At 43.0% G+C, this 72,089-nt stretch overlaps 1 protein-coding gene across 1 annotated transcript; it reads left to right on the top strand.

Annotated features, from left to right (window-relative positions):
• Positions 1 to 30,811: 30,811 nt before the first annotated feature.
• Positions 30,812 to 67,858, top strand: APOB (apolipoprotein B). Its single transcript, XM_073568299.1, has 29 exons — positions 30,812 to 30,964; positions 35,843 to 35,881; positions 37,913 to 38,028; positions 38,117 to 38,262; positions 38,737 to 38,881; positions 39,440 to 39,586; positions 39,671 to 39,795; positions 41,147 to 41,229; positions 41,422 to 41,638; positions 42,493 to 42,720; positions 43,425 to 43,542; positions 43,624 to 43,770; positions 45,357 to 45,568; positions 46,703 to 46,943; positions 47,739 to 47,915; positions 47,993 to 48,184; positions 49,399 to 49,566; positions 50,056 to 50,264; positions 51,697 to 51,879; positions 52,198 to 52,319; positions 52,532 to 52,742; positions 53,431 to 53,606; positions 53,745 to 53,944; positions 55,181 to 55,320; positions 55,711 to 56,081; positions 56,485 to 63,906; positions 64,105 to 64,219; positions 64,615 to 64,798; positions 65,813 to 67,858. Exons 1-29 carry the CDS (start codon positions 30,907 to 30,909, stop codon positions 67,607 to 67,609), a joined length of 13,689 nt encoding a protein of 4,562 aa, XP_073424400.1. The 5' UTR covers positions 30,812 to 30,906; the 3' UTR covers positions 67,610 to 67,858.
• Positions 67,859 to 72,089: the final 4,231 nt, after the last annotated feature.

Raw genomic sequence — 72,089 nt, 5'->3', positions numbered from 1 at the left:
GTAGCGTTCCAGGTCACTCTGTGGATAGCATTGACGTGAAGGTGCATCCATGGCAGACAGGTAGTAGGAACAGTAGGGTGTTACCGGGAGCTCTCCTACGTCAGAGTTCCAGGAAGATGGAGCACCCTTAGGGCTGAGTTGCACTGCAGTTATATATATATTGCTGAAACTGTGTCTGTGATCACTGGAAATGTACCATTGTTTGTGGCAAGAGAAAACAATGGAAAGCGTGTCCCATCTCATCCCCTGTATCTGAGAGTGTTTGGTAGTAAATAGGCCTGTGGATTTTCAAGCTTGTGTGGTTTTCTCATTCTGGACTCTAAAGAGACCGACGCCACTCTAGGCGAGGCAGAAGTGGATATTGAAGTCTCCACTGAAATACCGCAACACACATACACACAGGAGCCCGAGGGCCCTGAGGGTTCTCATATTTCTATAGCGGGCCGGGGCGCAGAGACCACAGTATTTGCCATTGTGGCATTCTTATGTGTATGAATGAGGATTTTATTCCTAACAGGGTATGATGTGTCTTATGGTGGCTAAGCTTTCTGTCAGGAGAAAAGTCTTTCCTTCTCAGATTACATGCACACAGGAAACTCCACAATACAATGTTTGCACAGTAACTGCCTCTATGCAGAAGATGATGATGGTGGTAGTTGTTAGTGCATTTGAGCCCCAGTCATGAAGCAGCCGTAAGAATTTGAAACAGAAGTCTTTTTACTGAATGTAATGGGGCAAATTATTATTTACAAACAGCAGTATACTGAGGTACAGTTTTACACTCACAGTTGACGATTGCTGTGTAACTGAAGACAGGCAGATCTTAGTAACCTCTGGTTTTATAATGTCTGAATATCTCTTCAACACTGTGCTCTGTTTCTGCCCTGAGGTAATTCTTCTTGTTACAAAATGGCTTCTTTTTCTTAAAATGTCCGACCACCAACTGCCACTTCCAATTCAATACTCTCCCCCAGGACTTGGCTCCTTCCCATTCTATGTGACCCTAGAGCTGCAGTCATTGGCTGACTGCCCTGAGGCATTTTTCCAGAACCTTCTGCATATTAACACAGAACTGGGTCACCTGATCAAACCTGGGAGGGAAAGATGAACCCTTTTTGTGCTGCCTGTCAGCTGGTCTCTCAATGTATTTAAAATGCATAGTCCACATAAAAATTCACAGCATTTATATGAAAACACACTATATATCCGGTATCCCATAGAAATGGCCACTTTGTGGGATACCACACCATGGCTACCGCATTTGGCATAGTCATCATGATGCAAATTCCTTGCCTGAAGAGAGCAAGGCAAAGAATGTACGCCGTGCAGGAGAGAGGGCGCTGGAATACATTTGGCCCAAAATGGTGGCCGAAAGCATGGACTCTAAGATGGCAATTGCTCTGGTGAAGAGAAGAAGAAAGACGGCATATCGTGGGTGTGGATGATTCCCGAGAGCGCAAAAGTGTGTACAGCCCATAGGGGTGTCAACCCTAAGAAAGATGTGCCCTTAAGCTGAGTAGGAGAAGCATACCTAAGGATGGAGTGATGCAGTGTGAAGTGCGATCCATCGGGTGGAAGATGATGAAGGAAGGAAGTGTAGCAGAAGGTGGAGTCACCGGGAGTGAAGTGTGACGCAATGGTCATGTCAGCAGTCCAGCACAGGAAGAGATGGAGCAAAGACCATAGAAGTGCTTGGTGAGTCAGAGATTGGCACCATTTACTTGCATGGAGATGGCTCACAGTAACCAGGAAGCGGGTGGGCAGAAAGAATCTCCCATTATCACAACTGGGAAGTCTGTGAGAGTGGAGGAGATACCCCAGATTTATACTCCGGGAGTCATGGCTGGAAGCTACCATTTGATGGGCGCTACGCAGGACCATCACTCCCGTCCTGGATAAAGATCCAGTGGACAAACATGCCACAGCCCGAAGAAAGCCTCATAGTCCTCAAATTGTGAGTGTAGTGCTGGAGGCAGATGCCAGAGGAAAAGATGTTCACTGCTGAAGTAGAGGTGCTGGTAATGACCACTCTACTCGAGCTGAGGTGTCCAAAGAAGTAACCCCCAAGGCTTTCAGCTCAAAAACACCACCGCCGAAGAAGCCAAACAGGTCCCCATGTCTCTGGACCCCATTCTGGCCACAGTTGTGAAAGCCTCTGGAAAAAGAGCAGAACTTGGAGGGCCCGGTGCCACAGTGGAGAAGATAACGCTGGAAGAGCCGAAGGTCCCTGAGTTAAACTGGAGGAGGACAGAGCAGGATGTACTTCATAACCCACTTCATAATAGAATGCCCCCCTAGTCCCCTGAGGAAGCTGTGGGAGCGACTGCCCAAGTTGTATGATTTTGTAGAAGAAAGAAAGTGGGCCGATCGTTTATCTGAGGGGGTGGCTGGAAGGTTCCAACATCGCCTGACGTATGTCCGCAGAAAATACCCAGACTAGAGGTCAGATGATAGAGTTTGCTATCAAGCAGGGATTCAGGTTCCTAGTGGAGGAGGAGACTGAGGATGGGTTATGTGTGAATTAGAGCACTGTTAAGCAAAAATAACTGCTCCCATGGTTCCATAGACTGTACCTGGGTGAAACTGTGTAATTTATAAAGTGCTAGTGTCAAACGGGACTGGTGTGTGGCAGCACTGGTTCACCCCTTCAAGGACACTGATGTATAACAGTGGGGTTAAGAAATGGCCGGGGAAAAGGCCAGAGTACAGGTCCATAAGAACTAGGCCATGGAAACCATGAAGGGATTTATTCAGATCCTCAGAGTCAGTGATCCCCACCAAGAAGGAGAAGAAGTGGTCCAGGGGGAGCCTCCACCGATGAAGGCTGAAGAAGATTTGCAGGAACCTCTAGAGGCAATAGAGCTCCCGAACAGGCAGTCCAAGCAAACCAACATTCACTGTCCAGTCCAAGGGAGGAAGATCTGAGACATCCGGAGACAGTGATGGGGCAGGAGGTAGCCAGGGCCACTAAAAGACATGTGATTCATCGCTGTCAGAACACCTGCTAAGGGCCAACCCAAGTACACTATAGCAGTTCGGTCTCAAGGGGGATGATCCAGGAGTGGTCAAGTACTCTGACCAACCCTGGAAATGGATAAGTCCACCTTCCCCACTGCCTGGACTGCATTCATAGGAGAAAAGAGGAAGGATCTAGGGAAGCCATGAGAGGAGTAGATGGTTTTGGGTGGCGATACGTTTGTTTTTTCCTCAAGTTGGCTAGAAGGTTATGAAGATTTTGTTCCGTTGAGAGACCAGTCGGGTCTCATGGGACTGCAGTTGAATGCAGACTGCTTCTTATGTTGAATGTAGCTGAAGGACTGTTGTATCCTTTGTGGTCATATGGCCTGTTGTTTTTATTTTTCTCTGGAAGGGAAAAATGGACTGTTCAGGACACCCTTGAGGCTGCATGGGTCTGTGTTAGCCAAGCTGTCTAGCTTTTTCTTTTAGTCTTTGTTTTGTTGCGCCTTTTTCTGCAGGATTGCAGGCGCAGGTGCATAAAAACACAGACTGTGATTTTTATAGACCGTGTTGCTTGTATTCCAGGGCCCTGAACTGGGAAGGGCCAGGTGTCCAGTGAGAGGAAGACTTCTAGATCAACACTTCCGTACTGAATGTTTTAAAATGTTTTATTGTATTATATGATACATGCACAGCTACTCTGCCTAGTACTGCTGTATAATATCCTCCATGCTGATGCTGTTGTATCTGAAATTTTTCTACAAAGAGAATATAGAGCAGTATAGAGCAGGAATCCCTCATATCACTGTAAGCCGTGTACAGGAGATGTTATCAGCTAGTCTCCATCCGCTAACTCAGAGACAATTGAAAATTAGAGATGGAGCCTGCAAAGCGGAAAACTGGTGAAAAATGCAGGATACAAGTCATTTAATGGCCTGAAATAGTATTATTCTTCATGTGTGGACACACAGGATAGTTGCTTTGAGAAGTCACCTGAAATAACAGGTCCATTATAAGCAAAAACAGTACATGTATTAGCTGTCTCCATAGTCTCCATAAATTACCCATCGGGAGCGATGGGTAATTTATAAATGTGGATAAGTTTGTAAATGTATTGGTAAACCCCTTTATTGGTAACGATCACATACTTTAAAAGTTCCCCTGTTAAAATAAATGGTAAAGACACTAGAGATATTCATCTTATGGGACCAGAAGTCTCCGGAGGGATGGAGTCATGCTTGCTTAGGACTACATGTGATCGGATCACACGACTTTCATAACTCTTCCTGAAATGACCTCATTGGCAAGGTTCCCCTCACGGTTGTGGAGTTCTGCCCAGGGGCCTCATCCAATGTTTACAGCCCTTGCAAAATAATCTGACTTTTAAAAACATTGTTATTTCCTATGTATATGAAATATTGAGTACAAATTATTAAGTACAGATGACAATATTTGTGTATTTTATTGTTTTTGGACTTTTTGCAAATGTGGCAAAAATAAGGAAATCTGTACAACTGTGTGTTTTTTTAATTGGCTTTAAAGGATATGGACACTTTTGTGGTCATTTTTTTCTTAGCTAAATGTGTGTATTTTGGGCCAAAAATCAATTTTCATTAAAAATTTGCATCATCGGGCCACACAGGCTGTTTTGAGTAGTTATCGAGGCAGCACCTTGGCTCAGTGGTTAGCACCTGGGCTTTGTAGCACTGGCGTGGACTCCATCTAGGAGGAGTTTGTATGTTCTCACTGTGTTTGCATGGGTTTCCTCCTGGATCTCCGATTTCCTCCCACACTCCGAAGACATACTGATAGGGATTGTACATTTTCAATACTGTTCTAATTAGTTTGCACAATGTCTGGTAAGCCCTTCAGGATATTTTGTCCCTATATAAGCAATATATATACAGGTATGTGGCGCCCCTGAGGCTCAGTCGCCACAGAGGTACTGCACCTTCCTCTCTCTCCAAAGGTGTGGTACCCCACCATCCGGGTAAGGTGGGAACTCCTTTCCACGCTCCAACACTCGCACCCCACACAACAGGGTAGTTCTGCACAACCACATTGCGGCTCCTTGCTCAGAGGGTAGCAGAGCACCTTTGTTGGTTCCTTGCTTGGAACACTGGATGTGCTGGGAGGTGGGTGGAGTTAAGATACATAAAAGAGTGGGAAAGTGTAGGATGACAGGTTCAGTCTGACAGAAGGTCAGTCGGGTAGGAAGTCACTCAGACAGGAGTGAGGATCCCGGGAAGAAGGGATGGAGGAAGGAGTGCTGCAGCTGCCTCAGTGATCTGAGCCAGCTGGCACAGGAAAGGAAAAGAAGGAGAAAGACGTAGAACTGAAATCTAAACTTCCATAAGAAAGAAAGACGAGTACGGAACAAAGGAGTAGAGAGAACAGAGAGGACGTGGGTTAGAAGAGGAACCCTGCCTATAGGTTCTCAGCGCAAGGCCGGGGCCCGGTCCCCGAGGTTGTATGGACACTTATGGTTCTGCAGCAGACACCGGTGGAGTAGTTAGCTGTAAATGCACTACTCCCATCTAAGACTTGGGGCACAACAGCAAATGAATAGAGAGCTGGGACTCAGGAGAAGGGAGTCCCCGAAGCAGGCTACAGCTGTCTGCCGTACAAGTAGAGTTATTGGGAACATCTGTCAGGAGGAACTCCAGCGTACCACGGTACTGGAGAGCTTCACACTTAAAGGCGCTATAGAGGAGACGTTCAGGAAAGGCAGATAAGTTGGCGGAGTGTGGAGGGGAGCTTTCCATCTTGCCTGGAGGTTAACTGGGTCCCTGACCCGGGGGACACGGCACAGAAGCGGGCACTACTGACTGTGAGTAAAGCTTTGGCACTACATGCCCTGGTGTCCTCCATTCCTTCCTGCGTCCGTCTGCCTGACACTGCTACATCCCCTGCGCCGGACACTACACCACCTAGGTGTACCCACATCTACGCTGCCTGGGACAACATCCCCGCCTGTGGAGGGCTATACCATCATTGCTGCACCACACCATCTGTCCCGGAGGATCTGTTTGCAGCGTCGGCTTAACATCTCCCTTGCCGAACACCACAGGTGGCGTCACGAACTATTCCATTCCATTAACTACATTCCCCCATTGCTTGGGCACCCAGGGCCACGGTCCGGGTCACCGCTGCTGTGACACATCCCACTGACACCGGCCCGCTACCGAGTACCCCACAGCCCTGGGAGGGCGACCCAACTTGGCGTCACGAACAGGATGACGAGACCCGATGCCATCGGGTTCTGTGTGCCTGAGATTTGTTGGACTTTGAACTTTTGAAAATGTGCAGAAGACCCAATTTAATAGACTGTGACATGAATATTAAAAATGGCCGCTGGCATGGAAAGAAGGGTGTGAAGAGATGGGAGGTCTTGGAAAAGACCGTGAAGAGCCTTAGGCCTCCCCTGCCTGAATTACTATGTGACAGCAACATGGCCCACCCCCCGAGGGGTTCGCATACTGGCTTGGTATGGATGCGCTGGAAGAAGACGCTGCCCCCGGAAGGAGGGGCAGAAGAAACCAGTGGCGGGAAAGGGGCCGAGGGGGGGAGAAGAACGCCAGAGCACCATAATGAAAAGAGAGAAGTCAGAAGAACGGGGAGGAGAGGCCACTCGCTCCCAGGCCGCCCCTGCGGAGGCTGCGACCGCTGATACACCCTCTGCAGCGGCCACCACCACCTCACACCCGATACTGTCATTGGGTGAGCCCCGTTCGGAGAAGATATAAGAGGGCGCTAGAGCAGAATGAAGGCCCAGGACAGCGTCCCCGCCTGGACCGGGGGCAGCTGTACCGACCTCCACCGACGACCCCGGCCGAGACCGGTCTGGCCCCGGCACGGATCCAACTGCGGTCCATCCCATCAGTCACTCCAGGAGTTGCGGCTGCTGCCATCTACCACCAGGTACCAGAGCCGGAACCGCGGCTGGAAACGCCAGGTACGATTACTGCCCCGGGGTTGACCCTAGCTTTGGGAGCGGAACCCATGGATAGGAAAGGCCCAGTTGACCTCCGCCGACGATCCCCGACTGCGGTACCACTGACTGAAGTCCCAATGGACACTGAGGAATCAGATCCCGAGGAATTAGTGACGGCGCCGGCTGACTCGCCAACAGCAGCAGCAGTGCTGTCAGTGGATGTGCCATCCCCGCTGGCAATTGATGTTTCAATGGCCCTTTCCATTACCCCGACCAGTCCCTATCTCACCCTGTGGGAGGCAGAATACATGCGTTTAGCAAGAAACCAGAATCAAGATGAAGATACCACATCTGGTAGCAGTTCTATCTCAGCTTCCAGAACCCCAGGAGGGGACCAGCACAATTAACTTGAAGTAACTCTCGTGACCCAGGAGGGTTTGTTTGCACCGTTGTGCATCTTGTTTTATTTTTGAACATCATGGTTAGTTTTGTTTTTCCCAGTGTTTCCCTGTGTTTTTGGCAGCCTTCTTATTGAACTAGCGATCATGAACTTGGAGTGATCCAAAAACTTTTACTTGTAAATAGTTGCACCTCTTTAGGTGCCCTCTCTTGGTTTTACATATGGACACTTTTTCAAAGATGATGTCTACCTCAATGGACACTGCAAGAAATCCCGTCTGGGAGCAGTGTCCAGCACTTACAAGAATAATTGTTGAAAGTTTTAATGTGAAGTATTTCATAATGTGTCTTATGATAGCTGTTATATAGAATGAGAAATGTTTTGATACAGGAATAAAGAGTTGAAAATGTAAATGGTGAACCAGGTATCACGGACGTCACTTGAAAGAAAGTAGAAAATGTGCACTAGAAAGAGAAGAAGAAATGTGTACTAGAGAAAGAAAGATGAAGAATACTGAAGTGATAGTGAGTCACAGATAATAGCACTTAGAAAATTGCACTTTTTGACTTGGAATTGTAGGTAGTTAGTTGATAACTGTTAGCAACATTCAAGAATGAGTGCCTCTCATATTGGGAAGTATAGTATAAGAAATGTTTATTCAGCATTGTAAAAATTTGTATGTTCCTGTACTGTCAACTTTGTTTACCTTGCAGCAGGCGGACGTGCTGTGTTTAACTGGGAGGTATGTGGCGCCCATGAGGCTCAGTCGCCACAGAGGTACTGCACCTTCCTCTCTCTCCAAAGGTGTGGTACCCCACCATCCGGATAAGTTGGTAACTACTTTCCACGCTCCAACACTCGCACCCAACACAACAGGGTAGCTCTGCACAACCACATTGCGGCTCCTTGCTCAGAGGTAGCAGAGGACCTTTGGTGGTTCCCTGCTTAGAACACTGGATGTGCTGGGAGGTGGGTGGAGTTAAGATACATAAAAGAGTGGGAAAGTGTAGGATGACAGGATCTGTCTGACAGAAGGTCAGTCGGGTAGGAAGTCACTCAGACAGGAGTGATTATCCCGGGAAGAAGGGATGGAGGAAGGAGTGCTGCAGCTGCCTCAGTGATCTGAGCCAGCTGGCACAGGAAAGGAAAAGAAGGTGAAAGACATAGAACTGAAACCTAAGCTTCCATAAGAAAGAAGACAAGTACGGAACAAAAGAGTAGAGAGAACAGAGAGGACGTGGGTTAGAAGAGGAACCCTGCCTATAGGTTCTCAGCACAAGACCGGGGCCTGTTGTGAGCTCATCTGTTCATTCACCTTTTGTGTCCGAGGATCTCCCTCTTCTGGTGAAGGAGTGAGTGAGGCTGATTTGGATGAAAGAAACCAAACACCTGATCAGGTGGATTGTGATTGGGTAACAGGAACTTCAGACTGGATATAAGGCAGCCGACACCCTTCTGAGTTGCTGGTGATTTCTTTGCTGGATTCTTGGAGACCAGTCTGATTCCTGCTTCCCAAAGATAAGTTTTTGCTCTGCTATTGAACTTATTAGTTTTGGTTTTGTTTACCTTGTTTTTTTTAGTTCAGCCATCCCCGGCCGGGGGTGTGCTGGATTCTTATTCCTTGATCAGTGTTCTCTTTTGCTCTGCTTTCAGAATATTCTGAGTGCTGATATAGGGTTTGAAGTCTAGTGACTTCAGGGTCCTTTTTGCTTATCAGTTGTGTTGGTAATATTTTTAGCAGGGTTTTCTCGGATTGCAGACAGCAGCTTTTCTGTCCTGTCCTTTTTAGTTAGCTTGGGCCCCATCGTTTGCTCAACCTATCTTTCTATCTGTGTTAGTGTATTCATCTTGCTTCACCGTCATTATATGTTGGGGGCTGCCTATTGCTTTGGGGTCTGCTCAGGGGCAGTCAGTTTTTCTCTTTTCTCTCTTTAGGCTTATTAAGATCTCCGGCTGTGATGAGGTGTCTAGGATCACCGTAGGAACACTCCACGGCTACTGCTAGTTGTGTGATAGGATTAGGGGTCTGCAATCCGCTAGTTTCCAACCTCTCTGATTTTCTGGGCTGAGCTTGTGTTTTGTTTTTTCCTCCTCAGTGACTCAATCATAACAGAATCACCAGCCAAACCGCAGATTCTAGGGTACTCAAAAGCAGGAAGAAATTGTTAAAAAAAAAAAGTGTCAGAATTTTTTTTTTTTTGTATATTTTTTCCTCTTTTTCTCTGAGGCCGTAGGAGGAATATTTTTTTTTCTGATGGAGTTTAAGCAATTGTCTGATCGTGTGGAGCAGCTTGCTGCTGAAGTGCGAGGAATTTCCGCCTATCTTGCTCATTCACACGCTGCTGAACCAAAAATCCCCACTCCTGATGTGTTTTTTGGGGATCGGTCTAAGTTTTTGAATTTTAAGAATAATTGTAAATTATTTCTTGCCTTGAAGCCTAACTCATCGGGGAGCTCTGCGCAGCAGGTTAAAATTGTCATCTCCTTGCTGCGCAGCGATCCCCAGGATTGGGCGTTTTCTTTGGTACCAGATGATCCTATTCTAACTAATGTGGATGCATTTTTTCAGGCCTTGGGGTTGTTGTATGATGAACCTAATGCGATTGATCAAGCTGAAAAGACCCTGATGGCATTGAGCCAGGGTCAAGATTCTGCAGAACTGTACTGTCAAAAATTCCAAAAGTGGGCGGTCCTCACCACTTGGAATGATGGTGCCTTGGCAGCTCTCTTTCGGAAGGGTTTGTCAGAAACCGTAAAAGATACTATGGTGGGATTTCCTGATCCCTCTGGTCTTGACGATTCTATGTCATTAGCCATTCAGGTTGATCGGAGTTTACGTGAACGTAAAATTACACAGGAAATGCTGCCACCTGTTGAACAAATGTCTGAACCTATTCAATGTGATAGAGTTTTGTCTAGGGTGCAACGTCAGGAGTTTAGAAGGCATAATAAGCTGTGTTTTTTTCTGTGGAGATGCCTCTCATATTATTTCTGTCTGCCATAAACGAGAGAAACGTTTTGCACACACATTTGCTGTAGGTGGTGTACAACCTAAGTTTCTTCTGGTAATTACTCTGATCTGCTCCCTGTCCACATTTTCTGATAAATCCTTTGTGGATTCAGGAGCGGCCTTGAACCTAATGGATTTGGATTTTGAAAAACGTTGTGGTTTCCCTATGACACCCCTGCGGACGCCTATTCCTTTGAGGGGTATTGATGCTACTCCTTTGGCAAAGAATAAACCTCAGTTTTTGACCCAGGTGGTAATGCGGGTCGCCCCAGACCATCAAGAAAATTGCAGATTTTTGGTGTTGTATAATTTGCATGATAACATCGTGCTGGGGTTCCCCTGGTTGCAAATCCATAATCCAGTTTTGGATTGGAAATCTGTGTCTGTGGTGAGTTGGGGTTGTCGGTGTGCTCTTAGTGACACTCCTGTTTTCTCCACCTCTCCCCAGTCGCATGAGATTCCTGACTATTTGGCTGATTTTTATGATGTGTTTAGTGAGAGTAAGTCTGCGTCTTTGCCTCCTCATAGGAGTTAAGACTGTGCAATTGAGCTGAGTCCGGGGTGTAAATTTCCCAAGGGTCGACTTTTTAATTTATCTGTACCCGAACATGAGGCTATGCGTTCTTATATTAAGGAGTTGTTGGAGAAGGGTCATATTAGACCATCCTCTTCACCCTTGGATGCTGGGTTTTTTTTTGTGGCCAAGAAGGATGGTTCATTAAGGCCCTGTATTGACTATCGCTCCCTTAACAAAATTACTGTTAAATATCAGTATCCGTTACCCCTGATTTCTGACCTATTTTCTAGAGTTGAAGGTGCTTGCTGGTTTTACCAAGCTTCACCTCAGGGGGGCGTATAATCTTATTCGCATTAAGCATGGGGATGAATGGAAGACAGCGTTTTATACACCGGAGGGACATTTTGAGTACCTGGTGATGCCTTTTGGGCTCACTAATGCCCCTTCTGTCTTCCAGTGCTTTATGAATGATATTTTCCGGGACTTTGTGGATAAGTTTCTGATCATCTATTTGGATGATATTTTGATCTTTTCCAGGGATTGGGACTCTCATGTGGATCATGTTTGGACTGTGTTCCGGATTTTGAGGGAAAACTCCCTGTATGTTAAGGGATCGAAATGTCTTTTTGGTGTACAGAGGATTTCATTTTTGGGATTTATTTTGTCTCTGTCAACTATTGAAATGGACCCGGCCAAGGTACAGGCCATTTATGATTGGGTGCAGCCCACTTCTTTGAAGGCTCTCCAGAAGTTTTTGGGTTTTGCTAATTTTTATCGGAAGTTTATAGCCAATTTTTCTGTTATTGCCAAACCATTGACTGATTTGACTAAGAAGGGCGCTGATTTGCTGAATTGGTCTCCAGAGGCTGTTTCTTCATTTCAGGAGCTGAAGCGGAGGTTCACTTCTTCTCCGGTTATGCGACAACCCGATGTCTCACTTCCATTTCAGGTGGAGGTGGATGCTTCAGAGACTGGTGCAGGAGCTGTTTTGTTCCAAAAAGATCCTGTAACATCTAAAATGAACCCCTGTGCCTTCTTTTTCTGAAAGTTCTCTCCTTCAGAACGCAACTATGATGTGGGGAATCGAGAACTGTTGGCCATGAAGTGGGCATTTGAGGAGTGGAGACATTGGTTGGAGGGAGCTAGACATCAAGTTGTGGTCCTCACTGACCACAAGAATTTGATCTACCTTAAGTTGGCTAAACGCTTGAATCCGAGACAGGCGAGGTGGGCCTTGTTTTTCACACGTTTTGATTTTGTGGTCTCCTTTCTTCCGGGCACTTAGAACGTTAAGGCTGATGCACTCTATAGGAGTTTTTTGGCTGATTCTCCTATTGTGACCAAGCCTGCTACCATCTTAGGTGAGGGGGTGGTTCTTTCTGCCATCTCGCCTGTTTTGAGACGTGCTCTGGAGAAGTTTCAGGAGGACAAGCCTGAGCGTTGTCCCAGTGGTAGGTTGTATGTTCCTGACCAGTGGAGGAGGAAAGTGATGTCTGAGGTTCATTGCTCCGCGTTGGCTGGTCATCCAGGTATTTTTGGTACTGGAGATTTGGTGAGTCGGTCTTTTTGGTGGCCTGCCTTGTCTCGTGATGTCAGAAATTTTGTGCAGTCCTGTGGGACTTGCTCCCGATCTAAGCCTTGTTCTCGTTCTAGTGGGTTGTTGATGCCTTTGCCGGTGCCCAGGAGGCCATGGACCCATATTTCAATGGATTTTATTTCTGATCTGCCTGTCTCTCAGAGGATGACTGTTATCTGGGTGATTTGTGATAGATTCTCTAAGATGGTCCATCTTGTACCACTCCCTAAGTTGCCATCTTCCTCAGAGTTGGTTCCCTTGTTTTTGCAACAGGTGGCTCGCTTGCAAGGGATTCATGAGAACATTGTATCGGACAGAGGAGTTCAGTTTGTCTCTAGATTCTGGAGGACCTTTTGTTTCAAGTTGGGAATTCAGTTGTCCTTCTCCTCTGCATTTCACCCTCAGACCAATGGGCAGACAGAGAGAACAAACCAGACTTTGGAGGCTTATTTGAGATGTTTTATATGTGCTGATCAGGATGATTGGGTCTCATTTTTACCCTTGGCCGAATTTGCTTTAAATGATAGCGCTAGTTCTGCCACTTTGATGTCACCCTTTTTCTGTAACTTTGGGTTTCATCCTCGATTTTCTTCAGGGCAGGTGGAGTCTTCTGCCTGTCCAGGGGTTGACACTGTGGTGGAAAGAATGCAGCAGATTTGGGACCAAGTGGTGGATAAGTTGTCTCTTTCCCAGGAAAAGGCCCAGCGTTTTTCTAACCGGCATAGGACCATTGGTCCCCGGTTTAAGGTGGGTGATATGGTCTGGTTGTCATCAAAGAATATCTCTATGAAAGTGGCTTCTCCAAAGTTTAAACCTAGATATATTGGACTTTACAAGATTTTGGAGATTATTAATCCGGTCTCTTTTCGTTTGGCTCTTCCTGTCACATTTAAGATTCATAATGTGTTTCATAAATCCTTGTTGAAGAGGTTTGTTGAACCAGTGGTTCCTATGGCGGCACCTCCTGACCCTGTGTTGGTTGAAGGTAACATGGAATATGAGGTAGAGAAGATACTGGATTACCGTCTGGTTAGACAGAGACTCCAGTATTTGGTTAAGTGGAAGGTTTATGGTCAGGAGGATAATTCCTGGGTCTCTGCCTCTGATATTCATGCCGAAAGATTGGTGCGTGCTTTTCATCGGGCTCATCCTGATCGGCCTGGTGGCTTGTATGAGGGTTTGGTGACCCCTCCTCAAGGGGGAGGTACTGTTGTGAGCTCATCTGTTCATTCACCTTTTGTGTCCGAGGATCTCCCTCTTCTGGTGAAGAAAGGTAGTGAGGCTGATTTGGATGAAAGAAACCAAACACCTGATCAGGTGGATTGTGATTGGGTAACAGGAACTTCAGACTGGATATAAGGCAGCCGACACCCTTCTGAGTTGCTGGTGATTTCTCTGCTGGATTCTTGGAGACCAGTCTGATTCCTGGTTCCCAAAGATAAGTTTTTGCTCTGCTATTGTACTTATTAGTTTTGGTTTTGTTTACCTTGTTTTTTTTAGTTCAGCCATCCCCGGCCGGGGGTGTGCTGGATTCTTATTCCTTGATCAGTGTTCTCTTTTGCTCTGCTTTCAGAATATTCTGAGTGCTGATATAGGGTTTGAAGTCTAGTGACTTCAGGGTCCTTTTTGCTTATCAGTTGTGTTGGTAATATTTTTAGCAGGGTTTTCTCGGATTGCAGACAGCAGCTTTTCTGTCCTGTCCTTTTTAGTTAGCTTGGGCCCCATCGTTTGCTCAACCTATCTTTCTATCTGTGTTAGTGTATTCATCTTGCTTCACCGTCATTATATGTTGGGGGCTGCCTATTGCTTTGGGGTCTGCTCAGGGGCAGTCAGTTTTTCTCTTTTCTCTCTTTAGGCTTATTAAGATCTCCGGCTGTGACGAGGTGTCTAGGATCACCGTAGGAACACTCCACGGCTACTGCTAGTTGTGTGATAGGATTAGGGGTCTGCAATCCGCTAGTTTCCAACCTCTCTGATTTTCTGGGCTGAGCTTGTGTTTTGTTTTTTCCTCCTCGGTGACTCAATCATAACAGGGGCCCGGTCCCCGAGGTTGTATGGACACTTATGGTTCTGCAGCAGACACCGGTGGAGTAGTTGGCTGTAAATGCACTACTCCCTTCTAAGACTTGTGGCACAACAGCAATTGAATAGAGAGCGGGACTCAGGAGAAGGGAGTCCCCGAAACAGGCTACAGCTGTCTGCCGTACAAGTAGAGTTTTTGGGAACATCTGTCAGGAGGAACTCCAGCGTACCACGGTACTGGAGAGCTTCACACTTAAAGGCGCTATAGAGGAGACGTTCAGGAAAGGCACATAAGTTGGTCGAGTGTGGAGGGGAGCTTTCCATCTTGCCTGGAGGTTAACTGGGTCCCAGACCCAGGGGACACGGCACAGAAGCGGGCACTACTGACTGTGAGTAAAGCTTTGGAACTACATGCCCTGGTGTCCTCCATTCCTTCCTGCGTCTGTCTGCCTGACACTGCTACATCTCCTGCGCCGGACACTACACCACCTAGGTGTCCCCACATCTACACTGCCCTGGGACAACAGCCCTGCCTGTGGAGGGCTATACCATCATTGCTGCATCACACCATCTGTCCCTGAGGATCTGTTTGCAGCGTCGGCTTAACATCTCCCTTGCCGAACACCACAGGTGGCGTCACAAACTATTCCATTCAATTAACTACATTCCCCTATTGCTTGGGCGCCCAGGGCCACGGTCCGGGTCACCGCTGCTGTTACACATCCCACTGACACTGGCCCGGTACAAAGTACCCCACAGCCCTGGGAGGGCGACCCAAGTGCATCTCACAAATTAATATATCATCAAAAAGTTAAATTATTTCAGTGCTTCAATACAAAAAGTGAAACTCATATAGAGTCATTACAAACAGAGTGATCTATTTCACGTGTTTATTTCTGTTAATCATGATTATGGCTTACAGGCAGGGCCGGTGTTTGGGGCAGGCAGACCAGGCAGATGCCTGGGGCTCCCACACACAAAGGGGGCCCCCTGCGTCTGCAGCCCCTTTATGACGTGCCCAGAGGGTGTACAGTGGATGCACTGTAGAAGCGCAGTGTGAACAGGGCTTAATATACTATTGTATGGACTAGTGCAGTCTTCTATACTATTCTGTGCTGTCTCAGAACAGCCGCCAGACACGGACGCCGGCCAGAAGACACTTTTTTAATAAATATGTCGTCTCTCAGCAGACACTACAGACACTACAGGGGTTTTCTGAGAATATAAAAATAATTAGCATGAACTGATAAATCCCCCGTGGCTCCAGCACTGATGCTCCAGGGATCTCCACCAGTCTCAGCACTGGGCTGCAGTGGTCTTGTGGCTCTGGGGGCCTCTATCAGTCTCAGCACTGGGCTGCAGGGGTCTTGTGGCTTCACCTTATATTATAGCTGCAAAGTCAATAATAACCATCAGGGACCCGAACCATCGGCCACGGAGCCAGAGGGGATTTAGCAGAGTGGTTTGGGGGACATGTAGGACTTTTTTTTATCGCTTTTTATTCTGCTGTTTATGAGGTAGGATGTAGAAAAAGATGGCAATTCTGCTAATGTTTTCTATTATGTGACTGTACAGCTCCCTTCACACAATCTATCACGTTTTTCACGGATGCCATGTGTCCCCTGTTTGACCTACCTTGCTGCTCTCATGTCCATTGTAACGGGATCTTCTGTGCTGTAATACCTCTTTACATTACCACCCCGTTTCTCAGGAGGTTCACTCTGCTTTTCCTCAATTCTGAATGAAGGACGCTGGTTTGAAAGGCTTTGTAACATGGGAACATATAAAAGATCACTGCTACTCCATATTTCCAGTGTGACAACATTTTACTCTTCAGTCTCAGAATATATATATATATACACATACAGAGGGCAGGCCAATCAATGTGTGTCCAGCCAGTAGATGACAGGCTCCAATTAAGATGCCAGACGTAAATTACAATAGCCGGGGGTTTACAAAGATGGGGGGAGGTCAAAAGTGGGATATCTTGTTTACCTCTGCCTAGGGGGGCAGCCAGTCGATTGCTGCATTAAGGGCATACATCTCTTATTCAGGGTGCTGGGGGGTTATGTAACACAGCTCCCCCATTTAAGCGATGCGATCGGCATACACAGTCTGATCCTTAACGGATCGGCTTGGGGATGACCGAAGTCTAAGGGGTTGGTACAAGTTCCGTTTGTCAACTTAGTCCATCGGTGTTACCATTTTGTTTGCTGGGTCTGTAGTGGATGGTGAAGTCTAGAGGTTGTAGGGCTAAACTCCACCGCAGTAATCTGGCGTTGTCTCCAGAGACCCGATTAAGCCACACTAGGGGATTATGGTCCGTTAGGAGGGAAAACTGTTGTCCATACAAATATGGTTGTAACTTCTTGAGTGCCCATACTACTGCCAGGCACTCCTTCTCGATGGCCGCATAGCTTGCTTTGTGGGGCAGTAGTTTCCGACTCAGGTAAGCTACCGGGTGGTCTTGACCGTCTGGCATGACTTGGCTCAGCACTGCCCCCAGTCCAAACATAGAAGCGTCGGTGTGAACCAGGAAACGTTTAGTTGGATCGGGTGCGGCCAATACCGGGGTATTTGTAAGGGCGTCCTTTAGCTGGCGGAAGGCTTCCTCACACTTGGGGGTCCAGGTTACCTGGTGGTGGACGTTCTTACGGGTCAGATCAGTGAGGGGACAAATTTCCTATAATACCCTGCTGTCCCTAGAAACGCCATGACCTGGGTTTTAGTGCGTGGGGTGGGCCATTTGGCTATGGCCTCAATCTTGGCTAGTTCTGGTCGCTGTTTCCCACTTCCCACCCAATGTCCTAAATACTGAACCTCTGCTTTGCCCACGTGACACTTGTTGGGGTTCAAGGTGATTCCGGCCTTGTGGATCCTGTCCAATGTCTCTAAGTGATTTAGATGCTCATCCTATGTCGTGCTGTAGATGGCGATGTCATCCAGATAGGCACAAGCATAGTCCTGGAGACCATCCAGAAGCCCGTCAGCAAGCCTCTGGAAGGTCGCATGGGCATTCTTCATCCCGAATGGCATAACTTGAAACTAGAATAAGCCAAACGGGGTGACAAATGCAGACTTGGGAATAGCGTCAGGACTTAGGGGGATCGGAAAATAGCCTTTGCATAGATCGATGGTGGTCAAATACTTTGCCCCCGCCAGCTGGTCTAACAACTCATCCACTCGCGGCATGGGATACGCATCCGTCACCGTTTTTTCATTTAGCTTGCGATAGTCTACACAAAACCGGGTAGTCCCATCCTTCTTGGGCACTAACACTACGGGTGATGCCCAGTGACTATCTGACTCTTCAATGACCCCTAAACGCAACATCTCTTGTATCTCTTGTCACATCCCTTCTCGTACAGACTCAGGGACGCGGAAGGGTGGTTGTCTCAGGGGGTCTGATCCTGGGTCTCAACCTTGTGTTGTGCCAGGCAGGTGTACCCCGGTCTCTCTGAAAACATCCTCTGTCGCTGCCTCAACAACGTCTCCGCCTGCTGTCTCTCCCAGGGCCCTAGGTTTTCTCCCAAGTGTACCTGGTCCCATGTTTTAGACTGAGTCCTCTCCCCTAAGACATCAGGCAAGGGGAGTCCTGCTAAATCCTCTGCTTTGGGTGCGCAGATGGTCACTACCTCTTCATGGAGCTCCCGGTAGGGCTTCAGCATATTCACGTGGAACATGCAGATAACCCTGGGGTCGTCACAATCGGCGACATTGTAGGTGGTGTCGGCTATTTTCCCCACTACCTGGTAGGGCCCCTGCCATGCAGCTTTGAACTTTTCTGCCTAGTTGGTTCTAACACCAGGACCTTCTGTCCTGTCTCAAAGGTGCGTTCTCTGGCCCTCCGATCGTACCATACGCGCTGGCGCCTTTGGGCCGCCTGCATGTTCCCATGTAAAGCCTGAGTCAGCTCTGTAGGCGGTCCCGGAATTCCAGCACATAGGGCACAATAGGTATCCCTTCTATGGTTCCCTCCCCTTCCCAGTGTTCTCGCACTAAGTCTAGGGGTCCCCTTACCCGCCTCCCGTATAACAGTTAGAACGGGGAGAACCCCGTGGATTCTTTGGGCACCTCCCGATAGGCAAACAGGAGGTGTGGCAAGACTTTCTCCCAGTCCCTGTAGATCCTGGTAAAAGTCCCAATGAGTTGTATTAATGTTCCGTTAAAACGTTCACATAACCCATTGGTTTGCGGGTGGTACGGGGCGCTTCTAATGGACTTTACGCCGCACAGCTTCCACAGTTGGTTGGTCACCTCTGCTGTAAACTGGGTACCCTGGTCCGAGATAACCTCCCGGGGTAATCCAACCCGTGAGAAAACCTGGAGCAGGGCAGCCGCCACTGTCTCTGCCAGTATGTTAGGTACTGCAACCGCCTCTGGATACCATGTGGCATAATCTACCACTGTCAATATATACTTTTTCCCTGATGGACTGGGTTTGGCTAACGGCCCTATCAGATTGACAGCTACCCGGCTAAATGGCTCCTCCACAATGGAGAGGGGGTGTAGTCTGGCCTTGCAGTGAACTCCCCTCTTGCCAATGCGCTGGCAACTGTCACAGGTCTGGCAGTACTGACGAACATCATAGGTTACCCCCGGCCAAAAGACGTTTTGTGTCAGACGATGCCTGGTGCGACTGACGCCGAGGTGCCCGGCCAAGGGTATGTCATGAGAGATTCGCAGTAGCTCCTGCCTATACTTCTTGGGCACTACCAGCTGTCATTTTATAGTGGGGCTCGTCCCTGTGTGGCGCTGCTCTGTAACCCGGTAGAGGAGTCCCTGATGCCATACAAACCGTTCCCCTTCAGTACTCCTCTCCCCTCCTGTGCCTTCCCACAATACCCCAGTAATGAGGGATCCTCAAGTACCTCCCTTTTAAACTCAGCTGGGGTGGCCCAAGAAATGTGTCTGGCTATGGGAATACCTGTAGGGCTGGGGTGTCTTACCTGGGCCTCCTCTGAGTGTGATTCCGCAGCTCGAGCTTGTCTCCGGGTGGTCACAAGATAGGTCTCAGCCAGAGGGGCGACCGAGAATGCAGACAACATGGGCCCCAAGTCATTTCCCAGCAAGACGTCTGCAGGCAAATCCTCCATCAGGCCGACCTCAACAAGGCCATCCCCGACTCCCCAGTTCAGGTGAATCCTGGCAGTGGGCAGTCGATGTATGGCTCCCCCGGCTACACGGACGGCCACTGTCCGGTCCATATCCTCTTGGTCCTGGACGAGATGAGGCTTCACAAGGTTCAAAGTTGCTCCGGAATCTCTTTGTCTCTGCATACATTTCTCATTAACCCACACCGCCTGTTGATGCTGTTGTCGATTATCTGCCCGGGCTGCCTGCACAGGGTCTACTTCATGCAGCACTTCCTCCATCTCTTTCATCCCCGGATTAGTCATAGCCCCCAATGCTGGGTCAGCTTCGCCTGGGTAGTAGTGTACAGCGGCCCGGTTGACGGTAGCCATTCCCGCCTTTGGCCACTGGGTACGCTGAGTCCGGTTGGGACATTGTCTTTGCAGGTGGCCCAGCTGATGGCAGGTGTGGCATCGCACCACAGGGGGACTCTGATAAGCCGAGGTCTTAGCTGGTCCCCTGACAATCTTCTGTGGTTTAGGGGCCTCCAGACCCATGGGAGGGCCCCTAGTGACAGTCTTTGATCCTGCCAACTGAGACCTCCTGGCATCATGATGTTCATCGGCCAGACCAGCAGTCTCCTCAAGAGTCATTGGCCATCTGTCCCGAAGCCATTCTTGTGTCTCTGGGTTTAGTCCAGTAAAGAATCGCTCTAACAAGAAGAGCTGGAGGACATCCTCCTTAGTGGTTGCTTGGCTCCCTTGTACCCACTGTAGCAGTGACCACCATAGTTTGCAGGCCCGTTCAGCATGGATATCTGTTACCTGTTTTATAAGTCCGCAGAACTTTTGGCGGTATGCCCCTGGTGTCAGCGCATACCGGGCCAAGATCACTTCTTTGAGCCGCTCATAGTCCATACAGTTCTCATCAGGTACCGTGCGATAGGCGTCCGCTGCCCGGCCTGTCAGCTTGCTGGCTAGAACCTGAACCCAATCCTCCAGCTTCACTTGATGAAGGGCACACTGCCGCTCAAAGTCCTGCAGAAAGCCATCAATGTCTTCCTCTACCTCCCCCAACTGTCGGAAGGCATTATACTGGATTTTTTTGTGGCTTACTGCTGATGATACCTGGACGGAGGCCAGAGCTCCCCCTGCTCGCTGACTCTCCTCTCTCTGCTCTGCCATCTCCATCTTGGCTAGCTCTATCCTGGTCCGCTCTGCCATCTCCATCTTGGCTAGCTCTATCCTGGTCCGCTCTGCCATCTTTTCCTTCATATCAGTACGCACATCAGCCATCACTTCTCGTACAATCGCTACTGCAGGGTTTGGGCCATAGAACACCAGTCTGCTCTTTACCTCCCTCTGGAATTCAGTCTCTTCCACGTTCACATTGGGGGGTGCTGCACTGTCGTGTTCCATGATGGCTGCTATCAAATCCGCTTTTGTTTTTTTGCTCGAGCTTCCACCAGGTCTTTTAACGTATTCCTCTTTAACTTCTGGTAGTTGTTTTCCATTCAGTCCTTTACTCCTATAGACGGGGTATCATATCCCACTGTCTGCCACCAGTGTAACGGGGTCTTCTGTGCTGTAATAACTCTTTACATTACCACCCCGTTTCTCAGGAGGTTCACTCTGCTTTTCCTCACTTCTGAATGAAGGACGCTGGTTTAAAAGGCTTTGTAACATGGGAACATATAAAAGATCACTGCTACTCCATGTATTTCCAGTGTGACAATATTTTACTCATCGGTCTCAGAATATATATATACATACAGAGGGCAGGCCAATCAATGTGTGTCCGGTCAGTAGATAACAGGCTCCAATTAAGACGCCAGACATAAATTACAATAGCCGGGGGATTTACAAAGGTGGGGGGAGGTCAGAAGTGGGATATTGTTATGATTCCACCACACGGCGGGGAAGGAAGGTGCCACTGAGCTACACCCCCCCGCTGACCCTACCTACTTGCCGGTCCCACCCTAGCCGGTGGGCGACAACTGGGCAGCGGTCCCTTCCTCGGCGTAAGTGCAGGGAGCTACAGTGAGGGTAAACCGAGGGTGGAATTATGCTGGACAACCTAAGGGAGACAAGCAGCAGCAAGGAGGACTACAAGAGTGATGCTAAAGAGAGAACGAACCTGAAGGGTTAATCCACGAAACCCAAAACTAACACACCAAACAGTACTAACTTTCAGCAAAGGCAAGCGGAAAGCTAGAGTCCAGAGGTACTCAGACGAAAGAGAGACCAGGAGGCTGTCAGAGGTTGTACCGGGCAGCGCAGTGGAGAAGGCAGGAATCCGTACCACAAAAGAATCACCGGCAAGGAGTGAAAGCCCTGAGGAGTGCTAAATAGGAAGAAGGCGGGACATACAAACAGGAAACAGTGAAGCAGCCAATCACCAGAACGGGGAAGAATGATGAACGAAAAAGAACTAGTTGATCAGAAACTGAATATTCCGACTGGCTGTGTGGCACAGCCAGTAAGGCAGCGAAACTTGCTGTGGAACCCAGACTAGACCCCGGTACAAATCCTGACATTACCCCCTCCTTTATGAGGGGCCTCCAGACCCTCACCTGGGGAAGGCTTCTCAGGAAAATCGACATGGAACCTCCTACACAACCTGGGGGCATGAACCTCGGAATGAGACACCCACGACCTCTCCTCAGGGCCATACCCCTTTCAGTCCACCAGGTACTGCAGGACCCCACAAACTTTCCTGGAGTCCAAGATCTTTCTTACCTCAAACTCGGGGTGACCAAGTACAACAACAGGAGCAGGAGGTGTGTCAGCAGGACAAACTGGAGGTACATAAGGTTTTAGGAGAGAAAAATGGAATACCCTATGCACTCTCATCGCCTGGGGGAGGTCCAATTTGACAGAAACAGAGTTGATTATCTGAGATATTTTAAAGGGCCCAATGTACCGGGGAGCCAGTTTACCAGAGGGGACTCTCAGTTTCAGATTTTTAGTAGAAAGCCACACTTTCTGCCCAACTTCAAAGGAAGGACTTCTCCTCCGCTTCCTATTAGCAAAGCGGCACTGTGACTCATGAGCCTTTTTGATGTTGCTTTGGACCTGCTCCCAAACCGACCGCAGATCAGAGGAAACAATCTCTACCTCAGGACTGTCCGAGGGGTCCTCAGAGAAAGAGCTGTAGGGTGAAATCCCATGTTGCAGAAGAAGGGAGACATCCCTGTGGAAGAGTTCACCCTATTATTTATGGCAAACTCTGCCAATGCAATAAAAGATGCCCAGGTCTCTTGCTTATCAGCCACATAGCAACGTAAGAATTGTTCAAGGGCTTGATTGGCCCGTTCTGTTTGCCCATTGGTCTCTGGGTGAAAGGCCGATGAGAAAGCAAGGGAAACGCCAATTTTACTACAGAAAGCTCTCCAGAATTTGGAGACAAATTGGGTACCCCTATCTGAGACAATATTAGAAGGAATTCCATGCAGCCGCACCACATGATTTAGAAACAAGGGGACCAATTGCTTGGCGGATGGTAATTTGGGTAAAGGAATAAAGTGCGCCATCTTACTAAAGCGATCCACCACAACCCACAAGGTAGTCATTCCCAGGGAGGAAGGTAAATCAGTAACAAAGTCCATGGAAAGATGGGTCCATGGCTTGGAGGGAACAGGTAGAGGACATAGTTCTCCCAAAGGCAGTGAGCGGTTAACATTAGACCGGGCACAAATGTCACACGCCTTGCCACCAAAAATTTCTGGAGATTGACTCCATAGTACCCGAAATACCAGGGTGACCTGAAAGAGGAGAGTTGTGGTATTCATTCAGCAGTCTCAAACGCAAATGACAGGGAACGAACCATTTATTATCAGGAGAGCCGGACGGAGACAAATGTTGAAATTATTTAACTTCAGCAAACAAATCAGAGGTATTAGCAGCCAAAAACACTTTCTCAGGTAAAATGAGAACAGGTGGGATGTTTGACGGTTGTTCAGGCAAGAAGCTTCTAGATAGCATGTCTGCTCTGGCGTTTTTGCAGCCGGGTCTGAAAGAAATCACAAAATTAAAACGTGAAAAGAACAACGCCCACCTTGCCTGTCTTGGATTTAGCCGTTTGGCCGTTTTGAGATATTCAAGATTCTTATGGTCGGTGAGGACAATAACAGGATGTTTGGCCCCCTCCAGGAAATGCCGCCATTCCTCAAAGGCCAACTTTATAGCGAGCAGTTCCCTGTTCCCAATATCATAGTTTTTTTCCGCTGGGGAAAACTTATTTGAGAAGAATGCACAGGGTTTCAAATGAGTCAAAGACGAAGTCCCCTGTGAAAGTACTGCCCCCACCCCCGCTTCCGAGGCATCAACCTCAACACCAAAGGGTCTCTCCTGATCGGGCTGGGTAAGAACAGGAGCAGTGGCAAAGCTCTCCTTAAGAAACGTGAAGGCGTCCACTGCCTCCTTACTCCAGTTTACCAAGTCGGAACCTTTCACAGTAAGATCTGTGAGAGGTTTCACCACAATAGAGAAGTTTTTTATAAACTTGCGGTAAAAGTTGGCAAATCCCAGAAATCTTTGAAGAGCTTTCAAAGATGCAGGACGAGCCCAATTAAGAACCGCTTTTACCTTCTCCGGCTCCATTGTGATGGCCTGGGGTGTCAAAATATGACCCAAAAAAGATGGACCCCGAAAATACACTTTTCTTGCTTGGCGAAAAGTTGGTTATTGTGGAGTACCTGGAGTACATCCCTTACATGATTCAAATGTGAGTCCCAGTCAGGAGAGAACACCAAAATATCATCCAGATAGACAATTACATAGCGGCCAATAGCATGTTGGAAAATATCAATGGTGAAATTTTGAAAAATCGCCGGAGCATTGCACAGCCCAAAGGGCATAACCAGACACTCGAAGTGGCCCTCGGGGGTATTGAAGGCGGTCTTCCACTCGTCGCCAGCCTTTACACGAATGAGATTATACGCCCCTCTCAGGTCCAACTTCGAGAACCATCGAGCCCCCTGAACCTGGTTAAACAGGTCCGGAATCAACGGTAGTGGATATTGGTTACGGACAGTTATCTCATTAAGACCTCGGTAATCTACACACGGCCTGAGTCCTCCATCCTTTTTACTGACAAAAAAGAAACCTGCGGCCAGGGGTGAGGTGGACGGACGAATATTCCCCTTTCTTAGAGCCTCTTGTACATACTCACGTAAAGCTTCTCTTTCAGGAGGAGATAAATTGTATAAGCGTCCCTTAGGGAATTTACAATTGGGAACCAAATTGATAGTACAGTCATAAGAGCGATGAGGTGGCAACCGCTCAGACTCCTTCATAGAAAAGACATCTGCGAATTGGCCCAAAAGACTCTGAAGAGAAGCTTGTACGGAGACGATACCACAAACGTGTGTTAACTGGCATTTCTGTGAACAATCTGCACCCCACTTCTCTAATTCACCAGAAACCCAGTTAATGTTGGGATTATGGAGCTGGAGCCATGGGAGCCCCAGTATGACACTAGTTGGGAGGTCATGCATAACCAAAAATGACAGTTGTTCCACATGCAGTACACCAACCTGAAATGATAGTAATGGAGTACAGAGACTAATCTCCCCATTAGCTAGTGGGGTGTTATCAATACCAACTAATTTAGTGGGGTGAGCGAGTGGAATTAAAGAAATACCCAAAGAGACAGCAAACTCATAACACATAAAATTAGCAGTAGCCCCTGAATCAATCATGGCCACTCCTTCTCCCTTAGAGGAGGAGAAAGCGATAGAAATTGGCACTAAGAGTCTCTTAGAACTTAAAGGAATTACCTGTCCACCCACAGGCCTAGGTGGTGTATTCCGAGAAGATTCTTGTGGAGTGCAAGGGCGCCGCGGGCAATCCTTTATCCAGTGCCGAGGATCCCCGCAGTAAAAACAGGTTCCAAGTGCGTGGCGTGGACGGCAAGGGCTAGGTTCTGTGGTAGTTTGCATGGCTCCCACTTCCATGGGTTCGGCAGCTGGCAGACTCGGAACAGCCGGAGTGACCCTAGAGAAAACGGAAACCTGCGCTGCTGCCTGCTCCGATCTCCTCGCCCTTAACCTGCGATCAATTCTGACCATTAAGGCCATCAGCTCCTCTAGAGACTGGGGCAGGGTGTAATGTACCAGTTCATCCTTTAGGGCTGGAGAAAGGCCCCGCTGAAATTGATTCCGTAGGGCGGGATCATTCCAACGGGTAGCTAAGCTCCATCTACGAAACTGGGTGCAATAAATCTCTACCTCCTGATCACCCTGGAACAGGGAGGTGAGATTTGCCTCGGCCACAGCTACTTGGTCAGGCTCATCATAAATATTCCCTAAGGCTTGAAAGAAGTCGTCTACTGAAACACGGAGATTTGAATCTGGCGGCAGAGAGAAGGCCCACTCTTGGGGCCCCTCCCGTAAGCGAGAGATTATGATACGGACTCTTTGAGCTGGAGGACCAGAAGAAAGAGGTCGTAATTGAAAATATAATTTACAATTTTCTCTAAAAGAAACAAATTGGCTTCTATCTCCGAAAAATGGCTCGGGTAAGTTAACTCTAGGCTCAGAATTAGTTGTCCCTGCCACGGCAGCTGCTTGAATTTGCTCCTGACGCTGGACCTGCGCAGCAAGATCTTGCACCAGCTGAGTAAGACCCTGCATCTGATTGACTAAGGAGGTCATAGCGTCCATTTGGGGGGCCGGTGATTATGTTATGATTCCACCACACGGCGGGGAAGGAAGGTGCCACTGAGCTCCACCCCCCCGCTGACCCTACCTACTTGCCGGTCCCACCCTAGCCGGTGGGCGACAACTGGGCGGCGGTCCCTTCCTCGGCGTAAGTGCAGGGAGCTACAGTGAGGGTAAACCGAGGGTGGAATTATGCTGGACAACCTAAGGGAGACAAGCAGCAGCAAGGAGGACTACAAGAGTGATACTAAAGAGAGAACGAACCTGAAGGGTTAATCCACGAAACCCAAAACTAACACACCAAACAGTACTAACTTTCAGCAAAGGCAAGCGGAAAGCTAGAGTCCAGAGGTACTCAGACGAAAGAGAGACCGGGAGGCTGTCAGAGGTTGTACCGGGCAGCGCAGTGGAGAAGGCAGGAATCCGTACCACAAAAGAATCACCGGCAAGGAGTGGAAGCCCTGAGGAGTGCTAAATAGGAAGAAGGCGGGACATACAAACAGGAAACAGTGAAGCAGCTAATCACCAGAACGGGGAAGAATGATGAACGAAAAAGAACTAGTTGATCAGAAACTGAATATTCCGACTGGCTGTGTGGCACAGCCAGTAAGGCAGCGAAACTTGCTGTGGAACCCAGACTAGACCCCGGTACGAATCCTGACAGATATCTTGTTTACCTCTGCCCAGGGGGGCAGCCAGTCGATTGCTGCATTAAGGGCATTCATCTCCTATTCGGGGTGCTGGGGTTTTTTGTAACATCTGTGTTTTAGCAGCTGCACAGATGACAAGGGCCAATACAAGTCTATGTGTCCGTGTAAACATGCCATACATGTGCCGTACATGTGCCGTCTGTGATTAAAATGGAAAGTATATGAGATGCTTTGTAATTTAATTTCCATTATCCATGCAGGAAAAACACGGATGGCACACTGATTGAAAAACACTTGTGACACCGATATCGGTGTAACATGTACGTGTTTTATGTGGACATGGGGGCCCCACTTTGAATTTTGCCTAGGGCCCCAATTTGTCTAAAACCGTCCCTGCTTACAGCCAATGAAAACCCAACAGTCATTGTCTCAGTAAATTAGAAAGCTTTATAACATCAGCTTGAAAAATGGTTTTAAAATCCGAAATGATGGCCTACTGAAATGTATGTTCAGTAAATGCACTCAATACTTGGTCGGGGCTCCTTTTGCATCAAATACTGCAACAATGCGGCGTGGCATGGAGGCAATCAGCCTGTGGCACTGCTGAGGTGTTATGGAAGCCCAGGTTGCTTTGATAGCAGCCTTCAGCTCATCTGCATTGTTGGGTCTGGTGTCTCTCATCTTCCTCTTTACAATACTCCATGGATTCTCTATGGGGTTAAGGTCAGGCAAGTTTGCCGCCAATCAAGCACAGTGATACTGTTGTTTGTAAACCAGGTATTGGTACTTTTGGCGGTGTGGGCAGGAGCCAAGTCCTGCTGGAGAATAAAATTTCCATCTCCAAAAATCTTGTCAGCTGAGTGAAACATGAAGTGCTCTAAAATTTCCTGGTAGACGGCTGCGCTGACTTTGGTCTTGATAAAACACAGTGTACCTACACCAACAGATGACATGGCTCCCCAAACCATCACTGATTGTGGAGACTTCACACTAGACGTCAAGCAGCTTGGATTGTCCATCTCTCCACTCTTCCTTCAGACTCTGGGATCTTGATTTTCAAAGAATGGAATAATCAGGGGAGCAGCATGAATGAAATAAAAAGAAAACTAGGCACTTTTGACCTGGTGACAGATCGTTTATAAATCCATGAAAAGCCGCAGATTATACAGTTGTGGCCAAAAGTATTGACACCCCTGCAATTCTGTCAGATAACACAAAAAGAATTGTCCTAAAGCCAAATTGGATATAATTCCACACGAAACATAAAAAAGAGGGTGGACAAAAGTATTGGCACTGTTCAAAAAATCATGTGATGCTTCTCTAATTTGTGTAATTAACAGCACCTGTAACTTACCTGTGGCACCTAACAGGTGTTGGAAATAACTAAATCACACTTGCAGCCAGTTGACATGGATTAAAGTTGACTCAACCTCTGTCCTGTGTCCTTGTGTGTACCACATTGAGCATGGAGAAAAGAAAGAAGACCAAAGAACTGTCTGAGGACTTGAGAAACAAAATTGTGAGGAAGCATGAGCAATCTCAAGGCTACAAGTCCATCTCCAAAGACCAGAATGTTCCTTTGTCTACCGTGCGCAGTGTCATCAAAAAATTTAAAGCCCATGGCACTGTGGCTAACCTCCCTAGATGTGGACGGAAAAGAAAAATTGACAAGAGATTTTAACGCAAGATTGTGCGGATGTTGGATAAAGAACCTCGACTAACATCCAAACAAGTTCAAGCTGCCCTGCAGTCCGAAGGTACAACAGTGTCAACCCGTACTATCCGTCGGCGTCTGAATGAAAAGGGACTGTATGGTAGGAGACCCAGGAAGACCCCACTTCTTACCCCGAGACATAAAAAATCCAGGCTGGAGTTTGCCAAAACTTACCTGAAAAAGCCTAAAAGGTTTTGGAAGAATGTTCTCTGGTCAGATGAGACAAAAGTAGAGCTTTTTTGGGCAAAGGCATCAACATAGAGTTTACAGGAGAAAAAAGAGGCATTCAAAGAAAAGAACACGGTCCCTACAGTCAAACATGGCGGAGGTTCCCTGATGTTTTGGGGTTGCTTTGCTGCCTCTGGCACTGGACTGCTTGACCGTGTGCATGGCATTATGAAGTCTGAAGACTACTAACAAATTTTGCAGCATAGTGTAGGGCCGAGTGTGAGAAAGCTGGGTCTCCCTCAGAGGTCATGGGTCTTCCAGCAGGACAATGACCCAAAACTCACTTCAAAAAGCACTAGAAAATGGTTTGAGAGAAAGCACTGGAGACTTCTAAGGTGGCCAGCAAGGAGTCCAGACCTGAATCCCATAGAACACCTGTGGAGAGATCTAAAAATGGCAGTTTGGAGAAGGCACCCTTCAAATATCAGGGACCTGGAGCAGTTTGCCAAAGAAGAATGGTCTAAAATTCCAGCAGAGCATTGTAAGAAACTCATTGATGGTTACCCGAAGCGGTTGGTTGCAGTTATTTTGGCTAAAGGTTGTGCAACCAAGTATTAGGCTGAGGGTGCCAATACTTTTGTCTGGCCCATTTTTGGAGTTTTGTGTGAAATGATCAATGTTTTGCTTATTGCTTCATTCTCTTTTGTGTTTTTTCATTTAAGACAAATTAAATGAAGATAATAATACCAAAGAATTTGTGTTTGCAATCATTTTCAGGAAGAAACTGAGTATTATCTGACAAAATTGCAGGGGTGTCAGTACTTTTGGTCACAACTGTATGATATCGCACCCCGAGGAAGCGAGGTGCGAAACGCGCGTCGGGGTGTTCTGTGTGACGTGGCGACATTTCTTTATTATGGGTAAGGGAACTCTTGATGTTTATACACATGATCTTTTTTGCTAACACTACTTAATGGATTATACTGGGATGTTTCCTCCCCTCTTTTTAATGTAGTGTGTCTCTATTAAAAAAATAAAAAAAAAATTTAAAAAAATTTTCTATTCATGTTTACATTAATATTTAATAGATGACACTTATTGTTGTTAGCATTATAACTATTGATTTTTACATGGGAGTTTCTGGTCCTTTGTTTACATATGTCTCCATGTCACAACCACAGTTGCATCATTATCTGCCTCTTACATTTGTATAATATTTTTTGTAATTGTATGTTTTGTCATTTGATGAACTATTTTTATATTTAATAAAGTGAACTTTTTGTATAGACGACAAAATGCATTATTAGTATTTTTCTGATACTTTTCTTTCTTTGGGAGGGAATTTAAACTCTCATATTTTCTTGATGATATGCTATTTGGACAGAGAGTGTCCCTAATTAAATTATGGTATTTTTGTATATCCACATTCCTGGCTATGTATTCATGTATGATACTTGGGTTGCCTTTCAATCTCTTTTTCCACTAAACTTGATCCAGCCTTGATATAAAGCGTTATGGATCGATTCATCATTTGAGCTTTTTTTTATGTCATGTGGCATTCATTGCCGTTTTTACACCAAATTCAAACTGACACACGCAGAATAAAAAAGTGATCTTTATCTTCAACGCTACAACTTTTCTGGTTGTATCTTCCCTGAAAAATGTTTCTAAAATTTTTGCAACAAATTTTTTAGACTTTTTTTTTTCTTAAAAAAAGTGACGAATCAAGGCAAAAACATCTGGGAAACCCCAAACCCTACCCACAATGATGAACACGAAAAAGACAGACAAACACATGTAAATAAGAATTTAGAAAGGTCAAAATTAAAAGAAAAAGGAATTAAAAGAAGAATAAGACGTAAAAGAAAAATAAGCGGAAAAGCATGAAAAATTAGAGGCATGAAAATGGAAATGCAATAATAAATCGGGCCCTGTGTATATATAATACATATAACTATAGACCCTGGTGCTGCTGTCAGGATCACTGCTGTTTTCCCAGCTCCAGGCCCAGGTCATCACACTAATCTCCCAGGCAAAACTTTACCCTTTGGACCTTTTGCAATTTGCTCTGAACTCCCAAACATAATAACTCAGCTGGTTTTTCCTGCCTATATAAATTCATGTCCATGGCAAAAACTCATTCTCTCCCTGGGACGTGAGAAGAAACGCCAGGATTGGCATACAAGGGAGATAAGGAGCTCCTGAGAGCTGTCACAGCCCATCATGGGCACTAGGACGCTCTTGCTCCTTGTGCTGTTCGCCAGCAGTTGCATCTTAGCTCGTAAGTAATAGATCCACTTCTGGAGATAATTATTCCAGGGCCATTCTATAGCTATAAATTTATGGGACCTGACATCTGATGGTTGGATGGATGATAACGTGCTGCCTTCTAAAATACCAAAACTTCTAAAATATTATTATAAAAATAGCAAAAAACAGTATTTTATATTATTGTATTCCTTTAATGAATAGAAATGGTCAGCATTTAATTTAATAATTTATTACATTATTGATTGATATTATTTTACATGTGATATATATATATAGTTTATTATTATTAAATATATACCGTATTTGGATAAGTTGAATTAAGTAAATACATTTTACTGATGCATTGTAGTAGGAAATATGTCTGAGAAGATATGTTCCTTGTGTATAGTTAAAGGAACACAAAAAGCATCCGTAATAATGATATGCTCTATAGCTACAACAATCCTGCAAATATATGTAGAAAAGTAATACTAGCTAAGGATAACCCTGACCCTTATCCATAGCTTTAAAATGGGAAAACATTGAACTGATTTAAAGAGTAAAAACAATCATTAAAAATTGCTTTGGCAAGTGGTCTTCTGGAGGGGTGGTCAGTGGTCTTCTGGAACAGTGCTCTTCTGGAGGGGTGGTCTTCTAGAGGCGTGGTCTTCTGGAGGTGTGACCTTCTAAAGGGGTGGTCTTCTGGAGGGGTGGTCTTCTGGAACGGTGGTCTACTCAAAGAATGGTTATATGTATAATACATGGTGGGACTGGAAATTTGGTCTGGATAAGGTGGTCAGAGTTATGCATCATTTCTATTTCATTTTATTTTATTTTTGTAGATTAAAAATAAATCAGAGATATTTCTTTAGTTGTTATTTATCGTATTTAATAAACTCACTAGAAATAAGACATTTCCTGCAATTAATATGTTTAGACAGACTATGATGTACAGTAGATAATGTAACTAACATTCTGTATTTAGTCCAATGTGAGGGGAGCACTTTACAAATCTCTACATTTATATATTTGAATATAAATGACATATATATGTATACACTGTGTACGTATATATATATATATATATATACAGTATATACATATATATGTCATTTATATGAAATATATATTATATTATTACATATTTTATTATATTATTTTTTATTATATTATTATATTATTATTACTACTACTAGAATAATTATTATCATTACTATTATATATATATATATAATATTACTATTGTTATGATATGTTATATTTATTATATTATTTTTGTTTTATTATATATATATATATATATATATATATTTATATACTAGCTGAAGAGCCCGGCGTTGCCTGGGCATAGTAACCAACTGTGGTTAGTTATAACAAATTATGATGATTATATTGCACATAAAAACCGTGCATCTAATCCTATCCTGTGTGATACTGACTGCTGAGCCGTGTATCTAATCCTATCCTGTGTGATACTGACTGCTGAGCCGTGTATCTAATCCTATCCTGTGTGATACTGACTGCTGAGCCGTGTATCTAATCCTATCCTGTGTGATACTGACTGCTGAGCCGTGTATCTAATCCTATCCTGTGTGATACTGACTGCTGAGCCGTGTATCTAATCCCATCCTGTGTGATACTGACTGCTGAGCCGTGTATCTAATCCTATCCTGTGTGATACTGACTGCTGAGCCGTGTATCTAATCCCATCCTGTGTGATACTGACTGCTGAGCCGTGTATCTAATCCTATCCTGTGTGATACTGTCTGCTGAGCCGTGTATCTAATCCTATCCTGTGTGATACTGTCTGCTGAGCCGTGTATCTAATCCTATCCTGTGTGATACTGACTGCTGAGCCGTGTATCTAATCCTATCCTGTGTGATACTGACTGCTGAGCCGTGTATCTAATCCTATCCTGTGTGATACTGACTGCTGAGCCGTGTATCTAATCCTATCCTGTGTGATACTGACTGCTGAGCCGTGTATCTAATCCTATCCTGTGTGATACTGACTGCTGAGCCGTGTATCTAATCCCATCCTGTGTGATACTGACTGCTGAGCCGTGTATCTAATCCTATCCTGTGTGATACTGACTGCTGAGCCGTGTATCTAATCCCATCCTGTGTGATACTGACTGCTGAGCCGTGTATCTAATCCTATCCTGTGTGATACTGTCTGCTGAGCCGTGTATCTAATCCTATCCTGTGTGATACTGTCTGCTGAGCCGTGTATCTAATCCTATCCTGTGTGATACTGACTGCTGAGCCGTGTATCTAATCCTATCCTGTGTGATACTGACTGCTGAGCCGTGTATCTAATCCTATCCTGTGTGATACTGACTGCTGAGCCGTGTATCTAATCCTATCCTGTGTGATACTGTCTGCTGAGCTGTGTATCTAATCCTATTCTGTGTGATACTGACTGCTGAGCCGTGTATCTAATCCTATCCTGTGTGATACTGACTGCTGAGCCGTGTATCTAATCCTATCCTGTGTGATACTGACTGCTGAGCCGTGTATCTAATCCTATCCTGTGTGATACTGTCTGCTGAGCCGTGTATCTAATCCTATCCTGTGTGATACTGACTGCTGAGCCGTGTATCTAATCCTATCCTGTGTGATACTGACTGCTGAGCCGTGTATCTAATCCTATCCTGTGTGATACTGACTGCTGAGCCATGTATCTAATCCTATCCTGTGTGATACTGTCTGCTGAGCCGTGTATCTAATCCTATCCTGTGTGATACTGTCTGCAGAGCTGTGTATCTAATCCTATCATGTGTGATACTGACTGCTGAGCCGTGTATCTAATCCTCTTCTGTGTGATACTGTCTGCTGAGCTGTGTATCTAATCCTATCCTGTGTGATACTGTCTGCTGAGCTGTGTATCTAATCCTATCCTGTGTGATACTGTCTGCTGAGCTGTGTATCTAATCCTATCCTGTGTGATACTGTCTGCTGAGCCGTGTATCTAATCCTATTCTGTGTGTTACTGTCTGCAGAGCCGTGTATCTAATCCTATCCTGTGTGATACTGACTGCTGAGCCGTGTATCTAATCCTATCCTGTGTGATACTGACTGCTGAGCCGTGTATCTAATCCTATTATGTGTGATACTGACTGCTGAGCCGTGTATCTAATCCTATTCTGTGTGATACTGTCTGCTGAGCCGTGTATCTAATCCTCTCCTGTGTGATACTGACTGCTGAACCGTGTATCTAATCCTCTCCTGTGTGATACTGACTGCTGAGCCGTGTATCTAATCCTATCCTGTGTGATACTGACTGCTGAGCCGTGTATCTAATCCTATCCTGTGTGATACTGACTGCTGAGCCGTGCATCTAATCCTCCCCGTGTGATATTTGCTAATATCACTAATATTAGTACTATTATAGATTTTTTGCTGTATATTCTTACACATAGGTTTATTCCACAAAAGTTCAGACACATTAATAGCAAAGAATCTTATATGATGTGAACTAATTAAATGTGTGAGTCAGTGTCTGTGTGTCTATATATATGTGTGTGTGTGTGTGTGTGTGTGTGTACTGCATATATATATATATATATATATATATATATATAAAGTGTGGATACTCTGAACATTCATTATATCTCAATAAATAGCAGCAATTCAAGCAGATACAGTGAAGACGAGATGGAATCTTTATGTTAATATTATACTTTGCTTGTATAGCCCTATCATATTCCACAGCGCTTTACACACATTATCATCACTGTCCCCATTGGGGATCACAAAATAAATCCCCTATCAGTATGTCTTTGTAGTGTGGGAGGAAACGGGAGAATCAGGAGGAAACCCACGCAAACACATACAAAGATACAAACTCCTTGCCGATGTTGTCCATGGTGGGATTTGAACCCAGGACCCCAGCTCTGCAAGGCTGCAGTGCTAACCACTGAGGGACCGTGCAAACTTTTTCGCTTTTTTTTTTTTTAGATACACTTGTTTTACATACATATACCATATTTTGCAGTATAACTACTTACATTATTAAATAAATCCCTTACACCGGATGAAGCTGACGCCGTGGGATCCCTTTTTTTTTCTAAATCTGTCATCTGTCTGATATTAACATGATCATTTTATAGGTTTAGTCAGATTAGAAAAAAAAATGCTCGTCTTCATCCGCAGATGATACAGCCATTCTAACTATGCTTGTCAAAGTAAATGCACCAGTCTCATCAGGTCTAAGGTCTATTAATCCTAGGAACTAGAGTTGAGCGACTTTGGTCGGATCGGGTTTCATGAAACAAAATTTCTTTCAGATGAAACTGGTCGGACTAGGGCAAAAAAAGTCGGAGTTTTGTCCGAAACCCGACCCCAATGCAATTCAATGGAGAATAAAAGTCGGCATTGAGTGGGTGAATGTAATCCGCTCAATGACGACTTTTATTTCCCATTGACTTGCATTGGGGTCGGGTTTCGGACGAAACTCCGACTTTTTTGCCCAAGTCGGACGAGCTTCATCTGAAACAAATTTTGTTTCATGAAACCCGATCCGACCAAAGTCGCTCAACTTTACTGGGAACGATAACGGGGCAGTGAAAACAGGTTGACGTTCTGAGACAACGACAGAACGCTCCGCTACCCATCTATCCGGGCGCATTGGGCACTCGATCGATTTGTCTAAGCAGATTAGTAAATGACCGCCGATTGGCAAAAACTGTAGCCGCTCGGGGCAGGATGTCTAATGTTTGTAGTTTATGTTGTGAAATTTGGTGAGGAATCCATATCCGGTATTAGGGAAGAATTGAGAGAAGAGCGGTCACCGGGGTATTTAGTATTATGATACGTTGTTGTATTATTGTAGCCAGACTACATATATATATTATTATTATTATCACTATATACATTAACTGATAATTTTTTTCTATTGCATTTGCAGAAGAAGATGGGACGGAAAGCCAAAATCCCAGCTGCTCAAGTAAGATTACACTTTATAAATTGCATCGGATACAATCAATTAATGCCAAAATGGAACCTAGGAACGTCACCAGATAAAAACTAAGCCCTAGTTAGGTTTGCAATAGGGGGAGTTCAGATGTGGCGATTTCCAGTCTTGCGACAGCATTTCCATCTGATTTTTGGAATGGACTCTGTTACCTGAGCCCTGGTCCTCCCGGTAAACAGCAGGCGGTGAGGTGACTTCATACCTGCCCTATCAGCGTGGATAATTATTTATTGCAGATAATCTTCCGGGAGATCGCGTAGTGTGTACTGTGTGCTTAACCTTTGTCTCGGAGACTGGAGGCCATTCCTGCTCCCTGGAAAAGATACAAGTTGTTCTATATAGGACAAAGTGTGCTATAAATTGGCAAATGACTGAGGTTACATCAGTGTTAACATTGAGGGGATAGCGCCCTCTTGTGTTCACCTGGTAGATTGCAATCAAAGGCCAGCTATGCACGCGCCATTTCCCGAATCACGGTCCATTTTTTTGGTCACCGTCCGTTGGAGTTACCCAAGAAGAATTTGAATTCTCTGAATAACTTTGACTTTTTGAACATTTTTTTTATATACAGTAAGACATGGTCATATTCCTAAAAAAAATAATTTTTTAATGAAAACTTTGCAAATTGGTTAAGTATTTCATAGTTTTATATACGACAACATTCAATACACTTTTCGAGAATACTGAGTTACTAAGTTGATACTCATCTGTCTTAGACTTAGCAGGGAATACAAAGCCTTTTTTATGAGGAATGTGTAATTTTTTTATTTCACACCTGGTGGTGCTGTAGGGAAACTGAGCACCTGCTGCCAGATTCCCCATGGATTATAGATGATCACTGAATGATCAATTTATTGTCAAGAAATTAAACACAGGCTTTGTTAGACTTGGCTTAAGCCCCAAAATGTTATGTTTCTTCCCTGCTCTTTCTAGGCCTGTGTAAACTGTGGTGGCATTTACTTTATTTTATGCCACCACTTTGAGAAAATCATTTTTTTTGCATTATTTTGTTTAATCTTGTTTTTTTTTTTTTTTTTTTTTTTTTAACATATTGGTCATGGTAACACCAATTACATTATTATTAAATTATCTGAGGTTATTATAGTCCTGTGATTGTGATTACCAAGCAAGGGTTTTTATGATATATATATATATGTATAAAAAAGTGTTTTACACTAATCAAGCTTTGTATAACTTTTCTTCATTTTTATACATTTTAATTAAATTTGTTATTGTAGGGGTTTTTTTTACTTTTTTTTTAATATATGTGAATACATTTTTTTTAAATTCCCTTGAAGGAGTTTAGTGTAAAATATTTCATAATACATTATGAACTGTGATATTGTTTAATTTTACCTAAGTTTCAGTCTGCAATTTTTATTCCTTCATTTTTATCTCTCTGATATACAGACTGATCCAAATTTCAGATTTTTCTCTTGTGGGATTTCCTCTCCCTGTAATATAGGCTGGATGTGATGATGTCATGGTGCTGTTGTACTCATTGGCCGATAACTCAGCACAGCTTCTATCCTGCACTTATTTCATATGCTTTCCTACTTCTCTATAACGAACGTGTTTTCTCTGTCCTCCTTGAGTCTCTATGTGTTCTCGCCCTTTGATCACCTTCTTTTTTGCTATCTCTAACACTGAGAGAAGGGAGCGGAGAGCCGGGAGAGCTGTCAGAACCGAGAGCAGGAGCTCTGATGCATTTGCAACATTTTTGCGCAGCACTCAGCTAGATAAAGGACTTATAGACTTTCTGCAGCAGTAAAATGGTAGAACATTTTTAATGAAGACTTCAGAGTCCATTCACATTAATAGGACGTTCTTAGTAACCGCTCTATACTCTCGCCAAGGCTTGAGGATCCTGAATGGATGACCCCCTATTTTAACTCAGAATTAGGGTGCATGAAAATATATATATTTTTTTAATTAAAAAGATTCTTTAATTCAATTAATAATTATAATTTACTTCCCTTACACTTGTTCCTACATTTCTTTCAGGAGATACAATTAAGTTCAGACATCTTAGGAAATATGTATATAATTATGACGCTGCTACATCCAGTGGGGTGTCCGGTACAGCTGATTCACAAAGCGGGTCCAAGTTTAGCTGCAAGGTAAGTGGACATGGATTGGGGAATGTCACAATCTTATACTTTTTTTTTCTCCCCTTTCTAAATATTTTGTCATCTTGTATAATACCAGGTAGAGCTAGAGGTGCCACAACCATGCAACTTCATCCTGAGGATAAAGCAGTGCACCCTGCGAGAGGTGTACGGAGTGGACTCCGAAGGCAAGCCCATCTACAAGAAGGCGAAGAACTCTGACGACTTCTCCAACGCTATGTCCAAGTAAGCTAGGAGGACTGTTTTAAGGGACCGCCATAACCTTCTCTATAAAATAAGAATATAATAGCGCTGTCTGGTCTCATTAAAATGAAGCGGCTGCCATTTCTAGAAAGATTTTCCTGTTTAAAATTACAGTGACTCAAAGGTCAATATTTTGACTCAATTCTAAGAATGGAGGGGGGGCGCTGTTGCACTGATTTCTATGGAAAACATGACTTGTCAGAAGTGGTTAAAAGTGGTACTGCAGGTGACTGGAATAAATCAATGTTTTATGATAGAAAAGAGGCATTATCCAGAAATAGTGCACAGTGGTAGGCGGCAGATTTTAATTAGTGAGAAGAGATCTACAAGAAAAGGGTTATTATTACATGAAATGCTGTGACCACTTTAAGGAAACATGTCTGGGTAGAGAAAGCCATCAGATCTGTATTTGCTTTTTACTTTGCATTTCTGATGTTTTGTAATGTCTCCCTCTAGGTATGAAGTCAACTTCAGTGTTCAGGATGGGAAAAGGGTCATGTTGTATCCCAAAGAAGATGAACCTGGGACTGTATTAAATATTAAGAGAGGCATCATTTCAGCTCTCCTTGCTCCAGATGAGACACAGGAAACAAGTAACATGGTAAGAATACCTGTTATGGCCTTGGAATCGGTTATTGTCTTCGACGGTGGTGAGACTACAACTCCCAGCATGCAGTGACTACTGAAGAGCAAGTGGAGATCTGCAGATTTGATCCCTGCTTGCCATGGATTTATCCACCACCATTGTGACTGTATTCTTAAAGGGTTATTCCATCCTACATAAATGATTGTATTCTATGGATATGTGATCATTTTAAGGGTCCTCCAACACGAGGACCCCCATGGCCACCTGTACACTGAGCTTATGTCACCCATTCTCCCGGGTCTTGAGGACATTGGAGACTGACGGGTACAAGTCCCCTGCTCTGCCGATTGGTCGTGGTCCTAGAGGTGAGGTATTCAGTGGATTGGTGATAATTTATGTAGACCACAATACCCCTTTTAAATTTAAAGGGATTGTCCGAGCTTAGAAAAACAGATCTGAAACTTTTTCTAGAAGCAGCTCCACCTGGGTCCACGGTCCGTCAGCCGGAATGATGGACTAATATTTTTATATTACGTTTGTGAGTTTTTCTTCTTTCTTTGCTCCAATTTACAGGACACTGTATATGGAAAATGCAAAAGTGAAATCAGCGTAGGAAAGAAAGGGAGTGCCGATGTCACTGTCCGTACAAACCTGAAGACATGCGACCAGTTCACGCCGTCCAGAGACTACGTCAGCCCAATCGCCCTCTTTAAAGGACTGGTATGTCCTTCTCTCTAGTATTACAGGTTCTTTATGGTTTATTGGTTCATTGTTTATATAATTTAATATATTTTTTTCTCCCAGAATGCCCCATTGTCCACACTGGTCAGCAGCAGCCAGACTTGTCAGTACACCCTGGAGACAAAAAGAAGACATGTGACTGAGGCATCCTGTGTGGAGACTCACCTGTTCCTTCCCTTCTCCCACAAGTAAGTGCAATAATGGTGCCCAAAGTTTTGCCATATCATATATTAATAAAACAGTTCAGCCCAGAGTAACTTAGAAAGAAGATTCCCACTTAATTTAAGGTAAATCTGTTATGGATAATGAATGCCTATGCTGCAGGAATCCCCTTTCCATAGGTCCCACAAGTTAGGGTGTTGAGGAATAACTTAGGGATCATGAAGACAAGTTGGGAGTTAACCAAGCATTGAAGGTGATGACGAGTACCTATGCTGCAGGAATCCCCTTTCCACAGAACCCATAAGTTAGGGTGTTGATAAATAACTGAGGGATCATGAAGGCAAGTTGGGTAATAACCAAGCATTTAAGGGTATAATAAGTGCCTATGCTGCAGGAATCCCCTTTCCACAGAACCCTCAAGTTAGGATGTTGATAAATAACTGAGGGATCATAAATACAAGTTGGGTGATAGCCAAGTATTGAAGGGTATATTAAGTGCCTATGCTGCAGGAATCCCCCTTCCATGGGACTCATAAGATAGGGTTTGGATGAATAACCCAGGGATTATTTAGACAAAGTGGGGTGATTACCAAGCATTGACGGTGATGATGAGTGCCTATGCTGCAGGAATCCTCTTTCCACAGGACCCACAATTAAGGTGTTGGCGAATAACCCAGGGATCATGTAAACTAGTTGGGTATCAGCTAAGCACTGGAGTTTTTTCCTAATATAGGTAATACCTTCCTGATTATTGGGGTGTGTGAGAAAGAAGCCCATCTGTATGGAGCAGAGATAAGGCATAGGGACTTCCTCGGGATTAATCCTCCATGGGGGAGACAGTTTTGCACTGCTTAGCAGAGAATGAATAGAGCGACGGCATTGGGGCTCAGTACAGCCGGAGTGCCTGACGGTCCGGCCCATCATGCATTTGTTTGGCTCCATGTCAGATCAGGCGGGAGGATACGACCGCACAACCCTTTTAAATGCTCCTGTCCCAGGTAATTAGGGACTGTAATAATGCAAATCTATGCTAGAAGGGGGCTTCATTGTAATCTTCACTGTGGGGCTCTCCATAGCCTGAATGTACACTACCGCCAAAGGAATGAGGATTAATTAGCCGTCTATATGTGGAAATAATCAGATTCAGGAATAAAACTAATGTCCTCAGAAGTCGACTAATTACTTAAATAACTAAAGACAAGAAAAAAAAAGTTACATAAAAACTTAAATACGTGCACAAATAAATACCATGATACGTGGAAACGCATCAGGGGCAACTATATCTGAAAAAATAACCCACCCGGGGCCTGCACTGTCCGGTAAGAGCACAGGGGTGTAATTATTAAGCTGTTATATATCCCTTTCCATTTATTTCAGAAATCAGTATGGCATGATGGCAAAAGTCACCCAGACCTTGAGGCTGGAAGATTCCTCCAAGACGAACAACAGAGAGTTTGCAGGTGAGAATCTGTAGAATTTACGACGCTGTAATTCCTAAATCGTCCAGCAGATGGAGCCACACAATCACCGAATGGTGGTATATATATATTAGTACAAGGTATATGAATATATGTATACAAAGTATATATATATTTGACAGGTCACATCAGAGCGCTCCGTATATGTGATACTCGTCCCTGTACTTTTCATAGATTCACAGATCGTAAAAAGCCTGGCCCTGGAGGCCACGGAGTCTCCATCTACCAGCGAAGATGCCGTTGTGGAAAACCTTATGGAGCTGCAGAGATTATCATCTACAGAACAGAACCAGCAGAGAGCAAACAGGTTCTACAAACTGGTCACCGCCCTGCGGGCCCTAAACAACGAGACCCTTGGGCCTCTTGTGCCAAGACTAATGGAGCTATCAAGGTATTTACAGAGATTTTGGGATGGAAAACCCCTTTTCTGATTTATTTGAGTAACGTTCCACATTCATCTTAGACAGAGCAGAGCGTATAATCCGCTTACTAGAAATCCCAGCACATCCAGGCTGCCTATAGCTCTCAATGAGAACGGTGTAATGCTCCGGTTCACCTGCGGAGGCACTGTAGGGAAATGGAGCACTTGTTGCTACTTTTACATAAGGATTAATCCTGATTTTTAGAGATGCCAGAGATGGGACCTCTACAGGATGGCTCCAGGTTTATGTAGTCACTTTTGCTTTTCTTTGTCACCGTACGAAAACTATAACTTTTTGGACTTTCTCATATCTTTTTTTTGGGGGGGAGGGGAGGACAAAGTGACCATAAATCAGCAATGATTCTGCTATTTTGATTTTTTCTTCCATTGCTTTATCACAATATGGGAGAAATACTATGCTATTTTATTTATTAGGACAGCTACCCCGGCGGCCATACCAAATATATTCTTCATATTTTTTTTAGATTTTATTTTCCTTTTAAGAAAAGAAGGGTGATATGAGCAAAATCTTACTTATAGTCGCTGATAATTAACGCTTGCTCCTTGCGTGGAGAAAGCATTGTCTGAATACAAGTTTTCCAAATCTATAGCAATAATTCCTAATCCCAGAGATTGCAATTCTGTGTGTTGCACATCCGGACCTGACCATTAGATGTCAGCATTGCACTACATTGAGTCGAGTCCGACTGCGACTTTGGGAACAACTTCCAAACTTTCGCCCATTTTTATCATTACTGTAAATGTCATACATTGCAAGAACGCGGCTCGTATTGATTATATTATCTTTTTTGTATTATTTCCAGTCCTATCATACTACAAGCTTTGACTCAGTGCGGAACTCCGGAATGTTTCGGAGCGATTCTTCAGGTGCTGCGCACCGGTGATGTGTCGCCAGTCCTGACCGATACCGTCACGTACGCGCTTGGACTTTTGCCATCACCTTGCACTAAGCGTGTACGAGAGCTTCTGAACATGGCTCAGTACAAGCAAAGCAGAGCTTCATTTTATGCCTTGAGCCACGCTGTCAGCAGGTGAGTTTTCTATGGAGTAATGCAGAAAATAGACAAATATTCTAAAAAAAGCTGAGGCAACCATTTTGGGGGATTTTTATCAATCATGTATATCATGAATGGCTCTCCGGAGGAATAGGTGAGAGCTTGCTGGTTGCTAAAGTTCCCCACTAAGCAATAATATATGGGGTCAAGTGTCCCGTGATTTCAGCTCCATTTTACAGGACTCATGGAGATAGTTGAGAACACCCATTTGTCCCACAATGTATCAGCGCAGGTAAAGTGAAGCAGAAAAGAAAAAAAAAAGTTTATTGGAAAGTTTTGAAACTTCCTTAGTTCTAGAGAATTGAAATGCAGCAGTGACCTCTGGTGGTGACTATAGGTACTACGCAATACTGGAATTATAAAAGCCAACCAGGGTTAGATATGCGTCTCAATAAACATTTCTTGTTACTATTAATATACAAAAATATCTGCTGATTCCATAGCCTTTAGTGGAGGGTGCCAGTTGTTGTTTGCAGTATCAAAACTTTTTGCTTATGTGAATATCTATGGTAATTGCCTCTTCAAAGAGGAAAAGGACTTGAACTCCGGTGCCCCCTATTGGAAGCAGCGATCCTAAAAGTCAGTTGTGAATATCTATAGCTAAATTCTGCTTTATATAACGAACAGCGCCAAACATAAGACAATCTGTGCTGAATCCTTCCAATCTCTTACATCGCCAGCTTCTATGCGGACAGGAGCACCATCACTCCCGAGCTGAGGGACGTGGCCGATTTCATGTCCTCGCTCATTGACAACGAATGCACCGGAGACCAAGACAAAACTTTCCAGACTCTTAAGGTATCCAATGTAGAAAAAAAGGTCAGAAAATTGTGAAATCTATTCTACTTTGCAGCTCACAGATCGTTGTTCTTTCTTCAGGCCATTGGAATTATGGGGAATGTATTAGAAGCAGCCAATCCGCAGGTCAAGTCCTCCGTTGTGAAATGTGTCAGGAGCCAAGCGCCCTCACTGGAGGTGCAGAAGGCGGCCGTTCAGGCTCTACGCAAAATGTCCATCATTGATGATGTAAGTGATAGATCCATAGAGATAAACCCCCCGAGTTGTGACCGCTCACAAAAATGATGTGATGTTAGTGAGAGTCAGTGTCCTCTGCAACAGGGCTGCCACCAATCATAACCCAATCATCTGCTTACGGCCAATGGACCCTTGATCCCTTCTGGCCATGCTACCTCCAATGGTCCTGGTGGCCTCAACTAATCTTCTAGTATCTTATCTACCCCAAGCATTCTATATAGCATGTACTCACATGGTCTCTTTACCTAAAGGAATCGTGTGATCACCTATTATGTAAGACAAACAGAAGTGTCCAGTTGTTTCTCTTCATTGATTCCTGCTTCTTCCCCTGAGTATTGCGCTTTTTTTTTTTTTTAAATCCGCCATATGGTTTCAGAGATATGAGCCTTTTTGTTCACTGATCTTTTTTTACGTTTGCAAGGGGGCATGTCTACTTACCCTGTGAGCCACGCCTCCTTTGTAAGTGCCATTAGAATCAGCACTGAATAAAACGGGCCGTATCTCTGGAACCGTTAGACGGATCTCAAGAAAACAAAAAATGCAACACTCAGAGGAGCATGGGGAATAAACTACAAGCAAAAACTGGACACTTTTTACCCAGTGACAAATCCCCTTTAAGGGGACCGGCCTTTGGTTGAATATCACAGTTTTTGTATATATGTTAAAAAATTAAAAATATTAGCATTTTTTTAGGTTGTTACAAAGACAATCCAGTAAAAAGTTATAATATGTTCTTACATAGTATGGTGAAACCTTGTGATTAATGCGTATAGTAATGTGCACATCCATCAGTAGGAGCTGAGTGCTGGTGGACACACATGCTCAGTGAATTTCCACACTGCTTGGTCTTTCTATTATTTGCATAAAAATGGCCATCAGGGCAGAAATATATTTCTATTAGAGCTCTGCGGTGAACAGAGAGCAGCACTAAGCGTATTAGATGAACCTTCTCATTCTTAATCACCAGGTGGCGCTTTACTTTCTGTCCAGGACTCGTCACCAAAAACATTTTTAGATATAAACTTACAATTAATATTGATTTTTCATGATCTATATGGTGAATGGGATATGTAATATTGGGCCACATACTGAATACTTGCAGTTTCCACTCTCCACACTGAGTCTCATAACAGGCTGATACTTTACGCTCTGCAGATGTCACTTCTCAGCAGTCTCATTATCATGACAGACAGGAGTGCTTAAGACAGTAAACAACTATGTATATATATTCCACATTCACAATAGAAGTCACAGCTCACCTCTTCACCCCTCCCTGCACAGTGATCTCTGCACAGGTCACAGAACATGTCCCCAAAAAAGTAAATTGGAATCTATAGTTCAATGTTTGCCATGTAACGCATGTAAGTAATTGCTGTCAGGCAAAGATAACCAGCCCTTAATCTTGTACAGAAAAAGTAATTAAAACATCTAATATCAGGAAAAAATTATTTTTTTTTGTACTTTGTCTCTGCCATCATGCCTTAGGATGTCCTATTTTCTTTATTTTGGGAGGAGCTTTCTCCGAGGCTCATTATCGCCCCCTGCAGGGTAATGCATGTTATCCTTTTTTATCGCAGGCTCGAAGTGCACTTGTCCAGGTCTTCCAAGATGGAAACTCACCGGTCCAGAAGAGGCTGGCGGCGTACCTCATCCTGATGAGAAACCCTTCACCATCTGACCTTCGCAAGGTTGTTCGGACCCTCTACAAGGACGACAACCAGCAAGTGAAGAACTTTGTCGCCTCCCACATCGTTAACATTCAGAACTCCGATGCACCAGAAATGCAGGAGTAAGTCCAGACCAATCTCTAATTGTAGCATAATTCACATTATTAAAACTGAGCATCCGCCACTTGGATTCTAGGTCTATAACGATGTGCTGATTAAAGGGGTCATCCACCTTTGGGGACTTTTTTTTATTTTGCTTAACTGCATGTATTTGGGGCTTAAAAACATTATTTTTGTAATTAAATTTCAATAAGAATTTTGCACCATTAGCCTTCTCAGTGCCATTGCACTGTCTATTGTTGGCTTTAGAAAGAGTAAACTGAGAGTCATTCAGCGAGCCCACTATGATGGTTTGATCTGAAGTTAGTAAGTCTTTCATCTCTCTGTCTTTTTCTCAACTCCTCTCCGCTGACTCATGAGCACAGACCACATCAAACTTCACTATGCAATGCAACAAAGAGACCTGTAAAAGTCAATGGTTCAATTTTTTGCTTGAAACCCAATTGAAAAAAATGATTTTCATCCCAAATGTATGCACTTAAATAAAAAAAAATGCCCAAAAAAGGTGGACCCCTTCTATAATGAAGACAATTGAGCGCCGATCTTTTTTTTTTTTTTACACGAAACTCCAAATCCCCTGCCTAGTTTCACATGGTCATAGAATTATAAAATCCTGGCCTCGTGCAGTCACCACTAGGGGGAGCTTAGAGAACACAAACGTATACAGCTTCTATTAAGTTCACTAGCAACTATGTAAATCCCTATGGATGGAGCTCCCCTTAGTGGTGTTTGCAAGAATGCAGCATTTTATGATTTAAACTGGTATTCCACTGATAACATCCTTTTCACAGGATGGGGATATCTGCAATAAATTGAGTGATAACTGTTTAAATGGAGCAATGATCGCACATTCGTGCTGCTATTTCATTAGTGTCTCTGGGACCGGTGGCGTGAATGTGACCCACGGGTCTGTTTAGATGGAGGACCCAAGACACCATTCAGTAATGACTATTACTCCTTTAACTGACTATGATAAGTTGAGCAGAGGATTTGGAACTGCATCAGCCAGACAGGTTCCCATCAGATATTGTGATTGAACCGATATATAATTTTGGATTTATTTTGGTCACTTTAATTCATTTTTTTCCTCTTTTAGTCTCCTGTTGTCCTGATTCACCTACCATCTTTCTTCCCAGGCTAAAAAGCAAACTAGAAGAGGCCCTCAAGTCAAACGGCATTCCCGCTATCGTCAGCGACTTCACAAAATTGTCTAAGAATTATCAAATCTCCAAGGCTTTGGATGTTCCAGTGTTTGTGGATAGTTTAGGGGCCAAAGTGGAAGGAAACATCATTTATGATTCCACCGGCTACATGCCCAGAGAGGTCCTGCTGGAGACAACGCTGAATGCTTTCGGAAAGTCCATGGATATGTTTGAGGTAAGGAGACGGCATATAAAGAGCGGAGTCACGGATACCATAAATGACATAGCCATAGAGGAAACTGAGACTGTAGTAGTACCCAGTCCAAAAAAAAACTGTAGTAGTATAATATATGGGAGTGGGGGGCACAGATTTTGCTCAGGTGCTTCATGTTGTACCTCTGGTTATAATCTATTTTTTAAAGGGGATATTTCACTAATTTTTTTCATCTAAACTGACTAACTCCTCCAATTGCTGGTGCGCCACTGATTATGGCACAGTTTATCTTTCTCTTCTGTGCCCCTCGGTTCCAAAGATATGCCCCCAATAATAAAGGTGCAAATTTCACCTACAATGAAGTGGGCGTGTACTACAGAACTTCTCTGTGGGTGTGGCCTTGTATTGATTGGCCAGCATCAAAGGAGAAAAAGCAAACGCCCACATTGACATACTCTCGATTGTTTGAAGGGAAAACTTGCACCATTATTTCCTGGCAGCATAACTTTGGAACAGAGAGACACAGAAGAAAAAGAAAAACTGTTCCACAATCAGTGGATCAGTGGCAATTGGAGGAGGTGTGCAGATTAAATGTAAAAAATTAAGTGAAAGGTCCCCTTTAAATTGCTTTTTTTTTTAAATCAAAGCTTATCACACAATAGGAAATAAATATTTAAATGTTGGGGGTCTGACTGCCTGGACACTCCTCATTTAGGAGAACGAGGGTCCCTTGGTCTCCTGTGTGAATGGAGCGGTAGTGCTAATGTGTGACCACGTGGACCGTCATACTGATCAACGATTGGTTATTTTCCACAGATTGGTCTTGAAGGCAAAGGCTTTGAACCAACCATCGACGCTCTGTTTGGTAAGGAAGGCTTCTTCCCAGACACCGCTACAAAAGCTTTGTACTGGATGGATGGAAAAGTTCCCGACAAAGTCACCGAAATTTTGTACAAGTGGTTTGGAATCTCCAGACAGGACAAGCAGAACCAGGTAAGATATGATACAATGCGATGATTGACCATAGGAAGGTACAGAATGTATATAATATATGCCATCTTCCACTGTAGGACCTGAAGAAGGCTTTCCTCTACAACGTGGAGAAGCTGGTACGGGAAGTCAGATCTAGCAATGCCCCGGAGGCCAATGCTTACCTGGAGATCCTCGGTAAAGAACTGGGTTACATTAAGTTGAGTGACTTCAAGACGCTGGGAAGTTTGATGCTGAAGAGCTTCCAATCTGCTCAGGACCTCCCTGGAAAGGTAGGTCGTAGCTTTATGATAGTGAAGATTTGATAGTTTAAAAGAGTTTTCCCCCCACAGGAAATATCATATTAATTGTATAGATTATTAAAAAATTGCAACATTAATAAATGACCCAGTGACAGTTATGACCTTTAAGTACACAATATGGCACCACCTGGTGTATAGAACTGTGCATGTTCTCCTAATGAGCTGAGTGCTGGTGGTCACACATGCTCGGATCACCCTTCTCACAGCCAGATGTCCCAGGAGCTATGACCTTTTCTTACACACTATGGCACCACCTGGTGTTCAAAATGTAGAGCACTGTGCATGTCCACCTAATGAGCTGAGTGCTGGTGGTCACACATGCTCGGATCACCCTTCTCACAGCCAGATCTCCGAGGAGCTATGACCTTTTCTTACACACTATGGCGCCACCTGATGTTCAAAATGTAGAGCACTGTGCATGTCCACCTAATGAGCGGGAGTGCTGGTGGTCACGCATGCTCGGTTCACTCTTCTCATAGCCAGATCTTCACATAGAGATCCCTTCATTACATGACAGCCAGTAGGAATAGCTTTCTGCCTTCCCGTCAGAGAAGGTGCATAGCCTCTGCTGAAGGAGACTTCTTCTCCAATAAACGTAGGAAGGGACTATATTTGTCATTTTGTTTTCCCGACATCAAAATGCAGATTAGATATTGAAATGGTCAATCAAGCCGAGAGATTTCAGCTCCGAAGCCTGCAGAGCTGTAGATGCAGCTGTAGATAATATTGCAGGCTTTAACTCGGGGGTTAAAATTATTTATAGGCACAGAAGTTATTTCCAGAACGGCAATTATTTTAGAGTCAAAGTCAATGTTAGGGTAATTTGTTGGAAGATGGCTTTAAATTTAATGACTTAACAGTTAAAAAGTGTCACACAGGAGATTAGATTTTATTTTCAGGTATTTGAGAAAGATGTCTGCACTACCATCTATTGAACAGCAGATGGCACATGTGAAACCTTATAGATATCCAACACTAAATTGTAGACTATTCTAGGGCAGGATCGTGACATAAAACTTTTCACAGGCTGCAATTTGTATTCCAGCCATTGGGTGGTGCAATACACAGTGGGTGAAATGGTATCGTCATTTAAAAAAAAAATTATTTTCATCAATCACCATTGGGAGATTGATTTATTATACTCATGATGTGATAATTGAATGTTTTTCTATGTAATGTTCCAGATTGCTCAGATTTTCTCCGGCGGAGTCGAGAGTGACCTCTTCATTCACTACATCTTCTTGGACAATCAGTTCTCCCTCCCAACCGGATCCGGCCTTCAGCTCCAAGTATCTTTATCAGGAATAATTGCTCCGGGTACAAAGGCCGGAATAAAAACTAAGAACATGGATGTAAGTTCTGTTTTTTGGTTGTCTCCTATAGATAATCCCTTTCTTCCAAAAAGGCTCCCATGAAAATAAGCTGATTGCTGGGTATCCTGCTCCAGCAATCAGCGGTGTGATGTCAGGCAGCATATGTCCTCTTTTCCTGCAGCTCCCCCACAGGGGAAGTGAGGCATTACACAATTCTCATGTTGTGTCCTCCAGAGCGAGAGACAATCTTTCTTACAACTCTAAATAAGAGTCAGTGTTGAATGGAGACTCTTTAATTAAACCACAATTTACTAAACTATCCAACCGCTTCATGCTGGTAAAAAAAATACAACATAGACAGTATATATATAGAAAAAAATAAATATTTTCCTGCCTATACAATAGCCATTACTTTACATGACCCAGAGCTGAGGAATGACAGAGGCTTCTCGTCCTTCTCACTCGGCAGAATGCCAGATATTGAGGACAAGCGAGATGGACTTATGTGCACATTCATCTTCTCCGCAGGTAAAGTCATTTTCCCTGAATCCGGCAGTTGCCGTAGAGTTTGTCACACAGATAGGAATCCAGATTCCACAGTTTTCCAGACATGCCGTCCAAATGAACACCAACATCTACCATGAATCCGGGGTCCAGGCGCGAATCTCTATGAGAGATGGACAGTTCAAGTTCTCCATTCCTGCACCGACTACACCAACAAAACTCTTCAGCATCAAGTAAGAGATGGAGGGATGGATAGATAGATAGATAGAGAATAGATACAGTAGATAGATAATAGATAATAGATAGATAATGGATAGATAATAGATAGAATCATAGAATCATAGAATCATAGAATCGTAGAGTTGGAAGGGACCTCCTGGGCCATCTGGTCCAACCCCCTGCTCAAAGCAGGATTCGCTAAATCATCCCAGTCAGATGTCTGTCCAGCCTCTGTTTGAAGACCTCCATTGAAGGAGAACTCACCACTTCTCGTGGCAGCCTGTTCCACTCATTGATCACTCTAACTGTCAAAAAGTTTTTTCTAATATCTAATCTGTGTCTCCTCCCATTCAGCTTCATCCCATTGCTTCTAGTCTTTCCTTGTGCAAATGAGAATAAAGATGATCCTTCTACAATGTGACAGCCCTTTAGATATTTGTAGACAGCTATTAAGTCTCCTCTCAGTCTTCTCTTTTGCAAACTAAACATTCCCAAATCCTGCAACCTTTCCTCATAAGACAGGGTTTGCAGACCGGTCACCATTCTGGTCGCTCTTTTCTGAACTTGCTCCAGTTTGTTGATGTCTTTTTTAAAATGTGGTGCCCAAAATTGGACACAATATTCCAGATGAGGTCTGACCAAAGAGGAGTAGAGGGAAATAATTACTTCACGTGATCTAGACTGTATGCTTCTGTTAATACATCCTAGAATTGCATTTGCCTTTTTTGCTGCTGCATCACACTGTTGACTCATATTCAGTCTGTGATCTATTAGTATACCCAAGTCTTTTTCACATGTGCTGTCACTTAGCCCTATTCCTCCCATTCTATATATGCTTTTTTCATTTTTATTGCCCAGATGTAGTACTTTGCATTTCTCCCTGTTAAAAACCATTCTGTTAGTTGCTGCCCACTTCTCCAGTTTATTTAAATCTTTTTGAATCCTCTCTCTCTCTTCTCTAGTATTAGCTATCCCTCCTAGCTTTGTGTCATCAGCAAATTTAATCAGTTTACCCTCAATTCCTTCATCTAAATCGTTGATAAAGATGTTGAACAATACAGGGCCCAGGACAGAGCCCTGTGGTACCCCACTTGAGACATTCTTCCAACTGGATGTGCAGCCATTTACGACCACTCTTTGGGTCCGATCACTAAGCCAGTTATGAATCCACCTAACAGTTGCCTTGATAGATAGATAATAGATAATAGATAATAGATAGATAGATAGATAAATAATAGATAGCTAGATAGATAATAGATGGATAGATAGATAGATAGATAATGGATAGATAGATAGATAATAGATGGATAGATAGATAATAGATAGATAATAGATAGATAGATAATAGATAATTGATGATAGATAGATAATAGATAGATTTATTAATAGATGATAATAGATTTTTTTTGTGAAACTGTAAATAACTTGCTCCATTTCCTAATTTAGCAACAAAGTCACTTTGATCTTTCCGTCGAAGACGGAGGTCCTGCCTTCCATCGTTGAGAACAGGGAGGAGCAGACGACGTGCAGGCCTCTACTCACGGGGCTGAACTACTGCACCAGCATGGCTTACTCTAATGCCAGCTCTATAGACGGTGCTCCTTACTTCCCACTCACCGGAGAGACCAGGTAACCTATATTTTTGCACTTGCTCAAAGCTGCACACAATCTTCTCTGCTTTTCTACCCAATTCTAGTAGGAGATACTGTAGATAGTTAGCGCTTGTTTTGGAGGCACTAAAAGTTGTATATATTTCTATATGGTGAGTGCCCCCTAGTGGCCGCTAGACAGAATGTTTATTACAGAGGGAAGTAAGAATCTCAGGTCATCCGGCGCCATGGCAGTGGTGAGGGCTGTCTCTGTAGTGAACGCACTGCTAGGCCCTGTAGGTTTTAGGGGATAAGAACTTTTTGGGAAAAGAAAAAATAAGTATCTTTTTCTTGCAAGGTATGAATTGGAGCTCCAACCAACAGGAGAGGTGCAAGAATATTCCCTGACTGCAGGTTACAGGATGAACAGAGAAGAACGGGACCTGGTGGACACTATCCAAATCTCCGCACAAGCAGAAGGTGATAACATTTCTGAGGTTTTATAGGGATTGTTCAAAATAAGAACAAGTCTTTTTTTCCTGAGGAGAGCGCCACCCTTGGGCTGTGTCTGGTATTGCAGCTCACCAACATTTAAGTCAATGAAGCTGAACTGCACTTATCAGACGCAACCCATGGAGAAGAGGAGAAAAGTATATCTGAGATCTAAAACCTCAATAAATGTTTCTTTACAGGAGTGAAGACGTCAGAGGCGCGGCTGACCATCACATATAACCGCAACAGGATTATTTTGACCAGTAACATGGAAATCCCAAATGCCAACATCAATTTTGGCGGCAGCATAAGAGTCAATGATGAATCGAATGATTTCCAGAGATCGTTCGCCCTCGTCGCTGAGCTCAACAACCAGCGGGTCTCAGAAGTCACTTTCACTGGGAGACTTAGGTAACTTGATGTAAAATTTAAGTCTTGCCTTTGGGTTAGAAAATTAAATTTTTGCAATACTTTTGAAAAATGTGATAATTGTAGAGAAAGTATGTGCCATAAAAGTAATTTTTTCCTTTCTCACCCTCCCCACTCTCTGTTATTGCCTGTAGAGCTGACGTCACATCAAGAGCGCTGCAGACAATAACTGACATAGATCAGCAGCTCTGCTCCAGTTGACTGCAGAGTCGCAGTGATTGGCTGCAGCACTGTCAATGTGATGACAGCTCTACAGGCAATAACAGACACCGGGACTAGAGGAGGGTGGAGTAAAGAACAGCTTTGTTTTTTTAAGTGGAAAACCCCTTTTATGCTCTTTAGCTCCAACCTCTTCCCAGCAGAGAACTGGTAACATAAGTTCTCCACCGTAGACATAGGTAGACTCACCCAGATCTAACGCTTAGTATATATCCAGTGGAGGGGTGATAACTTCTCTTAGGTTAGATTCCCCCTTTAAATTTCTGCAAAAAACAATTCTATAGCCTTTTCCCAGAAGCAAATGCGTTACTACATTGTGGTAAATGAGGTCATATTTTTTTCTCCTTTTTCATCTCTTCGTAGTGACTTCATACGGTCAAGCACATCATCTACAGCACTGACCAACACTAACCTTCTTCATATTAATGGCCTCTTTGTTTCCTATGTTCAGGTATGACGGCCACACCGAAGGTGCCCTTAGTGGTGAGCTTTTGATACCAAAGCTACGAGTGGAAGCCAAAGCAGATGCCATCCTTAGGAAAGTACTGAGTGACTTCTCCCTTCAGCTCAAGTCTTCTGCCACTGTCTGTGTCTTGTCCGGATCACAAAACCTTGTGTTCACCTATGGTAAGTTCATTTGATCAGATCCGTTGGAGCTATAAGTGTCACCATAGACTCACGGTCTACAGACGCACCATTGTCTTCATGTATTTATCGATATTGACCTCCTTGAAATACATTTTTACATTTTCTTTTTGCATTAAGACAATGAAAAGGTTGAGTTAGATTGGAACACGGCCTCCAACAGCAACGTGGAGAAGATCATCTCGAACTTGCCGGACGTCAGATTCTCTGACTTCACCAGCTATCCCGAATCTCTAAAGAACTACGTCAACAAAGTCATGGATCATAAGGTCGTTCAGACAGACATGACTATCCGCCATATTGCTTCTCAGTTCGTAGTGGTGAGTTTTGACATCGTGCCTACAGAACCTTGATCTCTGGAAGCAATGGGAATGTATTGGGCATCAGGCAAAATAATTTTCCAGTCCTTCTACCTTGCTTTGGTGGGGATCACCACTTGTGTCTTAGTAGAAGTCTTAATGACACGACAGAAGATGGAAAAAGGTTATGAACGCTTACATGATTTTGTCTTCTGCTCGTATCCATTCCCATCCAGAGCTACGTACAATATGGCCGGCAAATTGTGGCCACGGGACACCACTTCTAGACAGTTTTTCATGTAATTCCAAAATCTCTGGTGGTCCAGATTAGAAGAGGGGTTACATGTACTTCATATTCCCTGCTGGTCTAGGGCAATAAAGGGGGTGATTAATAAATTTTAATTTATGAGATAAAGACCTAAAGGCTCATTTATGCTGGCCGATGGTGGCTGTTAAATGATTGCCAATTTGTTACATGGTTTGACGATTGGCGGTCCTTTATTAGCCTGTTTAGACAGGACAACTACTTCCCAATCATTAGTTGATAGTTCATTGTGCACCACAGACTATCATTGTTCTCGGCAGCACATATCCTGTCTATACAGGTCAATATGCTGCTGAGAACTATGATTTTAAAGGAACCCATAAAATCATTTCACCCAATGAACCAGCATTTGGCTCCTTCATTGGGTGATTAACAGCCCATTTAGGCAGCCTGATTATTGAGAAGTGAAGTGTAAATGCAGCCTACAGGATGGGGAAGTCTTAGGGTATGCTCACACATGGGACAGATAGATCTTTCTCCCAGAATTTGGTATCAGCCTTTTTAGATACAACGTTTAGTAATATCAAATTCGCATATCGTGAAAAATATGCAGCATAAATCAAATTAGGATGCGGATCTTCACCCTTTGCAGATCCGCAATGAAATACGCAACAGAAAGTGCACAATTTAGTGAGATTGGTGCCGCTGAGGATTTAATTGTGGAAAATCCCCTGTGTCCTACCTTTATGCACATACCTGTGTAGATACTGAACCAGCAGTGAATACTGGCAAATGTAAGGTCAGGTATAAAAGAAGGGAAGCAGAATTTTGAATGCTGCTCTGGATGAGAATAATGTCGAAGGTTGATTTGATAAATATTTGCAAATATACTTATACTGGATCAGGTCTGCATACTGCAAATATATTGGAGACAACAGCTTTATATCAATGTAGGATCGTATTATATCTAATTAAATCATCTATTCTTACAGGCTTCCAATAACTGGTTGCAGGCGGCTTCAAAGGAAAGTCCATATGCACAAACTCTCAGCAACAAGCTGCAAGCCTTGAGAGATCTGGACATGCAGGAACTGGGTATTCCGGCTTTCCCCAATAACCTTTTCTTAAATAGGTAATTGTTGCTGTGTTGTGATTGTGCATTACATATAGTGATAGCTGTAATTTTTCATATGACCACTTTTGGGCAAATGCACACATGGTAGAGATTCATAACAGCTCAGTTCCTATTGGAGAGAATGGGACCTGAGCTGCAGTACCAAAAAGGGCCACCAGAGTGAATAGAGCATTGCTTGTCTATACACGGTATACATCCAGCTACAGCGGCACAGGAAACAGAGACTTGACGGGGTATCCGACTGATCGGATATTGATGACCATTTCAAATGTCTCCTTTATCTTGACAATTTCAGCTTTGTTGTACTTACTAATGGTTGTTTTGTTTCTCACCTTCCAAAAATTTACAGAAACCCATTTATAATCACTCTGTTCATTATTTTTGCAGTGATGGAAAGATAAAATATACATTTAACAAAGAAAGTACCACCATCAATATCCCACTACCCTATGCTGGAAAGTCATCTCACCAACTGGTGGCCAAAACTTTGAGGTCTCCATCATTAGAACTGCAGTCAGTGGGATTAAATATCCCAGCACGGGAGTTCAAAGTCCCAGCCTTCACCATTCCTGAGTATTACCAGCTAAAAGTACCTTTGCTCGGAGTTTTGGATCTGTCTTCTAACATCAACAGCAACTACTATAACTGGTCTGCGTCGTACACGGGCGGAAACACTACTAGTGATATCCAGAGTTACGCTTTGAGATACCAAATGAGAGCAGACTGCATCGTGGATATTCTTTCATACAACATTTATGGTAAGTGATTTTTTTATTTGTCATCTGTACCCTATAATATTTTACAGCCTATGACTTCCATTGAAATTAATAGAAACTTTCTCATAATATTCTTCTGGTGTTCTTGTGGGAATCTCATATCACTGTTGCAGTCCCTTCCCATTCTGTACAAATCTAAAGCGACATAGAAAGAAAATTTTCCTTGGCCAGGTTAACACAGAAGCCCTTCCTGTAAATCACAAAAATTTTGAGATGACTTCAGATTCTCTTGAAGGTCAAGCTCTTTCAAATGACATAGATCTACAAAAGTTCCAGCCAATATCAACCGATATTAATTTGAATAAACCTGATCCACTACATATGTATCTGTAATCTGAGAGCAAACCAGTATTCTTTATTAATGAGTCTATTTTTACTCTTTCAGGTTCTGCCAAAGGATTCTATGACCCGATAGGCACAATAACCAGATCTTATGATGGATCTGTACGCCACACTCTTCTTGATGGCAGCATAAACCTCAGTGAAGTGTACAACTTGCAGAGTGACCAAGTGTTTAAAGCATCCTATTCTTACCAGGCAAGAAGTGTACTCGGACTTGAAGCCTCAGGAGTTTCCTCAGTCACGACATCAGTGAATAAGCCAATGGTCGTGACTGAATCCGATATCAAAAATAGACTAAATGTTGCCTCCCGTTATGCAAACACTGATCTAAAATTAGTGGCCACCATCAACAGTGATACCCTACAGACAAAAATAGATTCCAACTATAAGTTTGATTCATCTTATTTGAAGGCAACCAACAAATTATCTGGAATGTTCTTGACAGAAGCTGCAACATTGACCACAACCACGGATTTGCAAGATGGAGCTCTTGTCAACACTATGACGGTAGACTACAGAAACAAACAGCTGATGCTGAAGTCAGATACAAATGGAAACTACTACAACCTCATTGGGTTGAACAAATTCGAACTTACATTGTCGAAGCAGATGGCTGCGATCCGTTCAGAGTATCAGGCCGACTACAAGCGCAACCGATTCTACACCCTTTTGTCTGGCTCTATTAACTCCCTTGGCCTCGAATTAAATACCGATGTCACTTTTAATAACCAGGGAAGTCGATCAGCTCACAAAGGCACTTTGAAACTCAACCGAGATGGTCTTTCCACTAGCACTACCACCAGTGTCAACTTTAGTCCATTGCTTTTGGAAAGTGAGTTGAATGCTGGAATTGGATCAGCAGGAGCAGTGATGAAAATGATGGCAAGCGGAAGGTATCGAGAGCATAGTGCAAGGATTTCTGTTGATGGAAAGGGGTCCTTGAGTGAACTGTCTCTGGGTAGTGTGTATCAAGCTACTCTTCTTGGTTTGGACAGCAAACATTTATTGAACTTTAGGGTTAGCAAAGAAGGTCTGAAGTTTACTAACACTTTAATGGGCTCCTATGAGCAAATAAAACTAGAAAGCAGCAATGACCTAAGTATAGCTGGATACCTTCTGCAGTTTACCTCCAAATTTGAGAACTCTTTGAGCTCAGACAGATTCCACAAGCACAAGTTTGATTTCCAGATGCAGCCGTATACCATGACTGCCATGCTGAACAATGAAATGCAATATGGTGACCTAGAGTTTACCAACAAAGGCCAAGTGCAGCTAGAAGCCTTCAAGGTGAATATCAACGGCAATATAAGAGGTGCTTACAACAAAGATGAGATAAAGCATTCCTATGGTTTCTCAGCTGGTAACATGGCAGCCAATGTTAACACAGACACTATTGCAAATATACAAGGAGCAGCCTATACTCATAGATTCACACTCGATGTCGCCGGCCTCTCTGTGTCACTTAGCAGCAGCACAAATTGTGATTCCAAAGTTATGAAGTTTACTAACCGAATTCGCTCAGTTGTGCAGCCATTCACCATTACCATTGACTCGCAAACCAATGGAGATGGAAGCGTGATGATCTTTGGTCAACAGTCAGGAAACCTCTACAGCAAATTCCTATTAAAGGCCGAGCCTCTTTCCTTTAGTTTAGTTCATGATTACAAGGGATCAACAAAGCATTCGCTTGGAGCAGGCAGAACTTATGAAACTGTTCTAGATTATAATGTCAACCTGTTGTTCACTCCTTCAGAACAGTTGAGCAAATGGAAACTTAAGACTCAACTAAACCAGAATACGTACACCCAGGATATCACTGTATTCAACAACGCTGACAGTATTGGAGTTCAACTAAGCGGGCAAACTCTTGCGGACCTCTCGATTCTGGATACAGAAGTCCGACTGTCTTTTGGCAAGTTTAATCCAATTGACTCTCTAAACTTAAGAGACAGTGTCAACACACCTCAAGAGTTCAGCATTTCTGGACATATAAAGTATGACAAGAATAAAGATATGCATATCATCAATTTGCCTTTCATAGAGAACATGTCTTTATATTTCGAGAAAATGAGAACTACATTACTGACTACTCTACAAGCTCTACAAAAGTCATTGAAAGACCTTGACGTTGACCAATTTGTCCAGAGATACAGACGAGCACTGAATACAGCTGGTCAAAAAATGAGCGACTATGTTAACAGTTTGGATCTAGAAAGCAAAGCTAGCTTGGCAAGAGAAAAAATTCTATCATTGGTCAAAGGATTTAAGATCACAGCCGATGAACTTCAATCTGCAGTTCAGGATTATTTCAGAAATCTGCAAAACTCCTTGACAGAACTATACAAATATATCAGAGAAAAGTATGACATTGAGAACTTTAGAAAAGCCATTGAGTTGTGTGTTCAGAAATGTATGGACAAATTGAAAACCTTCGACAATGAATACAGAGTACGGGAAAAGATCATGGAAATGATCCAGAACTTACGGGTTTTAATAGAAAAAGTAAATGTTAACGATTTAGGACAAAGTTTGTCTGCCTGGATTCAAAATATTGATGAGCAATACCAAATCAAAGCTAACATCCAGAGATTATTATACCAAATCCAAGATTACATACAGAGAATCAATATTGATCAGATGGCTCAAGATGCAAAGAGTTTCATAAGATCCTATGAAGTAACCGAGTTTGTCACATGGCTCACAAACCTTGTGCCTATCGAGAATGTTCGATTTTTTTTACAACAAATACAAAACCTTATCACCACACAATTAGAGGAATTTCAAGTAAGTGAAAAAATCAATGCAGTCGTTGACAAATTTCAAGACCTTGTGGCCAAGTATGACATTGACAAAAAGCTGGAAATCCTCATAGAAAAGTTTATCGAGTTTCTAAACCAACAGAGAGTAAAAGAAACCTTCCAAAAGGTGACGGACATGCTAAACAACATTGATGTAAGCCAACATTTTAGGAAAATAAGTACTTTTGTTGATGCAGCAGTAAAACAAGTAAGAGACTATGACTTTAAGAAGCTAATAGATGACATCAACTATTACTTGGATATCTTAGTTCAGAAGATGAGGTCTTTTAATTACGATAAATTTGTGGATGAGTTCAACAATAAAATCAAAGAGTTGACAGAGACAATAAATAATAAAATGAGGGCTCTGGAACTGCCCCAAAAGGCTGAAGCTTTAAGGCAATATTTGAACAACGTGAGGGTAGTGGTCATACAGTATCTTCAAGAGGTAAGAGACACTAAATTTGCTGCTGTTGTTCAGTGGTATGAAGATATCATGACTTCAACAGTTTTAATTGAATGGAAGACCAGGGCAATTGAATACCTTGAGGATGTTAGAGATAGAATCTATGCTATGAACATAAAAGAAGAATGCCAGAGGTATCTACAACAGGTGGATCAAGCTTACCGACGACTAGTGTCTTTTATAACAGAGCAGTGGAAGACCATGGCTGCTAAGATTAACGACTTTGCACTAGAGAATAATATCCAAGAATGGGCCGATAGATTGAAAGTCTTTGTAGAAGAAGGATTTGTTGTGCCAGAACTAAACTTAGGGTACATCAAGTTCCCTGCTTTTGAAGTTAGCCTACGGGCACTGAGAGAATCTACATTCAGGACACCATATTTCATTGTACCATTCACAGACTTGAAGATCCAGTCTGTGGAAATCAATTTTAGAAATCTAAGAAACATTGAAATTCCAACGAGGTTTGTTACACCCGAGTTCACAGTTTTAAACAGCTATAAGGTACCATCCTACGTAATTGATCTGAATGAAATAAAACTAAAGGTCGTGAGATTAATTGATCAAATTATTTCCAGTGACTATACATTGCCATCTCCAGACATATTATTCAGAGATATAACAATGAGTGACATGGGACTTCCTGAATTTTCTATTCCTGAAATTTATATACCCAACATGCAGCTTCCTGACTATAAAATCCCAAAACTAAATATGGAAAACTTCCATTTCCCTGACATAAGGATTCCTGAATTCCAGCTTCCAAAGATTCCTCACTCTGTTTCTATTCCAACGTTCGGCAAGTTGTCCAGTTCATTCAAGGTTGTTTCTCCTTTTCTTACAATGACTACCTTAGCCGAGGTCGAAAATGCCACAGTCTCTGAGAAATCACCTGAAATTATTGCTTCCCTTACTGCAGAGTCAACCTCAATGATTGACGCTTTGGCTTTTACCTTTGGAGCTGATGCACGGATTTCTGCTCCTTTGATGGAGCAGTTAGTACTTAAAGAAACTGTGTCACTGTCGAATCGACATCTAAAACTGAATCATTTCAGTCAAGTTACCTTTGCAGCAAGTGAAATCCATTCACAAATCCAAACTAAGGCTGATTTCAGGACCGAGAAGAATTCAGCTGAGCTTCAAAACACTATTATTGTCAAAGTACAGAAAAGAATTACAGCAGATTTGTCTACAAAATACTCTCATAGATTGAATGTTCCACAGCTTGACTTCTCAAGTCAGCTTGACCTACAAAACGATGTGGACACGACGGTGGAAATGGGACGCATTTTCTTAACATCTACCGGTAAAGGAAACTGGAGATGGGCCTGCCCTCTCTTCACAGATGAAGGCACCCACCAGGCTGATGTCAGGTTCAATCTGAAAGGTGGCAAAATTGACCTTGTTGGCAGTAACAAAATAAATGACAAATATCTGAAACTGGATCAAACCCTCAAGATAGAGTCCTTGTTCCTGAGCTTTGCAAATATTGAATTAATGTCAAAAGCTGATGCTCCTAATGTTGGAAACAGCATTGCTACACTAAAAGGAAATGCTCAGCTTAGTGAGATGAGGGTAGAACTTGAAGCTGCTCACAATGCAGAACTTTCAGGTAAGATTACGGGAACAATAAGCAACAGCTTTGCCTTTTTGACTAGAACCTTTGAAGTCAAACTGTCCACTGCAAACAATGGAAATCTAAAAGTGAGTTTCCCTCTGAAACTGACAGGCAAGATTGAGTTTTTAAACAACTATGACTTTACCCTTAGCCCTACTGTTCAGCAAGTGTCATGGCAAGCCAACGGAAGATTCAACCAATACAAAGTGTCTCATACAGTGTCACTGGGTAATAATGAAGAGAAGATTGAGGCTGCATTGGCCATGAATGGAGAAGCTAATCTTGAATTCTTGACAATACCAGTCTCTATCCCCGAAATTCAGATTCCATACACATCAATGAAAACTCCACAGGTCCGAGAATTTTCTGTGTGGGAGAACACTGGTTTAAGGAAGTTGCTGACAACGACTCGTCAGAATTTTGATCTGAACATAAAACTTCAGTATCAGAAAAATAAAGACAACCATTTGATACCTTTACCACTAGACGCAATTTTTGATGCCATTAATGCAAATATGAAGACCATTAACAAGAATTTTGAAAATGGAAGAGATACCGCATTAAACCTCCTAGTGGACTCCTACAATAAAGCCAAAGTCAAGTTTGACAAGTATAAAGTGGACAATCAAGTTAGTAGTAGTAAACAAAGATCATTCAGAATCCCTGGTTACACCATACCACTGGTGAACATTGAAGTTTCTTCCTTCTCTGCTGAACTTCCAGCTTTTGGTTATGTCGTTCCCAATGAAATAACCACACCAAGCTTTATAGTGCCTATGATTGGGTTCTCTGTCCCATCTTACAAGTTAGTGATGCCTTCACTAGAAATGCCTGTGCTACAAGTACCCAACTCTTTACGTACACTTTCTCTTCCTAAACTTAAGTTGCCACGTGGACAGAATGGTATATTAATCCCGGCATTAGGAAACCTCACATATGAGTTTTTCTTCAAGTCAAATGTTATTTCCCTCACCACTAGTGCTGGAATATACAATCAGTCTGATGTCTCTGCAAGAGTAAGTGTAGCCTCCTCATCAGTTATCGATGCTCTTGAGTTCAACATAGATGCAACAACAGGTCTTACTAGGAAGAGAGGTCTAAAACTGGCCACGGCATTGGCATTGAGATCTGTATTTGCTGAAGGAAAACATGAAAGCTCTATATCATTTGGAAAAAGAAACATGGAAGCATCTGTGATAACTAATGCTAATTTAGATACCTGGCTGTTAAAGAGCACATTAAAACAAGAACTCACAGGTAACACAAAGACAAAGTCTTCCATATCCTCCAAGATCACACTCACTTATGATTTTAATGATAAAATCTTTCGAAACACTGCAAAGGGAAAACTTGATCATGCACTAAGCCTTGAAGGACTTACATCCTACTTTTCAATGGAGTCAAAGATAACTGGAGATATAACTGGAACCCTTCTAGCAAATCAAAATTTTTATGGACAACTAACCAATGATGCAAACACCTACATGAATGCAAATGGTCTTCGATCTACCATAAGGCTTGTAGCAAGTTCTAGGGCAGATGGTGTAGGAGTCTTGGACTTAACAGAAAACCTTGCTGTTGAAGCCTCCACCAGTAGAGTCTATGCAGTTTGGGAACATAAGGGAGAAAATTATTTCAGAATGACTCCACTGTTTACATCAACTGGCAAGCAGAGTGGTAAAGCCACCTTAGAACTGGCCCTTTGGAGTCTATTAGCAGATCTGCAAATGGCAATCAGCCAACCCAATTCATTTATAGAGGCAGCATCGCTAAACCAAGGCATTACACTGACAATTAATACTGACAAGCAAGAATTAAGCATGAATGGCCAAGGTATTCTGGAATCTCTCATTGTGGCTCACAACATTAGGCTATCCAATGATCAGGCAGATGCAAGACTTGAAGCTGGAGGCTCAATGCAAGGTCACATGGCTTTCTTGAAGTCAATTGTACTACCAGTGTATGACAAAAGTCTGTGGGATGTCTTGAAACTCGATGTCACAACTCACATTGACAGAAAACAATACCTTAATGCATCAACAAGTCTTATTTATACAAAGAGTAACGATGGCTTCTTCTACCCTATTCCATCTGAAAGAATCGGAGATGGTTCCACCATTACTTTCCCAGGACTGACACTACCCAAAAACAACTGTCCATTTTTGCCAGAGATAAAATTCCCAGCAACTGACATCAAGTTGTTGTACACGACAGCAGAAGGCTCAAATATTCCCCTTGTTGAAGTGTCTGCTCCACAATATCAAGTGACACTCTCCAAATACACTTTCCCTAAACAGTTTTACAGTGTTGATTTCAACGCCATTTTCAACAAGATAGCTGATATTGACCTTCCAACAATCGAGATTCCAGAACAGAAGGTTGTGATCCCACCAATTAAGCTAAGAATGCCAGCAGGAATTTATATTCCAGCCTTTGGATCAATATCTGGCTCCATTCAGTTTGCATCCCCAGTGTACAACCTCACATGGACAAACAAGCTGGAAAACAAACCAGACTCTTTAGTAGGCTCCGTTGATGCCACCAGCAGTTCAACACTACGGTTTCTCGAATTTGATCTTGATGGTGAGTTTTTCTAAAATTATATATTTAAGTAATTTGTAAATTTTCTCAGCATTTTCAACACTTTTTTGATTTTTGTATTATTTTGCTTTTCGAATTATATTACGGTACCTTTATCGTTTTGGGGGAACATTGGTAATATTTGAGACTTAGGTCAAAGTCATTAAAAGCTATTTACAAATTTTTTTTTTTCCTATAAAGCTTCATTAACAGGTTCAATAAATGGAAGAACTCTGAATCTTATTGAACAAGGAAGACTGGCACATGTGGATTTAAGTGCAATTTGGAGGAAGGAGATTTCATTTAATGGCCTAAGGTAAATGAAATTACATCTTTCATATAAGCGATAGATAGATAGACCAGAAATTAAATCAGCACCCATATTGCTGAACCACTGGCTCCAATACATATATTTCAAAAATAGACAGCACTCAAGAAAATATTTCCAAAAATTACAGACATTTTTAGCCCATGTGAATCAACGTTTCAGCTCAAAAACTAATGAGCCTTTCTCAAACCTTATTTCTTGCTTGAGAAAATCTCAGTTTTTTTTTTTTAGACAAAACACCTCCACATGGGGCTTAATCAAGTCTACAATTTTTGGATATATTTTCTGGAATGCTTTCTAGTTTTGTATTCTAGATAGATAGTGTTTGAAATTATTCTTTTTCAATACCTGTAAGCCTTAACCATGAAACATTTAATTTCCAGCCTACCTCAACACAATCTGCAAGTGGATATCACCAGCCCTACATTCTCAAATGCCCAAATACGTTGCCAACATGATGAAAATAGAATCTCCTCATTTGTCTCTTCACCGTCCACCGGTACATTGGGTCTTCTCCTCGAGAAAGATTCCAAGACAATCAACGTGAAAGTGTACAGTCGTTCTGCAGTGAGTATCTTATTAATTGAGCATATTATTATGAGATTTATGAGTAAACTTTTTAGTGGAATTTTTACACTCTGTGTCTGATTCAAATCCTTTGGCCACACTAAGTGAAATTATTCTGAGGGACCATCTTCCATCTAAACACAACATATGCACATCAAATGTCCACCGGGCATCTCATCAATAAGTTCTAGTAGTGTTTTTGGGAATAATCCTACGGGAAATAGACTGGTGAAAGAGAATAGCTTTAAAGTTAGCTGAAGGTGGGATAATCTTCTGCGTGACCTTTAGTGCCCAATATTCTTGTTCAGCCTTAATCCACCAAAGTATCTTCTGGTGCTGTGGTTGGCTTGCCTCACCCTATAACATTTCTTAATGTAATTTATCATAATTACTAGTGTAAAAGCTAACTCTCTTGATGCTGCTGACTGGTACCTAAATTGATTGCTTTCTTTCTAAGTGATAACACAAAGAATATTACATTTTTATGTTGTACCAGAAATATCGACTTAAGTGGTTCCCGATATTGAGAATGCAGAGCTTACTCTTAGATAAAGATGGACAGTTATGGCCCATTACATTGCACTATTATCGTGAGCGAGCAGCATTCCTAGGAATGGATGTTTCTCGGTAATCATTATGTCTAAACAGGCTGCTGATCACTTGACAAATGAGCAAACACTCTTTCATTGGGTGAAATGATCTTTTTGTGCTGCACAACAGATCATCATTCTTGGCAGCACATCATCCTGTGTGAACAGGACTCGCTGCTGAGAACAATGGCAGTATCTGCACACTGAAGGATCTATTACAGAACGTTCAGTGTACATCTAAAGCTTGGTCAGCCTGTGTAAACAGAATATTAAATGACCACCAACCTTGCAATCATTTATCACTGCACATCACACAGTGTAAACGGACCCTGAAGGAAGAGCAATGAAGTTGGATGTACAAGATATTTGGAAAGTCAGATGTTACATTATGAACTCAATCTTATATTTTCATCTCTTTACGTAGGCATCACCTGAAGAGGAATTGCTTATCCTGAAAAATGAAATATCATTGAAAAATCCAGACAAGATTCAAAACAAAATCAACTGGCGTGAAGATGCTGTCCAGGATGTAATGAATGGTCTAAAGGAAAGAATGCCCAAAATGTCTGATGCCATCTACAATTGTGTCAACAAATACCATATGGAACACCTAGGTATGGACATAAAAGAGGCTGGCGTAAAGATGAAAGAAGGTCTACAGACCAAAGTGTCTTCAGCTTACAATAGTGCATCCAATCACATTGACATCCTGGAATATAGGCTTAGATCAGCAGCTAGGGGTGCCAGTGGAAAATATGCAGAAGCTGTCTCAAAGGCTCAACAATGGTATCAAGACCCAGCAGATATGTCCTTTCTTCTCAATGATGTGGAACCATTGTATGAAAAAACTGTAATTGCAATCAGAAGATATCAAAGTACAATGAAAGAGGTGATTGATGCAGCCATTATGTTTTTGAAAAACACAAGATTTCAACTACCAGGCCAGAACCAGAAATATACTGGTGAAGAACAATTCACCATGGCTGTGAAATGGGCTTTAAATACTGTAGAGCAATATATTCAGAAGATCCAAAAGCTTTTCGACAACATCATCCAGTCCATTAATGATGTCAGTTTCAGTATCCCTGGTACAAACTTCAAGTTCGAGAGCAGACAAGTCATCCTTGCGGTTAAAGAATTTTTGAAGGAACTACAACAGATAACTAGAAAGGTATTCAGTGATCTCCAGTACATAAGCCTTGAAAAGAACTTGCAGCAACTTAAAGGTTTAGTTCAGGAGATTTCACAAAAATCAGAAAAACTAATTGAAGCCTTGAAATCCAGAAATTATAGAGACATGCAACTTCAGACTCAACAAATGTACAATGATGCCATTAATTCACAGTATGTACAATACCTTAGTGATCTTGCTGACGGAATCAGAAAGAGCACCAACCAGCTGCTGAAAGTTTACCAGAATATGTATGAAGAACTTTTAGATAAATTAAAGCAGTTACTTGTTTATGTTAAGGCCTTGAGAGAAGAATACTTGGACCCAAATATTGTGGGATGGTCTGTGAAATATTATGAAATTGAGGAGAAAGTCATTCAGCTTTTCAAACTCTTTATTGATTCATTGAAGGAATATGGCATCAATGTCTCTGAAATTAGTGACCAAATGAAAGAATTGTTAAGAGAGTATTATGAGCAAGCCAGGGTTCTGTTAACCAATGCCGATGATAAAGGAAGAAAGCAGGTAAGAGAACTTTCCATGAAATTAGAAGAAAAAGTCATTGATTGGTCAAGAAATGCCAAACAAGCCGCAGCAGAACATTCTCAGTTTGTAAATGCGAAACTAAACGAGGCTCATACGCAACTGTTAAGCTCTTATCAGAAGTTCCTTGATGAAGCAAACCGTGTCATCGATCTGATCATCCAACAATATAATGCCTTTATACAATTCATTACTCAAATGCTGCAAAATTTGCAAAATTCTGCCAGCGAAGAGGTAAAAACATACGTGTCAACACGAAAAGGTGAACTTCAAGTAGAAATCCCACATCCCTTTGATTGGAACTCTTTTGACGAAGTTCCCCAAGTGAGAAAGGAGATCATAGCTAAGAGGATGGAAATTGCACGTTCCATGGTGCATGAAGGTATCGAAAGAGGCTCTAAACAATGGGAAGAACTGCAACAATTCATTGACAAACAAGTTGAGGATGGAAAACTAACCGCACAGCAGATCATTGAGAACATCAAAAGCTGGAAAAATACTAACTAAATGGACATTATGTACTGTAGCACCCAAAAATTAGGATTTTTCTCAGTTGAAAAATAACAACAATCAGTGTTTATTGTATTTTAAAGCCATTGTTGTATTTTGTAAAGGAAAAAGCAAAACCAAAAAAAGTTAAAAATTGTCCTTATTTCTTAAACGTTAACTAATAAATATTGTTTCTTATAAGCTGGTATTATCTTAAGTAATTTTCTCCTTTTTTTGCAAAATACAACATTAAACTGAATCATCATATTTGTCTTCAATGACTGTTCTTTAAATAAGTATAAAAAAAGACAGTTGGGTAAAAATGGAGTTGTCAAACTCTTCTACCCCGGAGACTTACCTTTTTGACCCCTGGGCCTAACTATTGGTAAAATGTAATTACAGTTATGTGTTCCATTTACAAAATACAGTCCCAGATAAAGTCTAACCATCAAGGTGGTAGGCACAAGCATAGAAGATGCCAAGGCTAGCTTGGAAGGTTCATCATGATCTGGGTAGTGACTGTGTTGCCCAAGGGACAAAATCAACATGGAATTAGTACTAAGTAAATTACGCTCCTGAATTTTCTGCCAGGAAAAAACACACACATTGGTGCCAGTTTAACATTACTTGAGGGGTTGTCAACTATTGTTAATTGGGGCAACACCATTACAAACTCTGAGCCTAACTACTTGTAAAATGCAATGACTATCATATTCACAAGATACAGTCATAAATAAGATTAACCATCAAGGTGGCATGCACAAACCTAGGAGACTTCCAAGGCCAACTTGGCCATTGAGGGTCATGATGATCTGAGTGGCATTCTGTGACTTTGTTCCTCAACGGTCAACATCAACATGGAGCTGGTGCCAAGTAGGTTACACTCTGCGAAAAACAAACATATTGAGGCCACGTTAGCATTACTTGAGCTACTAATTGGACTAAGGCGGAAATGCCCATGTCTAAAAAGCCAGCATAAGCAGAAGAACATATATTTTCTGAGCATTAAATATTTTAGATGTTTTTCTATTATTTATATATAAGGACACAGTCATAGCAACAACTAAATACACTCTCTTTGAATTCCATGGATCCACATATCAAGACAAAATAAAATTGCTGGTCTTTAGAAGGTCTTAAAATTATATAAAATCTCAAATGAACAACACATCAAAAAGTACACAATGTCATTATTTATTCTATAAAAAATCTGGATATATACAGAATCAATGTGTGAAAAACTAAGTACACCCTTACTGCTTTCATAGGAATTAAGAGGTTAAGCAGCAGCTAGAATAAGCTACTCAAATGGCCTTGATTAATTGTTCATCAGCAAGTGTAACCACATCTATAAAAGCAGAAATTTGGACAGTTTTCTGGTCTGGAGCGTGCTGGTGTGTTAGCACTATGACAAGGAGGATAGCAATGATCTTTGATGAGCTTTGAGTCCATCATTCTACAGTGAAATATATTATTTATAATTAGAAGATATTCAACACAGTTGGCAATTTTCCCAGGAGTAGACCTCCCATCAAATTCATCTGAAGATGAGAGTTACAGATAACACCCTAAAGTCTTCATCTAAAGTGTTCAAGATCATGACAGTACAATTAGAAAGAACATGTGGTTTGCTTGGAAGGGTTGCCAGGAGAAAGACTCTCTAATCTAAAGAGAACATGCAACACAGCTAAGATTAGCAAAGTTGCATCTGAACAAACCACAGGATTTCTGGAACAATGTCCATGAACAGATGAAGCCAAAGTGGAGATATTTGGCCATAATTCCATGCACCAGGCTTAGTGAAAAACAAAAACACAATAAAACAGCACAAAAACCATATACCAACTCTCAAGCACAGTGGTGGAGAGGTGATGGCTTGTTTTGCAGCCAAAGGATCTGGGCACCTTGCAGTCAGTGGATTGACTATGAACGCCTCTGTATACCAAAGTATTCTAGAGTCAACTGTGAGGACATTTATCCAAATGCTAAAGTTTGGCCAAAACTAGGTCATGCAGCAGGACAGAGATCCCAAATACACCAAGAAATCTACATAAAAATGGCTGAGAAAGAAAGGATCAAGGTGCCGAAATGGCCTAGGCACAGTCCAGACCTCAACATAAATACTGTGACTGGACCTTAAAGATGACCTATCACTGGGTCAAAAGTTGCCAGTTTTTGCTCTTTTTTCATTCCCACTGATACACTGAGTATTCTGTTTCAGTTTCTTAGTTTTTATTCAGTCCTAGCTTTGGGGGTCTTTACATTGGGTGTGGCTCACAGGAATCTTTGGGGACATGTCTTTAGACCACTGTGCATAAAACCTAGCACTAAATAAAAAGGCCTGTATCCTATGTACGGCAGAACTGTATGTCAAATTTATTAACCAAAAAAAGCTAAAATGCTCAGGGGAGCAGCAGGAAAAAATAAGAGTAAAAAAATGTGTTAACTGCCCTTTACCCTTCCTCAATTCTTCTAGCTACACTTACACACAATTTTTAAAAGAAGTCAGCAGGGAGGCTGTCCTAAACAACGTGGAGAACTAACCACAGATCTTCTGTGGATGGAACTTGTGCAAATCCTTCTGTCTGTTCATGAAATCCCACACACTTGATGATGCTGAGATCAGGGCTCTGTGTGGGCTGTATCATCCCTTTCAGGACTCCTTCTTCATTATGCTAAAGATAGTTAACATTGGCAGAAGAATAAATTTTGAGCAAATCAGATGCTTCCCTTATTGTATTGTGTGCTGGATAAGTATCTGCCTGTATATCTCAGCATTTAGGACACCATTAATCCTGAACAAATCCCAACTCCATTTGCTATAATGCAGCTCCAAACTTGCAAGGACCCTCCAGCGTGCTTCACTGCTGCAGACACTCATTATTGTGCCAGCCCTTTGATAAACAAAGTGCCTTCTCTTGCAGCCAAGTATTTCACATTTTGACTCATCAGTACAGATCACATTGCAATATTTCTGCACAACAGTTCCTATGTTTTGTACATAGTTGAGTTGAATAGCCTGGTTTCCATGTCATAGATATGGGTTATGGGCTGTAATTCTTCCATGAAGACCACTTCTGGACAGACTTTTCCTAACAGTAAATGAGTATAGCTGTATTCCATTGGTTTCTGCTAGTTGTAAACTGATGCCACTGCTGGAAATTTTTCCAATTTTGAAAGGAAGCATAATGTGTCTTTCATCTGTTGCACTAAGTTTCTTTGGCTGATCACTGTGTCTAGAGTCTTCAGTGTTGTCCATTTCATGGTACTTTGTCAAAAGACCTTGAACAACATATCTTGAAACCCCAGTCCGCTTTGAAATCCTTGTCTGGGGGAGACTTTGCTGATGCAGTATAACAACTTTTTGTCTTTTTGCTGTGCTAAGTCTATCCATGGTGTATGACATGTGACATGAAACTGTCTTCCATAACCTCACCTTTGTAGGAGAGTTTGGCAGTACTTCACCCAGTTTAAGAACACATTCACATCTGTTTCTGTTTCAGTAAATGACTGGGTTTCATCCTACATATGAAAATAATGATCTGTTTTTTTTGCATTGTAACGTTTGTCTGAGGCCACAGGCTCTTAAGGCTTACTCGGACAGACTTGGCACAAGCTACTTCGTCTAGCAGACTCCATAGAAACCCCAATACACTCTAACTCCTGTACAGGGATCTGGTTTTACAGTAGGACTCAGTGAAATGCTACCATAGAAGGGCTACCATCCATAGGTAAGAATGGTCCTCAATCAGTGTCAGAGCCAAGAGGTCACGTCAAGGACAAAATCAGGATCTGTAAGAACAGTCAGAAACAAGCCGGGGTCAAAACAGGAATAGACTAAACAAAACAGGATCAGAAGATACACACCTAGCCAGGGAAACATTAAGCTATATCGCGCAGCATCCATCAGCAAGCTGGAAGCTTTAGTAGGGTGTGGTGCTCTCCAATTGGCTGGAGCTCTAACTCTATCCTTAGTGTCTGGACAGAGCCTGCCATTCTGACATTTCTATCACCAGTGCCACTCACACAGTGAATACAGTGGAGCTTGGTGATAGAAGCAGATGTCGTATTAACAGGTTCTGGTGGAGATGAGACAGGTAGTGATGAGAGAGCACTAAAATGCTCGGGTGCTCGTTCCTCGAGTCAAGCAAATTGGAATGCTTGGTTGCTCGACCCAAGCCCAATGTAAGTCTCAGGTGAAACCAGAGCTTTTTTGCCTCTACACCCCCAGAGGTCTTTTGAAGGTCTAAAAACTGCAGAAATCTATGGGAAAAGTGCTCAAATGACTTGGGCACAGCATGAGGAACACCCCTCAAAGCATTTCTGACTCCCAGGACACTGCTGTGAACAATGTTGCATTTTGAAATTTAGTGGAGAATTGTGAGGCTCTGAGCCATGTTCCTGTTCTGTTTGAATTTGCCCTTACTTTTGCCCTTATCAAAGATGGAGTAAGTAGCTTCACAAGGGGCCATCTTGTTCCTGTTTGACTTTGCCCTTA

Source organism: Dendrobates tinctorius, unplaced genomic scaffold (assembly GCF_039654945.1).
Source record: "Dendrobates tinctorius isolate UK_male_01 unplaced genomic scaffold, ASM3965494v1 ptg000021l, whole genome shotgun sequence".
NCBI lineage: Eukaryota > Metazoa > Chordata > Amphibia > Anura > Dendrobatidae > Dendrobates > Dendrobates tinctorius.
Note: the sequence above shows the minus strand (reverse complement) of the source record. Positions and strands in the feature narration are given on the sequence as shown.

What these genes read in the sequence shown, in the direction of transcription:
- APOB (XM_073568299.1), top strand. Translation starts at nt 30,907, where the DNA reads ATGGGCACTAGGACGCTCTTGCTCCTTGTGCTGTTCGCCAGCAGTTGC. An exon ending in TTCCTTCCCTTCTCCCACAA is followed by an intron (nt 39,796 to 41,146) that starts GTAAGTGCAATA and finishes CATTTATTTCAG; the next exon opens with AAATCAGTATGGCATGATGG. An exon ending in TTGCTTCTCAGTTCGTAGTG is followed by an intron (nt 53,945 to 55,180) that starts GTGAGTTTTGAC and finishes CTATTCTTACAG; the next exon opens with GCTTCCAATAACTGGTTGCA.